At 45.2% G+C, this 64,019-nt stretch overlaps 1 protein-coding gene across 1 annotated transcript; it reads right to left on the bottom strand.

Annotated features, from left to right (window-relative positions):
- Positions 1-5,891: 5,891 nt before the first annotated feature.
- Positions 5,892-27,949, bottom strand: DDX27 (DEAD-box helicase 27). Its single transcript, XM_049781324.1, has 21 exons — positions 27,849-27,949; positions 25,227-25,373; positions 23,910-23,969; positions 23,556-23,718; positions 21,447-21,490; positions 21,236-21,322; positions 20,433-20,538; positions 19,478-19,651; positions 19,066-19,216; positions 15,235-15,334; positions 14,969-15,110; positions 13,905-14,058; positions 13,432-13,513; positions 13,175-13,352; positions 11,087-11,193; positions 10,781-10,883; positions 9,587-9,681; positions 9,369-9,492; positions 7,088-7,175; positions 6,177-6,251; positions 5,892-6,046 (listed from the first exon to the last, which is right to left on the bottom strand). The coding sequence occupies exons 1-21, from the start codon at positions 27,939-27,941 to the stop codon at positions 6,028-6,030; spliced, it is 2,292 nt and encodes a 763-aa protein (XP_049637281.1). The 5' UTR covers positions 27,942-27,949; the 3' UTR covers positions 5,892-6,027.
- Between the last annotated feature and the right edge of the window lie 36,070 nt (positions 27,950-64,019).

The following is a 64,019-nucleotide window of genomic DNA, read 5'->3' as shown; positions in this document are numbered from 1 at the left end:
ATTAATGATGGGGCTGGATGGAGATGGATGGTGAGGGATTTCTTTCTGCCACTCCAGGCCACGTGGCTCAGCAACCCCCATGCAGCCGGCGGGTCCCAGGTTAGGCAAACGGCGGAATCAGACTCACAAGCAGGCTTCAGGAAGAATCATCTTTATTCATGTCCTAGCCACCACGTGTGTGTGGCCTACTCATAACCTTTCAAGCATCCAGCCATTCTAGGCTTGCCCTGCGTCTTATTTCAGCCATCTCCCTCCGAGAGCCCAGCAGGGCCAAAAGGCAAAGACCCTTAATCCCCCCGGCTTCCGGGTTTATCTATCTATTCCAAGACCCCTCCCAGGAATGGGCCGGGTCTTGCAGGTAAAGTCACACCTCTTATCCGGTTCCCAAGACCCCTCCCAGAAATGGGTGGGTTTCAGGTACACTACACCACGAAATGCCCGGTCCTTTCAAAGGTCAGTCCGGCCCTGTTGCCAGGTGAGCTGCAAAGCAGACACCAGCACGCTCGCCTCCCACCACAACGCATATCTTAATTACAGACCCCTCCCCGCATGCCAGCTGCCTTTGCATGCCAACGCTGGCACGCATGCCATAGATTCGCCATCGAGGCTCTAGACCAGGGGTCTCAAACTCGCGGCCCACGGGGCCGTTTGCAGCCCTCCGTACAACATTTTGTGGCCCTGCCCTAGAGGAATCTTTTCTCTCTTGTTTTAGTTGTTTGGGTCACACCCCCAATTTTCAAGGCTTACTACTGACTTTGCACTCAAGGATCACCCCGATTTTGCCTCCTGCAGCCCCCAGGTAAATTGAGTTTGAGACCCCTGCTAGACCATGCACAGAATGCTAGAGTGCTGAGGTAAACCTGGTTCTCCCGTAAAGTACACGTTCTGGCACTTGGATCCATCTTCCAAACCTTGCACCAACTAGTACATCTTTTAAATGAAGCAAGGAACGCAGTGTGGCAAAATGGATCATAGCTGAATCCAACGTTTTGCTGCCTACAACACAATATAAATTCAAACTCAAAGGTTAGAAGACATTCAAACAACTCCATTAAAAAGACCAGAGTGGGGGCCAGAGAGAGCACAGCTGTAGGGTGTTTGCCTTGCATGCAGCTCACCCAGGACTGACAGTGGTTTGAATGCCAGCACACCATGTGGTCTTCCGAGCCTGCCAGGATGTTATTTCTAAGTACAGAGCCCTGAGTACCACTGGGTGTGGCTTTACGTAGGCTACGTAGACCATAGCCCATAAAATAAAGATAATATTGCACTGAAATTAGAAGTGAATAATGGATCGGAAAGGTGGTGCTAGAGGTAAGGCGTCTGCCTTGCAAGCACTAGCCTAGGATCGACTGCAGTTCGATTCCCCGGCGTCCCATATGGTCCCACCAAGCCAGGAGTGATTTCTGAGCACATAGCCAGAAGTAACCCCTGAGCATCAATGGGTGTGGCCCAAAAACAAAAAAGTGAATAACAAAGAGGAAAAATTTTTGTTTTGGGGTTTTTTTGGGGCCACACCTGGTGGTGCTTATGGCTTACTCCTGGCTCTGTGCTCAGAAATTGTTCCTGGCACGCTCAGGGGAACATACGGGATGACAGAAATAGAACCTGGGTTGGTTGCAAGGCCAACAGCTTTTTCAGGCCCTACAGCTGTACTATCGCTCTGGCCCCAAGAGGAAAAAATTTTAACACCTGGAAATTAACTCACTACTGAACAACCAGTGAGTCAGACAAAATCAAGAAGGAAAACAAAAGATTCCTGGAAACAAACGAGAATGAAAATACAAATTATAGAATCTGACAGAGCTACGGCAGTACTAAAAAAAATTTATAGCTTTGCAAGCATTCATCAGGAAGGGCCTGATACATAACTTGTATCATAACCTATCATACATAACCTGTACATAACTTGATGGCACAGCTTATAAAATTGGAATGTGAGCAACAAAATAAACCAAAATTAGGAAGACAGAAGGTAATAAAAAAGCTGAGAGCAGAAATCAATAAACAGGAAATAAAAAAACTCGAAAGATCAATGAAATCAAGATTTGGTTCTCTGAAAAAATAAACAAGATTGATAGACCTTGGGGGCAGAGCTATGGCACAGCAGTATGGCATTTGCATTGCATACAACTGACCTAGGATGGACTGTTCAGTCCCCCAGCATCCCATATGGTTCCCCAAGTCAGGAGTGATCTCTGAGTACAGAGCCATGGAGTGTCACTGGGTGTGCCCCCCCCCCAATAAAAGGATCGATAAACACTAGCAAAACTCACAAAGGGAGTGAAACTAGAAGTGAAAAGCATTGATGCAAGCGTGCAAGCAGTTGGGTGTTTGCCTTGGACAGACCGCGGTTCAATCTCCCATAGTCCCATATGGTCCCTCAAGCCAGGGGCGATTTTTGAGCATAGCCAGGAGTAACCCCTGAGTGTGTAAAATGGGTGTGGCCCCAAAAGCCCCCCCAAAAAAACCAACTACATGATCAAATCGATAGAAAGCATTTGATAAGGTCCAACACCCATTCATGATAAAAACAAGATGGGAATGGAAGGAACTTTTCTCAATATAATAAAGACCATTTACCACAAGCCCTTGGAAAATATTTCCCCTATGATCTGGCACAGGGCAAGGCTATCCCTCTCGTCACTCCAATTCAATATAGTACTGGAGGTATTGTCATAGCAATTAGGCAAGAAAAAGATGTCGGGAAGGTGGCGCTAGAGGTAAGGTGTCTGCCTTGCAAGCGCTAGCATAGGACGGACCACGGTTCCATCTCCATCCCATATGGTCCCCCCAAGCCAGGGGCGATTTCTGAGTGCATAGCCAGGAATAACCCGAGCGTCATACGGGTGTGGCCCAAAAACCAAAAAATAAAAAAAAAAAAAAAGATGTCAAGAACATCCAGATAGGAAAGGAAGAAGTCAAGCTCTCACTGTTCGCAGATGACATGCTACTATATTTAAAAACTTTAAAGCCGGGGCCGGGCGGTGGCGCTAAAGGTAAGGTGCCTGCCTTGCCTTCGCTAGCCTTGGACGGACCGCGGTTCGATCCCCTGGTGTCCCATATGGTCCCCCAAGCCAGGAGCAACTTCTGAGCGCATAGCCAGGAGTAACCCCTGAGCGTTACCGGGTGTGGCCCAAAAACCAAAAAAAAAAAAAAAAAAAAAAACAAACAAACTTTAAAGTCTCTACCAAAACGCTTCTTGAAACAATAGATTCATAAAGCAAAATTAACTTGCAAAATCAATGGCCTTCCTTACACACAAATAATAATAAAAAAAAGATATGGATATTTAAAAAAAAAATAATCCCGGGGCTGGAGAGATAGCATGGAGGTAAGACATTTGCCTTGCATGCAGAAGGTCGGTGGTTTGAATTCCGGCATCCCATATGGTCCCCTGAGTCTGCCAGGAGCGATTTCTGAGCATAGAGCCAGGAGTAACCCCTAACTGTGGCCAAGTGTGACCCAAAAAATCAAAAAACCCAAACAATCCCATTCACATTACTGCCACAGAAACTTAAATACTTTGGAGTAAACTAAAGAGATAAAGGACCTATAAAAGAAAACTACAAAACACTGCTTCAAGAGGGGCCAGAGAGATAGCATGGAAATAGAGCATTTGCCTTTCATGCAGAAGAACGGTGGTTCAAATCCTGGCATTCCATATGGTCCCCTGAACAAGCCAGGAGTGATTTCTGAGCTTAGAGCCAGGAGTAACTCCTGAGCACTACCGGGTGTGACCCAAAAACCAAAAGAAAAAAAAACTGCTTCAAGAAATAAAAGGACACAAGAAAATGGAGACACATATCCTGTTCATGGATTGGGAATGAATTAACCGTTAAAATGAAAATACCCGGGCCCGGAGAGATAGATAGCACAGCAGTGTTTGCCTTGCAAGCAGCCGATCCAGGACCAAAGGTGGTTGGTTCGAATCCCAGTGTCCCATATGGTCCCCTGTGCCTGCCAGGAGCTATTTCTGAGCAGACAGCCAGGAGTAACCCCAAAAACAAAAACAAAACAAAAAAATGACAATACTCGGGGCCAGAGAGATAGCATGGAGGTAAGGCATTTGCCTTTCATGCAGAAGGACAGTGGTTCGAATCCCGGCATCCTATATGGTCCCCTGTGCCTGCCAGGGGCGATTTCTGAGCCTAGAGCCAGGTATAATCCCTGAGCACTGCCAAAAAAAAAAAAAAAAAAAAAATACTCCCCACAGCATTATACAGATTTAATGAAATCTCTCTAAAGATACCCAGGACATTCAAAGAAGCATATCAACCATTCCTGAAATTAATTTGAAACAATAAATGCCCTAGAATAGCTAAAGCAACCTTTGGGGGGGGGGGGGAATAAGAGGTATCCCTTTTACCAACTTGAAATTATACTACAAAGCAATATTCATGAAAACAAATGGTGGGCCAGAAAGCACAGCAGTAGGGTCCTTTGCCTTGCACGCAGCCAATCCAGGACAGATGGTGATTTGAATCCCAGAATCCCATATGGTCCCTCATGCCTGTCAGGAACAATTTCTGAGTGCAGAGCCAGCACTAACCAGGTGTGATCCCCCCAAAAAAAGACAGAAAATAAAAACCCACAGCATGGTACTGGAAATACAGACCCTCAGATCAATGGACTAGATTTTAGTATTCAGAGAATGACCCCCTTCCCAACATATAATCAATCTTTGACATAGGGACAAAAAAATACAAGATGGAGCAAGGAAAGCCTCTTCAAGTGGTGCTGGGACAATTGGTAGCCACAAGCAAAAAAGCAAACACCATGCAAATCAAAATGGATTAAAGCCCTTGATATAAGGGGCCAGAGTGGTGATGCAGCGGTAAGGCTTTTGCCTTGCACGCATCTGACCTAGGACAGACCGCGGTTTTGATCCCCAGCATCCCATATGGTCCCCCAAGCCAGGAGTGCATAGCCAGGAGGAACCTGAGAGTTACCGAGTATAGTCCAAAAACAAAAATAATAAAAGGCCCTTGATATCAGACCTGAAACTATAAGCTATATAAAAGGAAATGTAGGCAAAACAATCCATGACAGAGACTAAAGGCATCTTCAAGGAGGAAACACAACTGTTCAAAAGTGGAAGCAGAGAAAAAAAAAAGGGATTACATCAATCTGAGAGGCTTCTGCACTTCAAAGAAAACAGCTACTAGGGTAAAAAGGTCATCCACGGATTGGGAGAAATAATTCACCCAACACCCAAAACCAAACTTCTTGACTTTGTTTTGATATCACACCTACCAGTGATCAGATAAACATGCAAATAAATCAATTTTGGGGCTTCTATCTGCACACCAGTCTGGAGTCAGTTAGCAAGAAGGAAGACTGGACTGTGACAGGAATGCTTAGGAAATATTTACATTCCCTACCACTTACAACTCTTTTTTCCCCCACCCTACCAACTGTCCAAGACCTCAAAAACTTGCTTAAGGGAATCTTGTTTCAGGAGAAACTTCCCATAATCTTGAACATTCCCTGCATTCCTTCCTTTCCCTAAATTGTCTTTACTGAATTAAGGAAAAAAAAATTTTTTTTTCCCTTAAACTAAGACTCTGGTCCAGAAAGATAGTACAATGGAATAGGGCTCTTGCTTTGCACACATGATCAATACCTTGTATTCCAGTATACCAGTGCAGAGCCAGAAGTTACCCCTGAGCAGCGCCAGGTGTGGCCCCCAAATTTAATTAAAAACAAAAAACTCAGAACTGTCCTTGACAGAAATGTATGCAGGTAGATGACCCCAATTCAGTCCCTGGCACAATATGCAATCCCCAAAGCACCTTCAAAGTCACCCCTAGCACCACTGCATGAGCCCAAACACCCCCACAACTTAAAAAATAAAAGGTAAGAATTTATACAATCTAAAAAAAAACCTCAACATTCTCATTATTTTCCTTTATTACACACAATGTTGCATAACACTTTACAAAAGGAGGTAAGTCTGAAGCAGGATGGCTTTCCACAGAAAAGTAATCTAAAGGCTGCCCCATGAACTTCTTCTGGGTACCACTGCTACTTCCTTCTCTTGTACCTATTAAGAAAATCAGTAGAGAAAGAACCAGATTTCAAGAATAGAAAGATACTAAGCTTTTTCCACCAAAAAATTTATTTTTCAATCCCAAACAGGTATAATTTTTAGCCCACCAATCTACAAGCATTACCTGGATTTAGATTTAAAGTTTCCTCCACGTCTCTGGTGAGACAAGCCCAGCTGCTTCCTTTCTTCAAAGGATGGACTGTGGGTGAGAGAAGAGGGGATACAAAAAAAAAAAAAAAAAGAAGAGGGAATACTGAAATGACTCACAGTGAACAAGCATTAAGGATGCCTCATTTTCAATGGCTGAGGTTCTAATTTTAGTTCTGCCACCTAGAAATTGGGTTTGTAGACATCAGGATCCCATGTTAAAATAAAGGAAGGGCAATAGATATTGCTCTTGCCTTGCATGAAGCTGACCCAGGTTTGATCACCAATATGCAGGCTATCAGTCCACTTAGCCCTGAATGCAAAGCTAAGAGTAAGCCCTGAGCATTACTGGGTGTAGAACACAAGAATGGAGAGTCCCTGAGAACATGAGTTCTACTTCCATGATTCACAGCCAGTCATAATGGAAGAGAACCACACAGTCCCAAGAGTAAACCAGGATATTTGCTTTGGGACTCAATCACTCCCTCAAGGAAAAGCTTTATCAATGAACTAAGTATGGACCATACATAACACATGACTCCTGTAAAGATATCCTTAACACCTCTCTCTTCTTGTGGAGTGGGAAAAATAGCAGATCCTAAAATTATATAAAGACTGGATGAAGAAAATTATTGAGTTCTCATTAAAATATCGATAAATTCAAGAATAACTTAAGGGTCCTGGGATATATAGCAAAAGTGGTTGTGTATATGCTTTTCATATATGTATATACCCCGAGTTCAATCCCTGGGACCACATGGTGGGTCCCAGCACCACCAACCCAGATGAACTGCTGGGCCACACTTGCCAGGCTGAGCACTGCAGTAAGTAGGTAAGTGAGGTGGAGCACCACAGAATATAGCTCCTTGGGAAAAGGAAAACACCTACCCAGCCCGATACTGTTTAAGGGCCTTCTTGCTTGTGTTGGTGAGTTCCTGGTCAAACACAGATTTCTTCCCCTGCTTTTGCTTCTTGGCTATTCACAAAAAAGATTATGTTAGTTACTTTGGCTCAAAATCCCAAATCCCTTGGTGCTTGTTTCAAGTTCAAAGGGTGCTCTGGCCTAATGATTTGACAAGATAAATAATGAGACATCAGAATCTGACAAAAATTTATGATAGTTGGAGGACCCAAATATGAAACAGGTCCATACATGTGATATGGCCTAACAACAATTTTCAGTTCTATCCACTGATTCAGACCTCCAAAAAGCAATTGCTCTGGGCTACAAAGTCAGAAGGGCCTTCCTGTCTTAGAGCCAAGCTCTCTACAATAATAACCACAGGATCACTTTGCCACTTGCAGCCAAAAGAACTTATCTATACTCCGGCCTGGAGAGATAGCACAGAGGTGTTTGCCTTGCAAGCAGCCGATCCAGGACCAAAGGTGGTTGGTTCGAATCCCGGTGTCCCATATGGTCCCGGACCCGTGCCTGCCAGAAGCTATTTCTGAGCAGACAGCCAGGAGTAACCCCTGAGCACTGCCAGGTGTGGCCCAAAAAAACAAAAAAACAAACAAAACAAAACAAAAAAAAAGAACTTATCTATACTCAATTAAACATACTTTTACTCAAAAAATACGGTCTTGGTGCAGGATAGGTGGTGCTAGAGGTAAGGCTAGCCTTGGCTGTGGTTCGATCCCCAGGGCATCCCATATGGTCCCCCAAAGCCAGGGGTGATTTCTGAGCACAAAGCCTAATAAATTAGCCCATCCCCCATTTTTCCTGTGTAACCTTATATGCTAGTAAGACCTGCCTGGTTCTAGGAGGGGTCGTTGGTGGGTAACAAAAGATTTTGCCTGAAGGGTAGGAGGGGGATTGATGATTTTGGAGGATGGATTGAGAGAGAAAGCAGCAGAAGGAGAGACAAGGTACAATGCAGGGCTGAAAAGGTTATCATAGGCCACACATGTTGTCCAGGACTGAATAAAGATGGTATCTCCAGGGGCTGGAGAGATAGCATGGAGGTAGAGCGTTTTGCCTTGCATGCAGCAGGACAGTAGTTCAAATCCCGGTATCCCATATGGTCCCCCGAGCCTGCCAGGAGCGATTTCTGAGCTTAGAGCCAGGAGTAACCCCTAAGCGCTGCGGGGTATGACCCAAAAACCAAAAAAAGAAAAAAAAAGGTATCTCCTGAAACCTGTCCGGATTTCCTCACTGCTACCCTGAAACCTCAAACCTTATGGCTGGAGGGGGTTGCAGATACGTGGCCTGGGCTGGAGGAGAAAGACCTCTCACCCGACAACTCTCCATCCACCTCCGTCCAGCCCCATCCAAGGGCTGTTATTCTACAGCCAGGAGTAATCTCAGAGTATTAAAAGGGTGGCCAAAAAAACCAAACAACCAAAAAAAAAAAAAAAAAAAAAGGTCTTGGTTAAGAGTGATAGTACAGGGCCCGGAGAGATAGCACAGCGGCGTTTGCCTTGCAAGCAGCCAATCCAGGACCAAAGGTGGTTGGTTCGAATCCCGGTGTCCCATATGGTCCCCCGTGCCTGCCAGGAGCTATTTCTGAGCATAGAGCCAGGAGTCACCCCTGAGCACCGCCGGGTGTGACCCAAAAACCAAAAAAAAAAAAAAAAAGAGTGATAGTACAGTGGGTAGGGTGCCTGTCTTCTTGCACATGGCCAACAGACTCAAACCCCCATGTATTTTATGGTCCCCTGAGCCCACCAAGAATGGTTTCTGAATGCTAGAGGAATATCCCCTGAGCACTGCTGCTGTGGCAAAAAAACAACCAACAACATAGTGGTTTAGGCCACAGAGAGCATAAGAAGAAAGGCATTTGCCATACATTTAGCAACCCTTACATTTGGCACAACATATGACCCCTTAAGCACTACTAGTCAGGAAGAGCTAAGCATCTGGGTGTGGCCCCAAAACCATCATCATAAACATCAGCTAATAAAACTGGATTTTGGGGTTGAAGATAGTAGTGGATAGAGGGCCTAACTTGTACATAACCATCTGGGTTCAATCCCCAGCATCTCATAGTCCCTTAGGCACTGCCAGGAATATTCGAGTACAGACAATGCCAGGAATAAGTCCTGAACATGACCAGGTGTAGCCAAAAAAGCTAGTGGAGAAAAACAGTGGGTTCTTAATCAACCCAGAGAATTTTTTCCCTATTTCTGTGGGAATTTCTCCCTATTTCTCCCTATGTGCCGGGCCTACCAGGACTTATAGCAGGCTGCTCCTCAGGCATTGCACGGGCTCGCTTGGCTCTGCGATTCCTCTTGGCCAACCGCTCAGCAAACATCTGTGCCTTGAGAATTTCAAACTGGGACCTTTCCTCTGCCTGGGAAGAAGGATAGCAGGTGAGCACAGTGTAGATCAGAAGCCCTATCCCATGTGGAGAAAGGAACCCAACTCTAAAGCCAACTCCAACTCACTGTCATCTCGCCCTTTTTCTTGGCATCCTTCATAAACTTCTTCCTTTTCTTCTTTCCTCTTAATGCCAAGTCAAACTCCTGCAGAGCCTTGGCAACTGGAAAAGAACAACAGATTTTAGGTTTAAAATGTATATATGCGGGGCTTGAGCGATAGCACAGTGGTAGGGCATTTATTTGCCTTGCATGTGGCTGACCTAGGACAGACCCCATTTTGATACCCGGCGTCACATATGGTCCCCTAAAGCCAGGGAGGATTTCTGAGCGCATAGCCAGAAGAAACCCCTTCGTGTCTGTCATTGGGTGTGAGCCAAAACAAACAACAAACAAAAATTTATCATGCATACATAAAATTTTAAATAAGAAATGCATATATTCACTTTGTTCTGGGGCCACACCAGGCAATGCTCAGGTTTACTTTGAGAAAAGAAAAAACTATCTATAGGGGCAAGAGTGATAGCTCAGTGGATATGGTGTGGCCCAGATTAAAATTATATATATACACCCAAGTTTTTTGGGGGGTACAATACCCAGAAATGCTCAAGAGTTACTCCTGACACTGTACTCAGGAATCACTCCTGGCAGATTCAGGAAATCTATAAGATGCTGGGGACTGAATGTGAATTGCCTTGTATGCTACAAACTCAGGACGGGCCCAAGTTCAATCCCTGGCATCCCATATGGTTCCCCTGAGCCTCCCAGGTGTAACTCCTGAGCGCCACAGGATGTGGCCCAAACACAAACAAACAAGCAAAAAGAAAAAAACAGAATTCTTTTACTTAGATTTTTAAGATTCATCCTTGCAAACCTACATCAAAACTTAAGTTATAGCTGAGTTAAAGAGTTCATTTTGTCACACTTTGTGCATTCACTCATTATCTGATGGGCATGACTGTTTCCATTCTGGCTACTGTGAAATACTCCAATGAACACTGAATCAGAAGTATTTGTGAAAGTCCATTTCAATACATTTGGGTCTAGATATGGGAAAAAAAACTGCTGGGTCCCAGGGTAATTCTATGTTTTTTTGGATCACACCTGGCAATGCTTAGGGATTCTCCTGGTGTTCCTTGGGGGACCATACGGGATGCCAAAGATCAAATCTGGATCGGCTACATGCAAGACAAACATACCACCTACTATACTACTGCTCAGGTCCCATCTATATTCAGTTTTTAAAAGATGTTCCAAACATACTTTTTTCCTTCTTTCTCTCTTCTTTGGTCTGAAACCAACTCCTCTCAGGTTCTTGGTTTGCTGTCTCCTTCCCCTTCTCCAGGAGCCTCTTGGCCGTGCTGATCTGTAGGCATAGCAAAAGGGATGCCTGCCATGACCCCTGACGACCCCTGAGCATAACTCAATAGGCTGAGCATGTGCTTCGTCTGTGGATGCCTGGGTTCAATCTGATCCCTCAAGCACCAATAGGAGTCAGAGTAGCCTACAAGCACCCAAATACCAGAAGCAAAAACTTAAAACCATTGCCAAAAGGCAGAAGATCCTCACCTGGGCCTCTGACTGCTGCATCTCCTTCTCCTCTGCCTCTAGCCGCAGGACAGAATACACATCTTTCTCCATATTTTCAATCTTGTCCCGGAACTTGAGGATGACATCTCAAGGAAAGAAAAAAAAAAAAAATATATATATATATATATATATATATATATACTTTTTGGTTTTTGGGCCACACCTGTTTGACACTCAGAGGTTACTCCTGGCTATGACCTCAGAAATCACTCCTGGCTTGGGGGGACCATATGGGACGCTGGGGGATTGAACTGCGGTCCGTCCTATGCTAGCCCTTGCAAGGCAGAGACACCTTACCTCTAGCGCCACCCTCCCGGCCCCAAGAAAAGATATTTTAAAAGCCTCTGCAGGGGCTAGAGAAATAGCACAGCGGTAGGGCATTTGCTTTGCAGGCAGCTGACCCAGGACAGATGGGTGGTTTGAATCCCAGCATCCCTTATGGTCTCCTATGCCTGCCATGAGCAACTTCTGGGCACAGAGCCAGGAGTAACCCAAGCTCTGCCAGGTGTGACCAAAAAAAAGAAAAAAGGCTCTGGATGCAGCCTAAGTGAGTAGGTACTCAGTCCAAACAAGGGCCTGGAGTGGATCTCTGGCAATCCGCTTTCAGAGGAGTGGGCATGGCCATAGTTTGAGTACTACCAGACCAGATTGAGAAGCACTGTAGTCCCAGATCCCCTGAATAGCATTACATGTGTCCCTAAATAAATGAACGAATAAGATGCTTCCAAGGCTAGAGCACATACATGCTCTGCATGTAGACTACCCCAACAATGCTGGAGAGATAGCATGGAAGTAGGATGTTTGCCTTGCATGCAGAAGGACGGTGGTTCAAATCCGGGCATCCCATATGGTCCCCCGAGTCTGCCAGAAGTGATTTCTAAGCATAGAGCCAGAAGTAACCTGAGTGCTGCAAGGTGTGACCCCAAGAAAGCCAAAAAAAAAAAAAACATAAAAGAAACAACATTCAGGGCTGGGCCAGAGAGATAGCACAGTGGTAGGGCATTTGCCTTGCACGCAACCAAACCAGGACTGATGGTGGTTCAAATCCTGGCATTCCACATGGTCCCCTAAGCCTGCCAAGAGCGATTTCTAAGCATAGAGCAAGAAGTAACCCAAGCGCTGCTGAGTGTGACCCAAAAACATAAAGTAGCCATTAAGCATCACTGGCTGTGGCAAAAACCTCAAGTTAAAAAAAATTTTTTAATTTAATTTAGGGGCTGCAAAGATAGTACAAGGGTTAAGGCACTGGCCTTGCATATAATCAATCCCTATTCAATCCTGGCACCACGTATGGTCTCCTGAGTACTATCAGGAGTCACCCCTGAGCACTGCCAGGTATTAGTCTGCCCTCAACTTGTTTTAAAGAAATGTGACAGCAGAGCTGTACACACTTGGCCCATTTTAAGTGCAGGTAACACATGGTGCCCAACACAATGGCAGGTGTGGCCCTAGGACTTCAATACACTGCTATGTTCACTGGAGTCCCCCAGAACCAAAGGGCCTGCAGTTCTGCCTTCCTGGGCAGAGCATTAACCATCCAGCCTGAGTATAGGCAGGTGTGGCTCCAGCCCTCTTAAATATGACCTGCAATATTCCAAATCTATATCAGAATGGATATTACAAGGTTAAAATAACAACAGTTCTAAGGCCTGGAGATAGCACAGTGGTAGGGCATTTGCCTTGCACACAGCCGATCCAGTACAGATGGTGATTCAAATCCCAGCACCCCATATGGTCCCCTGTGCCTACCAGGAGCGATTTCTGAGCATAGAGCCAGGAGTAACCCCTGAGCACTGCCAGGTGACCCAAAAACCAAAACCAAAAACAAACAAAAAACAGTTCCAGGGGCCAGAGCAGTGGCACAGGTTGGAAATACCTAAGCAAAATTGGAGCACATCTAAGAGATGGAAGGCCAACCCTGAGATGAATAAGGCTGTCCAGGGGACATTCAGCAGAGCTCACTGTGAGATGCTACCTCCTGCATGGTCCCAGCATGCAGGTTCAGACCCTAAGCCCTTGCCTTGTCCACCCCACCTGCCCTGAGCTGCCACAGCAACACCTATTCACCTTGGGGGAGTATTCGGGCCTTTACAGGGGCTTTTGCCGCCTTCACAATCTCCTTCAGCATCTTCCGCTCCTCTTCACCTACTAGAGATACTGAGCGCCCAGCCCTGCCAGCTCGTGCTGTTCGACCAACACGGTGAACATAATGCTTAATGGTGTTGGGCATTGTGAAGTTAATGACCTAGAAGAGCAAAGGTGAAAAGAGGTCAGCTCTGGAGTCCAGGAAATAGGAAGGACACAAAAAGCTAAGACATGCTCACCGTTTTGACTCCCTCGATGTCAAGTCCACGAGCTGCCACATCAGTGGCCACCAGGATGTCAATCTGTTCATCCTTAAAACGCCTGAATATGGGAATAAAGAGATGTTCACCCAGGCATGTACATGTAACAATTTCAGTAAAACAACAGTTCTGAGTGGATCTCAGACCACTCAGAGGGAGGTGTGGGATAAAGGTCATACCCAGCAGTGTTTGGGCTATTCCTGCTTCTGCACTCAGGAATCATTCCTGGCAGTACTCAGGACCATCTATGGTGCCATGAATCAAAGTTGGATCAGCCACATGCAAAGAAAGTGGCCTTAATCCCTATCCTATCTCTCTCTGGCCCCAGAATAAGTAGGTCACTGCCATGACTCAAGCATAGCCTGAGAGATCCTTCTCCCTCTGCTGAACAGACACAGTGCTTGAGTGCAGAGGGATGAGTGGGAGCTGTAAAAACCTTTCCCCAACCTCACCTGAGGGCCTCCAGCCGCTGTGTCTGTGACAAATTACCATGGAGTTCCCCCACCTGCAGCCCCATGAGTCCCAGAACAATGTGCATGCGGTGGGCCTGCTTCTTGGTCTGGGTGAAGAGCATCACGTGGTCTGTGAAGGTTCTCGTCAGCAGTGCTGGCAGGGAGGAGAGAATGAGTGTCTTCAAAAAATGGCTGCAGGGAAGGGGACAGATGCAGTCCTTGCCCCTGCAGAGCTAATTTCCCAGAACCAAGATAGAAAAGCCCTTTCCATAGTCCACAGTAACCAAAGCCATGAGACTGAAGGGTGGAGGGGGAGACAGAGCCAGGAAAGCCTCTCCCCCCCAAAAAAAAGGCATTCAAAAGAGGCTGGAAATTATCACTAAAACACCCATGATCCAAGACACCAAGATTCCAAAGCCAGGGATCTGGACCCAAATGTCTGATGACTCACTAGGGGAATGTTTAGTCTGAGTAGAAGCCACTGGTTGGTATTCAACAGGCCAGTAAGACACTGTCTGTCCACTTGAAAATGATCCTCTTTATGTATTGCCAAAGAACTACCCAGAAATGGGTGAATGCAAGTGGCCACCTAAGAGGTTGCTACAATTATTCAGGCAACAGACCAAGGACCAGAACTTCAGATTTAAAAAAAAAAAAAAAAAAAAAAAGGTTCATGGGGCCGGAGAGATAGCATGGAGGTAAGGCATTTGCCTTTCATGCAGAAGGACGGTGGTTCAAATCCCAGCATCCCATATGGTCCCTTGAGCCTGCCAGGGGCAATTTCTGAGCCTAGAGCCAGGAGTAACCCCTGAGCGCTGCCGGGTGTGACCCAAAAACAAAAAAAAAAAACAGGCAAACAAAAAAAAAGGTTCAGCAATACAGCAATGACTGAATGGAAGGACTAATGGACAATACAAGGAAAGGAAGGACAGACAAATTCAGGGCACACCACCAGCGGGATAAATTTAGACCATTACACTGGGCAGGGGAGAATGAAGAGAGGAGCTACGGAGGCACCAACAAAAAGCTTATGTCAAGAGATTCTATCCTGTCCTGGCTATCACCTGCCACAATGGCTTCCCGGTCCCCTTCCCGATTAGGTCGGATCCGGATAAACTCCTGCCTCAGGAAAGGGGCCACATCCGTATTGCTGTTCACAAATATCCGGACAGGATTCTTAAGGGAGACAGATGCCAGATCTTTCACCTGCATGGCACAAAGATGATTTGCTCAGCTGCAGGTCTGATTTCAAGCCAGAGCTGGCCCTCCAGTTTTGCCCAGGGTCATCCTCTGTACCTCAAGACCCTCCTCACAAACCACCACAACATACCTCATCTGTCATGGTAGCTGAGAACAGCATGGTCTGACGGTGGTGGGAACACATGCGGATGATTTCCTTCATTTGCTCCTCAAAGTACTCATCCAGCATCCTGAGAAGCAGGGAAGGGGCAGAATTAGGAGAAATGACCATATGACCTCACTCAAGTCCTAAGAAAGGGTGTCTGTGTTTGTTTTTGTATGTGTGTGTTTGAATGAGAGAAAGAGAGAAAGAATATGACCAAGCTCTTGAAAGACTTGAGAGATTAGAAATAGCATGAGCTCATTCCTGTCATAATTAGGGTATGCATATCTGTGTGTGTCTGTAACTGAAAGAGAGAAAAATGGTCATTTCAGTGAAAATGAGCTTATTTCCATGACCAATGAAAACAAACTCTGAGGTTTTGCCAACTGAACCACGTGAGACCTCATGACTTGATGAAGGTTTATCATTCTGGTGATAGTATGGGGCAGTAATTGCACTCAAAACACTAATACTCATAGTACTGTAAATTGTATTTTGGTAAGAAAAAAAAAACTTACAAAATGTCTGGTTTGGGCCAGAGCAAGCGGCGCGAGCTGTAGGGCGTCTGCCTTACATGTGCTAACCTAGGACAGACCACGGTTCGATCCGCCAGCATCCCATATGGTCACCCAACCAGGAGAGATTTCTGAGACCATAGCCAAGAGTATACCCTGATCGTCACCAGGTGTAGCTTCCCCCCCCCACAAAAAAATATATATATAAAGTCTGGTTTGAGAGATAGTACAAATGACTAAGGGCATCTGCCTTGCATAGTTAAACCCAAATTCAATCCCCAGTATCCCGTATGGCCCGCAGCACCGCCAGGAGTAAATTCTGGGCACCACTGGTGTCCCCATTTAAAATAAAAAAGTCTGACACATACTCAAATTGTTTTACTTTAAAATTTTTATTTCTGGGGCCCGGAGAGATAGCACAGCGGCGTTTGCCTTGCAAGCAGCCGATCCAGGTTGGTTCGAATCCCGGTGTCCCATATGGTCCCCCATGCCTGCCAGGAGCTATTTCTGAGCAGACAGCCAGGAGTAACCCCTGAGCAACGCTGGATAAGAACTGGGAGCTAGGGCCCGGAGAGATAGCACAGCGGTGTTTGCTTTGCAAGCAGCCGATCCAGGACCAAAGGTGGTTGGTTCAAATCCCGGTGTCCCATATGGTCCCCCGTGCCTGCCAGGAGCTATTTCTAAGCAGTCAGCCAGGAGTAACCCCTGAGCATCGCCGGGTATGGCCCAAAACCAAAAAAAAAAAAAAAAAAAAAAAGAAAAGAAAAGAAAAAAAAAAGAAAAGAAGGTTGATGGTTCGAATCCCAGCATCCCATACGGTCGGTCCCCTGAGCCTGCCAGGAGCAATTTCTGAGCAGAGAGCCAGGAGTAACACCTGAGCACTACCGAGTGTGACCCAAAAACAAAAAACAAAACAAAAAAAAAAAGGGTTGAGAATATGGGTATCCCCTCCCCCAACTTCTTGTTTATTCCACCTGAACGATCAGAACAGCCCACACCTGGAATGGGTAGGAGAGAAGTCTGCCTGGGAGAGTGAGGGGATAAGAGAGTGAGCCACATCACAAAGAATGAGGACAAGCAGTGCCGGCGGGGATGTGGAGAGAAATGAACTCTTATTCACTGCTAGTGGGAATGCTGTCTAGTCCAACCTTTATGGAAAGCGATATAGAGATTCCTCCAAAAGCTGGAAGTTGAGCTCCCATATGATCCAGCTATACCAAAATACATCCTAGGAACACAAAAATACAAAACAAAAATCCCTTCCTCACGCCTATATTCAATGCAAAGCTGTTTACAATAGACAGACTCCGGAAACTGCCTAGATGCCCCTCAATAGATGAATGGCTAAAGAAACTGTGGTACATATATACAATGGAATATTATGCAGCGGTCAGAAGAGATGAAATTTTCCTATACATGGATATATATGGAATCTATTATGCTGAGTGAAATAAGTCAGAGGGAAAGAGATAGACGCAGAATAGTCTCACTCATTTATGGGTTTTGAGAAAAATAAAAGATATTTGTGCGGGGCCGGAGAGGTGGCGCTAAAGGTAAGGTATCTTCTGCCTTAAAAGTGCTAGCCAAGGAAGGACCGAAGTTCGATCCCCCGGCGTCCCATATGGTCCCCCCCCAAGCCAGGGGCAATTTCTAAGTGCTTAGCCAGGAGTAACCCCTGAGCATCAAACGAGTGTAGCCCAAAAAACCAAAAAAAAAGACATTTGTGCAATGATTTTCAGAGACAAAAGAGAGGAGGACTGGAAGGTCCAGTTCATGACATGAAGCTCACCACAGAGAATGATGGGTGCAGTTAGAGAAATAATCACACTGAGAACCATCATAACAAAACGTGACTGAATGAGGGAAGTAGAAAGCCCGTCTAGAGCACAGGCCAGGGTGGGGTGGGGAGGAGGGACACTTGGGACATTGGTGATGGGAATGTTGCACTGGTGAAGGGTTTTTTTAATTAAAAAAAAAAAAATATATATATATATATATATATAAAACAAATAAAAAATTGTTTACATAAAACTAGCATGTGATCCAGCAAAAAAAAAAAAAAAAATTCTACCTTGCTTCACTATTTCTCTTTTTCTTGAAAAAAAATTTTTTTCTTTGCTTTTTGGGCCACACCCGGCGGTGCTCAGGGGTTACTCCTGGCTATCTGCTCAGAAATAGCTCCTGGCAGGCACAGGGGACCATATGGGACACTGGGATTCCAACCAACCACCTTAGGTCCTGGGTCGGCTGCTTGCAAGGCAAACACCACTGTGCTATCTCTCCGGCCCCTTGAAATATTTTTTAATGAGAGAAGGCAATGAACCCAAAATGCTTGTGCAATTCAATTAGCAATTAAAAAAATTAAAAAGAGAGAGAGTGAGCCAGAGAGGAGGTTGGTGGGCCCAGAGATATAGCACAGCGGCGTTTGCCTTGCAAGCAGCCGATCCAGGACCAAAGGTGGTTGGTTTGAATCCCGGTGTCCCATATGGTCCCCCGTGCCTGCCAGGAGCTATTTCTGAGCAGACAGCCAGGAGTAACCCCTGAGCACCGCTGGGTGTGGCCCAAAAACCAAAAAAAAAAAAAAAAAAAAAAAACCAAAAAAAGAGAGGAGGTTGGGAGATTATTAAACAGGAGCTGCCAGGGGGCTGTAACTCAGCAAGGAAGTACGGAGAAGTAGCGGAGAAAGAGATGAGAAAGACATGTCTTAGGAGTAGCAGAGAGCATAACAGGCAGATAGCCAGAGGAGAAGCAGCGAAGAGAGGCTGCTTGAAAGTTTAGCATAGGGGGCCAGAGTGATAGCACAGCAGTAGGGCGTGGTAGGGCATGCACATGACCAACCCCAGAGGAACCCAGGTTTGATTCCCGGCATCCCATGTGGGAGCCTGCCAGGAGTGATTTCCGAGCACAGAGCCAGTAGTAACCCCTGAGCACTGCCTGGTGTGACCCAAAAACTAAAAAAAAAAAGTTTAGCATAGAAACCATGTGAAGAAATGCATATGGCAGATAGGGCTGTAGAATAAAGCTGGTTAACTCCAAGAAACTCTGACTGCCTGTGAAATTATTTTGCCACTACAACATTCTTCAGACCCAGCATCGGAAGGGGTATAGGCACTGTTACAAGAAAGGCCTCACACCACAACACTAGGACTTTACTTTAGGCTTTATATTTTATATTAAAACAAAACCCTACCTCCTATACATTGATAGCAAAAGCAAGAGTCACGTAGACAAGTAACATGACAGGCTACTTGCTCTCTTAAGCGGAAGGTTGTTGGGATCTAAGATGCCCACCATTCAGGCTTACCGGTCAGCCTCATCCAGAATGAGCACCTCAATGCTGCTGAGATGGAAGGAGGGGCAGTTGTGGAGATGATCAATGAGACGACCCGGTGTGGCAATGAGGATGTCAGGCGCAGCCCGGAGAGCTGCTTCCTGAGACTTCACGTCCAGACCGCCTACAGAGATTAGAGCTGTGGTCATGCACATATGCAAAGGAATCCAGAGATGAAGACTGCCAAAACTCAGATCTGGCAGATTTTACAAAGTTGCAAGCCAGAGTCTTCACTTACCATCTACTTTGAAAACACACCGTTCTGTTTTCAAATGGATTCAACTACACAAGACCTTCTAATACTGTAAATTCTCAGGCAAGAGGCACATGTATTCTCAACTATGTCTGTCCTATGGGTGCTGCCAGTTTGCAACCAAACACTCACCCACAGCCAGACAAGTGGTAATGTTGCAGAACTGGGCCAGCTGCTTGGTGACGGAGTGCACCTGGATGCCAAGCTCCCGAGTGGGAACCAGCACAAGCACTCGGGTGACAGGAGCCTGACGGGGTTTGTAGATCAGACGCTCTAAGACGGGCAGGGCAAAGGCTGCAGTTTTACCTAAAGGAAAGAAGTCCCTTTAGGGTTTAGGCAAGCACCTGAACACAATGTGTCTGCACAAAAGGAAACAAAGCAACTGTCAATTAAGACTGTGGTGCCGGGGATGGAATGAAGCAAGAGCTTTGCCACTAAGTCAAACCTCTGAGCCCCTCATTTTATCCTCCCTCCAATATTTTCCCTATTTCTTCTGTTTCACTGTTGTTAGATGGCTGGCAGGAGTGGAGTGTAGAATTCACAAACAGGAAGTGCTCATAAACTTCTCAAAATGAGCACTGGGGTGGATGGATCCTCCAGTAGATCTACACCACCACCACCATCACACATACACACACACATCATTTATATATGGCCTACTCAGGCGCGTGTGTGCGCGCGCGCACACACACACACACACCATTTATATGTGGCCTGCTTAGGTTTGATGTCCAGCACCCCATATACTACCCTGAGCCCACCAGGAATGATCCCTGCGCACAGAGCCAAGAAAAAGCCACAAGCACAGCTGAGTGTGACCCCAAAACAAAACAATAAAACTCAGACCCTAGGGGCTGGAGCGGTGGTGCAAAGGGATAAGGCTTGCCTGCACTAGCCTAGGTTGGATCCCCCCAGAGTCCTATATAATCCCACAAGTCAGGATCGATTTCTGAGCGCATAGCCAGGAGTAACCCGAGTGCACAGGGTGTGGCCCAAAACCCAACGCCCGCTAAAAAAAAAAAAAAACCTCAGCCCCTAATGAACACAAGTCAGGCTCCTTCCCAATCCACAATACTATCCTTTTTACCTGTCCCAGTGGCTGCACAAGCACAGATGTCCTTCCCCAACAGGCCTACAGGAATACATGCCTTCTGGATGGGCGTGGGCTGCTTAAAGTTCATGTCAGTAATGGCCTGCAGAGTACATGGTTGGAGAGCAGGGGACAGGAGATTACCACACAAAACAAATAAGGTAAAAAAAAAAAAAAAGAAGGCAGGTTTCAAATCAGTGCTCACTAATCATTAATGTCACAAACACGAACTCAACTAACACCAGTGACAGGCACGTGCCAGGTACTAAGGATACAACAGGGGGAAATTCAAAACAGCTAAAATATCAAAAACATGAACTCTAGTAGAAGACACAGACCCAAACAAATATATGTCACATGGACATAAATGCAGTGTAGAGAAAACATTGGCTTCAAGGGAACAGGGCCATTTACAGTAGTGTTGGAGGAAAGATTTCATTAAACAAGGAGTACAGACTCAACACAAGTAGGAGCAAAGCAAATTTATCTGGAAGAATTTTCCACGGAAGAAAAACTAAACACAAAGGGCCTACAAAAGTTGTGCGACTAGACTAAGGGCCAGTGAAGTGGCTGGGTGGCCCAAGAAGAAAGTGCTACCATACAATAGAAGACAGGGCACTGAATGCCAAAACGAGACTTTGGGCTTTTATTCCATGAGAAACTGGGGCATTTGTTAAAGAGGAAATACACAATGGAGCTTTTGAGAAAGCAGGTTCCCTGGGAGTTGTGTGGTTGAAAAAAGCAAAAAGTCAAACTGAAGGCTGCAGATCTAGTTAAGGGGATTGTAATAATTCCATTACCTTCAGAAGAGGGCGGGAAAGGTTCATGTCCGAGAATGAGAGGTTTTCATCATACTGAGATGCATCTTCAAAGAATCCTCCTGCATCCTGCTCGAGAGAAATTCAGAGAGAGTGAAAATGCAGCACAAGACAACCAGAAAACAAAATTACCTTAAAATCTTTCCAGGTGGTGAAGATCAAGTTGCATTCTAGTTTCCAAGCCTATGCTCACCTGTCCTTTCTTCTTCCTCTTTTGCTCCTTGACTTTGAGGGTATCTATAGAGAAACATAAGCTGAGTGTCAAGGTCCATCATAATTGAGCACTAACTCTACTAGGCGTTGGCCTGAATACTTTCAATGGTCGGCAAGCCACAGCTCATGAGCCGCATGTGGCTCTTTACACTTTTTAATGTGGCTCTTCAGTGTGCCGGGCAGCCGCTCCAGGAGTCAGGACTCTGCTCCTTAGCACTGACAGAGGCTAGGAGCAGAGTTCTGATCCTGGAGCACCACCCAGCACACAAAAGAGCCACATTAAAAAGTGTAAAGATGGGGCCGGGCGGTGGCGCTGGAGGTAAGGTGCCTGCCTTGCCTGCGCTAGCCTAGGACGGACCGCGGTTCGATCCCCCGGCGTCCCATATGGTCCCCCAAGCCAGGAGCGACTTCTGAGCGCATAGCCAGGAGTAACCCCTGAGCGTCACCGGGTGTGGCCCCAAAAAAAAAACCAAAAAAAAAAAAAAAAATTAAAAAAAAAAAAAAAAGTGTAAAGATGGGGCAGGTGAGGTGGCGCTTAGAGGTAAGGTGTCTGTCTGCCTTGCAAGCGATAGCCAAGGAAGGACCACGGTTCGATCCCCCAGCGTCCCATATGGTCCCCCCAAGCCAGGGGCAATTTCTGAGCACTTAGCCAGGAATAACCCCTGAGCATCAAATGGGTGTGGCCAGAAAAAAAAAAGTGTGAAGAGCCCCATGCGGCTCGCCGACCACTGCTAGGTGATTCCCTCACTAACTCCACATCCCAATGTGAGGAATTTAGTCATTAAGCTTGATTCACAGATGACGACATTGTGCACCAATGCAAAAGAGCCATCCTTTGCATTCCATCATCTACAAAAGGTCAGACAGGAAACAAACTTTGCAAGTTCCCAAGGCCAGACTCCAGGGTTTAAGCCATAGCACAGCGGGTAAGGTGCTTGCTTTGCATGTGCCAGACCCAAGACCTGCCAGGAATGATCCCTGAGGAGGGATCCAGCAGTAAGCCCTGAGCACCAGAGTATGCTCTCCCACAACCTCCAAAACTAAAATATACTATACTCAATCCTGCAAGAAATATTTTTGTGGCCTGGAGAAATAGCACAGCGGCGTTTGCCTTGCAAGCAGCCGATCCAGGACGAAGGTGGTTAGTTCGAATCCCTGTGCCTGCCAGGAGAGGAGCTATTTCTGAGCAGACAGCCAGGAGTAACACCTGAGCACTGCCAGGTGTGGCACAAGAACCAAAAAAAAAAAAAAAAAAAAAAGAAATATTTTTGAAGTGCCAGTCACCATATAGCTGGACTTGTGAGGTGGAATGTGAAAGATCTATCATCCCAAATATCTTAGTTATGGGCCAGCATGATAGTACAGCAGGTAAAACATTTCCTTGCATGTAAATGACCTAAGTTTGATCCCCAACATCCCATATGGGCACATCCAGCACTGTCAGGAGTAATTCCTGAGTGCAGAGCCAGGAGTTACACCTGAGCATTGCAAGGTGTGATCCAACACCCCCCCCAATACAAAAATTAATATCTATCTGAGTCACAGAGGTGGCTGCATGTGTGTGGTTCTAGAGATGAGATAAAAGTGCAAGAATGCCAATTAAAAACCCCAAGCAAAGGGGCCGGAGAGATAGCATGGAGGTAAAGCGTTTGCATGCAGAAGGTCGGTTGTTCGAATCCCGGCATCCCATATGGTCCCCCGAGCCTGCCAGGAGCGATTTCTGAGCATAGAGCCAGGAGTAATTCCTGAGCGTGGCCGGGTGTGACCCAAAAAACCCCAAGAAAAAAAGAAACTTATACAGCTCCAGATTGCATAAATAAGCATAGCAAGAGTGCTTTGCAGGGCCAGAGAGATAGCATGGAGGTAAGGCATTTGCCTTGCATGCAGAAGGTCAGTGGTTCTTATCTCGGCATCCCATATGGCCCCCCGAGCCTGTCAGGAGCAATTTCTGAGCGTAGAGCCGGAGTAACCCCTGAGCGCTGCCGGATGTGACGACCCCCCCCCCCCAATAAAAAAGTGCTTTGCAGTAAAAGCAGACCTTTTCTAGTTTCCCATCCCCATTCTGACAGCACCAGAGTTTATAGTCTACCTGCTTTGGTAAGGATGTTCTCATCAGCCGATGAATAGTCAGTCTCAGAGTCTTCATTTTCTGAACCTTCCTCAGTTTTGCCTTCAAGATCTTTCTGCTCCTCCAATTCAGAGCCCTCCTTTGTTTCTTTCTCCTCTGACTTCCCTGACTTGGCTTCTTTATCCTGGAAAAAAAAATTTTTTTTAATTTTTACAATAAAGCAGGAAACAATAAATAACAAAAGCTCAAGAGACTGGCCAGAATGCTATGTGGAAAATTTGTGACTAATCACAAGCAACACAGAAGTCTTCCTAAAGCAACCATACCCAACTCAAACTCAAAGAGAAACCGTAGAATTTAGGGTAGCTGTCTCACCTCTGTTTTTCTTTTCTTTCGAACTTTATCAATCTTCTCATCCAATGTAGTGGCTGCCCTCTGCAAAATATAAAGGCATAAAAAGAAATTCATATGGCAAAGACTTATGAAAGAAGTGAATGAGGCCTCAGATGTTAATACAAAAAAGGCTTGTGACTTGGGGCCAGAGCAAGAGCAGAGCAGATAATCCATTTGCCTTGCACACGACCTACCAAGGTTCGATCCCAGGCATCCCATATGGTCCCTCAAGTATACCAAGAGTAGTTTCTGAGCAAAGTGAGGAATAACCCCTGAGTACCGCTGGATGTGGGCCAAAACTCAAAAACCAAACAAAACAAAAACATAGAAGGGGCCAGAGCAGTGGCACAAGCAGTAAGGCATTTGCCTTGCACACACTAACCTAGGATTGATCAGGACTGATCGCAGTTAGATCCCCCGGCATCCCATATGGTCCCCCAAGCCAGGAGCGATTTTTGAGCACATAGCCAGGAGTAAGCCCTAAGCATTACTGGGTGTGGCCCAAAAAGCGATGGATGGATGGGTGGATGGACAGAAGACAGATAAATATAGATATATATATTTAGATATAGATATATAGATATAGATATAGATATAGAAAGAATTGGGACCAAAAAACGCAATCAATCAATAAACAAAAGCTGTGTCTCTGAAGAGATTAATTTTATGCTGCTGTGACTTACATTTACAAATCATTCCTTGTACGTTTCAGACTTTAGTTTTAATCAAGTCTATGAGTTGTGAGGCCAGAGAGATAGCACAGCAGTAGGGAGTTTGACTTGCAAGCAGCCAACCCAGGATGAATGGTGGTTTGAATCCCGACACCCCATATGGTCCCCTGTGCCTGTCAGGAGGATTTCTGAGCTCAGAATCAGGAATAACCCCTGAGCATCGGCGGGTGTGGCCCAAAGGCAAAATAAAACAAACAAAAAGACTATGAGTTGATTATTTATAACCACCTATTTACATTTCATCAAAATTACATCATATGTTTCCAAAGATGTTATGGTATTCTAATGAGTATAAAACAATGGCAAAAGGCAGTGAGGAAGGCCTAAGAGATAGCACAGTGCACAGGACACTTGCCTTGCAGAGGTACCCCCGGTACACTCTCAGGCACTTGATATGGTCTCCCAAGTCTGCTAGGAATGAGCCAAATGCAGAACAAAGAGTATGCCCTGAACACTGCCAAGTGTGACCCAAAAGCAACAAAAAAGGGCAATGAGATCAATACCAGATCCTAACCTAGTGTTCAATAGTAACATCCCTAGCCCATAACTGCAACCACTGTCAACTTACCTTCTTCTTGAGTTGGCTCAAGACATCAGCCATGGCCCAGCTGCCATCATACATTCCCTCCTTCTCGGTGAAAATGAAGTCAGGATTGAAATCAGCACTTCGGTTCTTCTGTAAGGCTTTCTGCTTTCTGCCCAAAACAATAGGCCCCTGGAAGAGGGAGAAGCTGGATGATTCTAAGAGCGAAGTAAAAGAATATTAAAAATGAAAGAAAGAGGAACCCAAGAAGGTAAAAATCAACTATTTCTGAGCAGACAGCCAGGAGTAACCCCTGAGCAACGCCGGGTGTGGCCCAAAAAACAAAAACAAACAAAAAAAAATTGCGACCAAAGGGCCCAGAAAGATAGCACAGTGGTAGGGCATTTGCCTTGCATACAGCCAAGCCAGAATGGATGGTGGCTCTGACCAGGACATTCCATATGGTCCCCCATGCCTGCCAGGAGCAATTTCTGAGCACAAAGTGCCACCAGGTGTGACCCAAAAACAAAACAAAACAAAAATTGGGGGCCAAAGTCCAGCAGTTAAGCCTTGCACAGGGTTGGCCCAGGTTCAAATCCCCGCATCCCATATGGTCTCCTCAAGCCTCACTAGTAGTGATCCCTGAGCAAGAGCCAGAAATAAGCCCCAAGCACTACTGGGTGTGGCCCCATCAAAAAAAGTATGTAGGAAACACAATAAACTTCATTACAATGAATATGAAATTCAATAAAAAAATTAAAGGCCCCTCCGCTTTTCGTTTTTTGATTCCATACAAAGAGATACTCAGAGATTACTTCTGGCTCTGCACTCAGGAAGCACACCTGAGTTCAGGGAACTCATATGGGATGCCAAGGATTGAACACCACTGCATACAAGTCCCACTATCTACCCTGGCTCCAAAGAACAATTCTTTCTGAACACACAGAGAACAACTGAGAAAACTGATATTAAACGCCTTTATGAAGGCCGGAAAGATAACATAATAGGGCATTTGCCTTGCACGCAGAAGATCCAGGATGGATGGATGGTGGTTCGATGCCTGACATACTATTTGGTTCCCTTAGCCATCCAGAAGCAATTTCTGAGTTCAGAGCCAGGAGTAGCCCCTGAAAGCCCCTGTGTGTGTGACCCAAAAACAAACAAAAATAAATAAAACCTTTATGCAAATTTTCAATAAGGAAATCACAATGACTCAGATTGTCTCTCATAATATGAAACACCAAAAACAAAAAATAACTTTAAAATCTTTTGTATTTGGGGGCTGGAGAGATAGCATAGAGGTAAAAGAAAAACAAGGGGCAGGAGCGGTGGTACTGAGCAGAAAGGCATCTGCCTGCACACGCTAGCCTAGAATGGACTGTAGTTTGATCCCCCTGCGTCCCATATGCCCAAACCAAGAGCGATTTCTGAGTGCATAGCCAGAAATAAGGCCTGAGCGTCACTAGGTGTGGCCCAAAAACACAAAAACAACAACAAAACCAATAAGTAGAGGCCTTGAGAGAGTCAAGGAAAACTGAGTTCAAAACCCAGCAACAGACAACTGCAGAGGTTAGAGACAGTACAAGAGGTGAGGGACTTGCCCTGGCACTATATATGGTCTCCAAACACCACCAGGAGTCACTCCTAAGCACAGAGCCAGGAGTAACCTGAGCACTAATCTGGGCACTGCCCATTGTGGCCCCAAGACAGACACAGACAGACAGACAGACAGACACACACACACACACACACACACACAGAGTGTAGGTGGCACACACACACAGACACACCCAAGGCAGACACACACACACAAACCAGGAAAACACTCAGAGAACACACACATACACACCCAAGACAGACACACCCACACAAACAAGGAGACACTCAGAGAACACACACACAGAGTGTAGGTGGCACAGACACACACACAAACCCCAGACAGACACACACAAACCAGGAGACTCAAGAGAACACACACACACACACACACAAAACCGAGACTCAAAGAACACACACACAGAGTGTAGGTGGCACACACACACTCTCTCTCAGCACATCTCTCCTCTCCTCTCTTCTCCGCCCCTCCCACTCCCCCCTCTCATATAGAGGACCAGGAGAGACTGAGAGAAAGGATCCCCAAAAAAAGACAGAAAAAAGGATGGGGCCGAAGAGATAACATGGAGGTAGTGTGTTTGCCTTGCAAGCAAAAGGACGGTGGTTCGAATCCCGGCAGCCCATAGGGTCCCCCGTGCCTGCCAGGGGCGATTTCTGAGCACAGAGCCAGGAGGAACCCCTGAGCGCTGCCGGGTGGGACCCAAAAACCAGAAAGAAAGCAAAGAAACGGATAGAGTCGAGAAAGGCAGGAGGAGGACAGGGAGGCTGCAACGTGGGTGTCCAGACATTGGGGTTCGGGGTGGGGGGACAGGCAGGGCCAAAGGGTCTATCTCAGGGTGTCCCGGCAGAGGCAGGGGCAGCGCCCGGCGGGCTGCAGCAAGCAGAGTCCAGGGCCAACCTCAGGGCGCCTGGCAGGTTGCTGACCTGAGACGGGGCAGCGGGAGGGGACTTGGGGCAACACGCGGTGCTCGCTGCAAATGGAGAGGGGCCAGGCGCCGGCCGAGGGCCTCGGGACCCGTCAGGCGGTCATGGCCAAGAGAGATCGAACCCTACCTCCTCCTCCTCGTCGCCCGAGTCTGACTCGGGTTCCACCGGCACCTCGTCATCCTCGCCGATGGTCGGGACCAAGCCCAGCGCTTCCACCATGTTGTCGCGGCAGGCTTTACCGGAAATGACGTATGGCTGCCAGTCGGGGATCTCGCGCTTCCGGTCGCGCCGCACCGCGCCACGCAGGCGCCTGTGCGCTTGCGCCAAGCCGCGCCGTACCGCCCCTTGCGCATGCGTTCTGCCTCGCTTCCGTTTGGAGATCCCCGTGGGGGGGGGCCACCGAAGTCCCGCGCGACCTCGTGAAGTGCGCATGCGGCAATCTGGTGTCCGCGACGCGGTCCAGGAAGAGCGTTTGGTTTAGGTTGAGCGGATGCCTCCCTCGGTCTGGATGGATGCTCTGGGTGGAAGCCGATGGCCTGGCCCGGGAATGGGGCGGAGCTGGAGTGGTGGACCGGGATAAGGGAGGGCTCTCTGGGGAGAGCATGAGAAGGGGTTCACTGGTCATCTCCGCATAAGTTTATTTATAAAAGTATGCATGAACAAAAAATATTCTTTCTTCCTCTTTTAATTTTTTCTATTCTTTTAAAAACATTTTGCTCTCACTTATCTGGAAAACAATGTATTATGGTCAACTATGTAAACTATGTTATGCATTTTCCTTAACTAAAGTAAAAGAAGAACGGGGCTGGAGAGATAGCATGGAGGTAAGGCGTTTGCCTTTCATGCAAGAGGTCATCGGTTCGAATCCCAGCATCCCATATGGTCCCCCGTGCCTGCCAGGAGCAATTTCTGAGCATGGAGCCAGGAGTAACCCCTGAGCACTGCCGGGTGTGACCCAAAAAAAAACAAAAAAAAAAAAAAAAAAAGTAAAAGAAGAAAAAATAATCTCTAAAAATAAAACTGTATGGAGGTAAGGTGTTTGCCTTTCGTGCAGAAGGTCGTTGGTTCGAATCCCGGCATCCCATATGGTCCCCTGAGCATGCCAGGAGAGATTTCTGAGCATTAGAGCCAGGAGTAACCCCTGAGCACTGCCAGGTGTGACCCAAAAACCAAAAAAATAAAATAAAAATAAAAATAAAACTGTATTATTAGGCTGGAGGATAGCACACCGGGTGGGCGTTTGCCTTGCTCACGGCCTACCCGGACGAACCTGGGTTCAATCCCCAGCATCCTATTTGATACTCCCCGAGTCTGAACAATGCCGGGTGTGGCCAAAAAAAAAAAAATGTATGAGTGAGGAATATGCTAGCCTCCGATGCAGCCGATCCAGGTTAGATTCCCTGCACCCATTATGGTTCCCCGATCAATGCCAGGGATTGATCCCTGAACGCAGAACCTGGAGTAAGATCTGAGCACTGCTGGGTAAGCCAAAAATAAAAAAGATTACCAAAACAAAATAATTTTTTAAGTATATTAAGGACTGGAAGAATACCACAAAAACGGACCACACGAACTTTAACTTGGACTCAATCTCAACACACAAATACACACCCAAAGAAAAAGCAAAGGAAAAAAATGTTAAATACAAACAGCTGGGCAGGAGAGATAGTCCAGGAATAAGGCATTTAATTAGCTTGCACTGCTGTGTGCAGACCACATTAGATCTCTGGCATATGACATCCCAAGCACTACCAGGAATGACCACCGAGCACAAAGCCAGGATTGACTTGTCTCTGAGCGCAGATGGGCATGGCCCAACCACTGTCCACAGAAAAGCAAAAACAGCTAACAAATAATATTTGCTATGTTTAAAGAGCTGATCTAAGTGATTTTACAAGCCCCAAGTAATGGCAATCTTACACATATGTTCCATTGCGTTTATTCCAAAGCTGGTGAGGCAAAGACAGTGCAGTGTCACAGATCTGGTGACTCACAGCAGGATAAAAATTAGCAATGATTTGAGTCCTAAGAAAATAGGTCTCAGAACTTACCAACAGTTTTTTCCTTTATTTGCAATTCCTAAGAAAATATCTCTCGGGGCCAGAGATATAGCATGGAGGTAAGGCGTTTGCCTTTCACGCAGAAGGTCATCGGTTCGAATCCCGGCGTCCCATATGGTCCCCTATGCCTGCCAGGAGCAATTTCTGAGCATGGAGCCAGGAGTAACCCCTGAGCACTGCCGGGTGTGACCCAAAAACCACAAAAAAAAAAAAAAAAGAAAGAATAAAAAAGAAAATCTCGATGCTGAAGAGGGCTGGAGAAGGATCTGGAAAGCTGTGACTGGAGAGTCTTTATAAATTCAAAAACAGAGGATCCAGGAAACTGAGAAAGAACAAAAAGTTGAAAGTCCAAATCAAGACTTGATAATCGGCCAACTTTTATTTCTATCACTTCTCCAATTGTCCTAGGCATGAGATCTTTTCTTGAAGACCCACCCATATTTCCATCATAGCTCTACTACAATTTGTGCTTTTATGTAAAGCAGTGATTTAATAAGCAGAGATTTCTGCCTACGAAAGTACTGGGATCATCAAATATCATATATATGTGAGAAAACAAAGGATCTGGATTTTCATAACTAGTAAACCCCTATACAGCCGTTCTTATTTTTTTAACTCTAATTAATTTTATGTTGTTATAGCCACCTTGACCGAACTTAAGAACTTAATATCATCGGACCAAGAGACTCAGCTTTCTGAAAATCAGTTATGTCCAAAAGTAATGTCACTAATCCACTAAGTGCACTCCATCTAGATACTATGCAAGAGGCCACACAGTGTAAATGCCTGACAGCTGCCCAGTCCATTGGCTTCTCTCAGCCTAGACACCTCAGTTTCGGTCAACTAGAGGCTGAATTCACAAGCCAGCTATTCAATACCTGTGTGAAGCAGGCTTGGGATTCTGCAGAGGTGGCCCTGGAACCATATCTATTATCTCTTATCTCACATAATCTTGAACCAAACCCATTTCCTTTCTACCCCTCATTGGGGAAGCCTGCCTTGGACTCACCCTCATTATATTGGGAGTTGTTTCCTTTTCCCTGTGGAGTGCTGAGCTGGGCCTGCCCAAAGCACAAAACAGCTGTTGAGAGCACCTTGAAACGAGGTCTCAACTCTGACCATGCATCAAAGGATTCAAGAGTCAGCCTCTCAACAAAGAACGTTCTGCCGGAGACCCAGCTATCTGGACACTGAGATCTATGGTGGAGATTTCCAAAATGTTGTATTCATCGCTGTCATCCTCGTCGTCCTCCGCCTCATCCACCACCACCTCGGCCGCAACCTCAGGCATGTGCTGCTCTTGAATCTCTGATCCATGACTGCTAGGACTTTGGAGTACATAAATGTTCACTTGAGAAGTTTTATTTATCCCCCCTCTTTCCAAGAAATGTAATATTTTTTTTATTTTTTGTCTCATTTACTTATAATAAAGGTTGTTTTTATAGGCCCTTGTAAAAAAAAAAAAAAAAAAAAAAAAAAAAAAAAAAAAAAAAAAAAAAAAAAAAGAAAATCTCTCTCTCTCTCTTTTTTTTTCTCTCTCTCCCCCTCTCCCCCCCACACACACACAAACACACACCACAGCAGGACTAAAAACTAGCAATGATTTGAGTCCTAAGAAAATAGGTCGGGGGGGGGCAGAGAGATAGCATGGAGGTAAAGCATGCAGAAGGTCGGTGGTTCAAATCCTGGCATCCCATATGGTGCCTCCCAGGAGCAATTTCTGAGCATAGAGCCAGGAGTAACCCCTGAGCACTGCTGGGTATGACTCAACCCCCCCCCCAAAAAAAAAAAGAAAAAAAAGAAAATAGGTTGGGGCCGGAGAGATAGCATAAAGGTAAGGCATTTGCCTTGCGTGCTCGAATTGGTTGGTGGCTCGAATCCTGGCATCCCATATGGTCCCCTGAACCTCCCAGGAGTAAACCCTGAGTGCTGCCAGGTGTGACCCAAAAACAAAAAAAAAGAAAATAGGTCTCAGAACTTACCAACAGTTTTTTCTTTTCTTTTGTTTTTTTTTGTTGTTGTTGTTGTTGTTTGGGGGGGCCACACCCCTTTGATGCTCAGGGGTTACTCCTGGCTAAGCGGTCAGAAATTGCCCCTGGCTTGGGGGGACCATATGGGACGCCGGGGGATCGAACCGTGGTCCTTCCTTGGCTAGCGCTGGCAAGGCAGACACCTTACCTCTAGCACCACCTCACTGGCCCCAACAGTTTTTTCCTTTAATTTCAATTTCTCTCTCTCCCTCTCTCTCTCTCCCTCTCTCTCCCTCTCCCTCCCTCCCTCCCTCCCTCCCTCCCTCTCTCTCTCTCTCTCTCTCTCTCTCTCTCTCTCTCTCTCTCTCTTAATAAACACACACACTTATTTCTCTGGTCACTCTAAGGGAGGAATCTACCTTTCTGTTTGGGGAAATCCCACTCTGCCAATACTCTGGCCCTGTTCCCCAAGTATTGCTGGGGACTGGGCCACAATATCAGCAAAGCTTAGGAAACCATAAATGAATTTATGGCTTAGGGGACCATGATCTAGAGGATCACCAATGAACTTATGGTCCCTAAAAGTTCTTAGGACCTGGGAATGAACCCAGACCTCCCATATGCAAAGCATGTGCTCAATCCTTTAAACTCTCTTCCTAACTGCAAGAAATCTTACTCTGAAATTAAGCTCAGGATTTACTTGTTCTAGGCAGGCAGCTTTTCCTAAACATCACTTCCTACATGAATCTTGCTAGAATCCCATCTTGCTTTATAGCTGTTACTCTATTTTGTTGTTGTCTCACAAAGTAGATATGGTTATCTGTGCAATTTTAGCCATTTTTAGGATTTTTTTTCTTTTTTGGGGGGAGGGGTACCACACACCACAGTGCTCAAAGTTTACTCCTTGCTCTGGGCTCAGGGATCACTCCTGGTGGGGCCAGAGAGGTAGCACAGCAGTAGGGAGTTTACCTTGCACACAGCTGACCCTGGAAGGATCCAGATTTGATTCCCGGCATCCTATATGGTCCCCCAAGTCTGCCAGGAGCAATTTCTGAGCAGAGAGCCAGGAGTAATTTTGAGCACCACTGAGTGTGATCCAAAAACGAAAAACAAACAACAAAACTCCTAGCAAGCTTGGGGGACATAGTGCCAGGGATGGAACCCAGGTGGCCATATGCAACGCAAATACCCTACCTGCTGTACAATCACTCTGGCATCTTTAGGAATACAACTCTATGGCAATAATTAATTTAAAATATTAGGGTAGGAATGTATCTCAGTAGTAGACCTCTTGCCTTACACAGTCAGGCCCTGGGTTCCATCCCCAGCACCATACACATCCACTACACACACACACACACAATACTAACTAACACACAATATAACTAACACTACTATATGTTTCTGAAGTATTTTTGTGAACCTCAAACAATCAATCAGCAATGCCACTACCCTCTCTCTCCCCAGCCCTTGTAAACCTCTGACCCTCTCTCAATAGAAGCTAACTTGTATAGTTTTGTGTCCAGCTTAGTTAGCATAGTATTTTCAAGGTTCATCCATATGGTAAGTATCATAAGGTATGACTAGATAATGCTCTAATGAACACATATACCACATTTTGTTTTTCCATTCATCTTTTGATAAATCCTTGGTTTTCACCTTTTGTCTACTATGAATAATACTGCTGTCTATACCACTCCTAGGGATATACCTTAGGAACACAAAAACAATACAAAAATGCCCTCTGCATGCCTATCTTCATTGCAGCTCTGTTTACAATTGCTAGAATCTGGAAACAACCCAAATGCCCAACAACAGATGAGTGGCTAAAGAAACTATGGTACCAGAAACCAGGATCTCTAACTACAGAATCCTGATAGAAACAACCATAATGGTGAAGAGCTTTTACTGGGACCACAGAGAATGACTCTGGGGTTGGACAACCTAGTCCACTTGGAGCCTGGAGTTGGTCTTATGCCAGATCATGGGTAAGATCTCCCCATTTTTTAGGCCAAAGGTTTTACCTTTATTTTTTCCTACATTTTTTTGGGCCACACTTGTTGATGCTCAGGGGTTACTCCTGGTTTTGTGCTCAGAAATCGCTGCCGGGGGATCCAGGGGATCCAACTGCGCTCCATCCTATGCCAGCCATGTGCAAAACAAACAGCCTACCGCTGTGCCACTGCTCTGGCCCCAAGGTTTTACTTTTCTATTTCTCCCATATTTTGATGTGCCTATGCAAACAACAACTGCCACACACACACACACACACACACACACACACACACACACACACACCTTTTATTGTATTTTTGTATCTCTTATCTTTTTTTTTTTTTTTTTTTTTTGGTTTTTGGTTTTTGGGTCATACCCGGTAGCGCTCAGGGGTTCCTCCTGGCTCTACGCTCAGAAATCGCTCTGGCAGGCACGGGAGACCATATGGGATGCCGGGATTCGAACCACTGTCCTTCTGCATGAAAGGCAAGCGCCTTACCTCCATGCTATCTCGCCAGCCCCTTTATCTCTTATCTTTAAAAAAAAAAAAAAAAAAAAAAAAAAGCTTGCTCTCTCTCGATCCTCTCTTGAGCTGGAGGCTAGCTCTAGCCGGCATGGGGTTGGGGGAGACCCCATGTGCAAGGCCTTCTCCCTAACTTGGGTGCGTTGGGAGCCTTGATAGGCCCCCAGCCTTCCCCTCTTCTGCCCCCCGGCCTCCAGGCCTTCTGGGATGGCAGCCCAGCCGGCCAGAAATGGTTGGTCCTAACTTGGGGTGTGCTGAGATTTGCTCGGTTGCGCTGTTTGTCACTGGCAATTTCTGACCATTCTGCATATGGAAAACACGCGGGGGCACTAGCCCCCACGCGCACTGTATGTATTAAGAGTATTCCTTATCTTTATGTTATGTTTTGTGTATCCAGAATGTCCATTTTGTATTCTGCCCTTTCCCACACCCCTACAAAGCTCATTTTTACTCCTTAACTCTCTCACCCCCCAAACATCACTAACCCACATTACTCTTTTTAACTTCAGTATTGCACAATCCTAATCACAGACCAAAGTCGTGTATTGTGTGTAACAACAAACAGTTTCAAAAGACATAAAATGGACACGTATTTCTTTAGAATATTTTGTGTTTTTTCTCTGACAACTATAAGTCTTACTAAATATTCTCTTATACAATGATGATCCTAACCACTTTTTATCTTCTCTTTATGAGCTGTTCAACAAGGATCTTTGGTGAAAGAGTCCCCAGTTTAATGTTTCTGATTGAACCATGTCATGGGGATTGTTGGACTTGTTCTTATGGCCCCATATGCACCAATAATGCCACGTGGCATAGCCCCTTTTTTGCATAGGCACATTAAAATGGAAAAATACTATACATACAAATAAGATCCTATCTATTAGAGATTGGAATACACAAATCTTGTAGTGCAAAGGGACCTTACACCCTGAACATTGACATAGTGACCTTTCACAGGCCTCAGAAGAAAGGGCATTTTCCATTCACTCCTGAACCAGGGAAGCCATCCATGAAACATCGAGTTTTGTTTATAACATCACCTGGAAGCAATCCTCTACCACGGAAGACCCTACCACTGCTCAGACATCGACCTGCTCAAAAGAGACTCCCCTTAACACTGAGGAGACTTAACAACAACAACCTGCTTACAGGACAGGGCTTCTTGCATTGCCCTTTAATGGTGAGGTGAAACGAGAAGACGCTCCACATCCTGACTTCAATGTAGGATATGCAGATTCCAGGATATTTAATACAGAAACATGATACCAACAACAGAGACTGTGTGAAAAGTGTCTTGGCACTACGGACAATGTCTTGGATTGGACGATCTAACTTGCCTGGAGCCTAGAGTTGGTCTTATGCCGGGAAACTTCAGGAGTAGGGTCTCTTTGTATTTAGGCCAATGTTATTTCTTTCCATGCCCCTCATATTTTGGTGGGCCTATGCAAACAACAATTGCCACTCTAACACCATTTTTACTGTGCTCCTTTGACTCTAATCCTAAAAAAAGAACCACTTAAAATTCGAGATTAACTTAAGCTAATATGCATGTACATGGAAATGTAAAAACTACTATGCCTCTAATGTTTAAAGAGTTATGTAAGGGGCCCGGAGAGATAGCACAGCGGCATTTGCCTTGCAAGCAGCTGATCCAGGACCAAAGGTGATTGGTTCGAATCCTGGTGTCCCATATGGTCCCCCGAGCCTGCCAGGAGCGATTTCTGAGCATAGAGCCAGGAGTAACCCCTGAACACTGCTGGGCGTGATCCAAAAAACAAAAAATAAAAAATAAAAACAAACAAACAAAAAGAAGCTTGCCACAAAGAGCAGATAATTAAGTTAGAGCACAGAAGGGTCTACTATGAAAGGAACATGCCTGGCTCCCCTTCATTAACAGTAATGCAAACCACAGTGTCAAAAAAGAAAAGAGACAGAGACAGAGACAGAGTGTGAGTGAAATAAAATACCTACTCCAGAAGCAGGCAGGGAAGAGTGGGTGAGAGGGAAGAGCGCAACAAGGAGGGTAAGAGGGAAAATGTTGACAATTGGTGGCAAAAATTGCACACTGGTGAAAGTTGTTGTACATTGTATGACTGTAACTAAACCATGAACAACTTTCTCTGTTAAAAAATGGAGTGTGGGGGGCCGGAGAGATAGCATGGAGGTAAGGCGTTTGCCTTTCATGCAGGAGGTCATCGGTTCGAATCCTGGCGCCCCATATGGTCCCCTGTGCCTGCCAGGAGCAATTTCTGAGCCTGGAGCCAGGAATAACCCCTGAGCACTGCCAGGTGTGACCCAAAAACCAAAAAAAAAAAAAAAAAATGGAGTGTGGGGCTGGAGCGGTAGCACAAGAGGTAGGGTATGTGCCTTGCACGTGCTAACCAAGGATGGACCACGGTTTGATCCCCTGGCATCTCATATGGTCCTCCAAGCCAGGAGCGATTTCTGAGCACATAGCCAGGAGTAACCCCTGAACATCACCGGTGTGGTTCAAAAAACAAAAAAACAAAAAAAGTAGTGTGAACAGCCTTGCAAACATGGTGTTTAAATTATATATATATATATATATAATATGATATAATATATATAATATGATATAATAATATGATATATATCAGCTTCACTAGGGAAAATGCATTTATAGTCAGCATAAGATAGGGAAGGAACATTGTCACTCTTTTTTTTTTTTTTGGGGGGGGGGCACACCAGGCGTTGCTCAGGGGTTACTCCTGGCTGTCTGCTCAGAAATAGCTCCTGGCAGACACGGGGGACCATATGGGACACCAGGATTCAAACCAACCACCTTTGGTCCTGGATCGGTTGCTTGCAAGGCAAACGCCGCTGTGCTATCTCTCCGGGCCCACATTGTCACTCTTTTAAAATAGAGTGGAGAATTGCCAGAGCGATAGCTCAGCAGCAGGGCCTTTGCCTTGCACTAGGCCAACACAGGACCAACCCAGGTTCAATTCCTAGCATCTTATATGGTCTCCCAAGCCTGTCAGGAGCAGTTTCTGAGCAAAAGCCAAGAGTAACCCCTGAGTACCATCAGGCATGGCCCAAAAACCCTCCAGAAATTGAGTGGATAATTGTAACATGATTAGGAGTTATAGTAACTTATAAGTTGAAACAGACCTTTTGGGTTTTGTGTGGGACCCAAACTCAGAAGTATTCAGGAGCTTTTCCTGGCTCTATACTTGGAAGAAGTCCACCCTTGATTGTGCTTGGGGAACTCTATAGTGTGGAGATCAACAGTGCATGCCCAGTGTACACTTTAGCGTGTTGTACTAACTCTCCAAAACAGTTTCGAGAGAGAGTGAACCACACCTGGTGGTCCTCAGGGAATATTGAGAGCTCAGCTCTTTGAACTATCTCTTGTGCTCTCAAAACAATTTCTAAAGAAATGCACTTGCTTTCTAAAGGATTTGTGCAATATCCCCACAGATATAAAACTCCTCTGTAAATGCAGAATTTTTTAGCAGCTTTATTCCAGCTCTCTCCATGCTCCTCTACAATGCCATGATAGTCTATGCATGTTATGGACACTTATTTTGTATTGACTTGAAAAGGGACATCATTTGGTACAGCCAGATTGTGTTCCCTTAATGCTGTGTCTCTCCCTGCAACCCCATGACTGCAGTCTCATTAAACATGTATCTCAGAGCTGAAATCTTGCCCAACTGGCTGGAGCACATGGTTTGCATGCCCAAAAGCCATGTTCCTTTTCTGGCAGTGCATGTTCCCACTAGCACCACAAGGAGCACTCTCTGTTCATCAGCTGTAAGTAACTCTGAACACTGCTGGTGTGGTCCAAAAGCTAAAAAGAAAGAAAATGTACAGGGGCTGGAGTGATAGCATAGCAGGTAGAGTATTTGCCTTGCATGTGACCAACCTGGGTTCTATCCCCACCATCCCATATGCTCTCCCAAGCCTACCAGAAGTGATTTCTAGTGCAGAGCTAGAAGAAACCCCTGAACGCAGCTGGGTGTGGCCCCAAAACCAATAAATAAATAAATAATAGCTAAACTCTACATTATATAACCCTTTCTTAGCTACACCATATAATTTTCTTTTGCTCTCCAAACTGACATGTGAAAAAAATTGTTTTGCTTTGTTTTGTTTTTTTGGGCCACACCTGGTGATGCCTAGAGGTTACTCCTGGCTATGCGCTCAGAAATCACTCTTGGTTTGGGGGACCATATGGGACACCAGGGATCGAACCGCAGTCCATCCTAGGCTATTGCTTGTAAGGCAGACGCCCTACCCCTAGCACCACTGCTCTAGCCCTTTTTTTTTTGGGGGGGGTCACACCGGGTGATGCTCAGGGATTACTCCTGGCTCTGTGCTCAGAAATTGCTCCTGGCAGGCACATCCCATATGGAATACCAGGATTCGAACCATCATCATTCTGCATGCAAGGCAAACACCCTACCTCCATGCTATCTCTCCAGCCCCTGTGCTTTTGTTTTGTTTTGTATTGGGGTTACATCCTACAATGCCTACTCCAGGTTCTGAACTCAGAGATCATTCCCTGAAAGGTTTTTTGTTTTGTTTTGGTTTTGGTTTTTTGGGGTCACACCTGGCAGTGCTCAGGGTTACTCCTGAGGGTGCTCAGAAATTGCTCCTGGCAGGCACAGGAGATTTGAACCATCGTTTTGACTGCTTGCAAGGCAAACGCCCTACCACTGTGCTATCTCTTCAGCCCCATCCTGGAAGGGTTTTAAGAAACCATAGGGGATGCTGTCAACATGCAAACTAAGCATGTATGGTGCTGTACCATCTCTCTGAAGCACTGCAATTCTTCTTTTTTGGTTTTTGGGTCACACTCAGTGATGTTCAGGGATTAAATTCACTCTACACTCAGGAATCACTCCTGACGGTGCTTGAGTAATTATATGGGATACCAGGAACTAAGATAGAGTATGTGCAAGCACCTTGCCCACTGTACTATTTCTTTATCCTCTAACAATACTTTTTGGGTTTGGGAGTATTGTTTGTTTGTTTGTTTTGTTTTGGGGCCACACCCAGTGATGCTCAGGGGCTACTCCTGGCTATGCGCTCAGAAATCGCTCCTGACTTGGGGGACCATATGGGACACCAGGGATCGAACAGAGGTCTGTCCTGGATCAGCCACATGCAAAGCAAACTCCCTACTGTTGCACTGTCTCTTTGGCCACCCTTTTGTTGTTGTTGTTGTTTGTTTTTTGTTTTGTCTTGGGGCCACACTCAGCAGTACTCAGAATTTATTCCTGGCTCCTGGGGGACTATATAGGATGCCGGGATTCTACATGGGTGAGCCACGTGCAACACCAGCACCCTACCTGTATATTATCTCTCTAGCCCCTGAAATTCTTTTTTTGTTTGTTTGTTTGTTTGGGGGGGTCACACCCGTCTGCACTCAGGGGTTAATCCTGGCTCTTATGCTTAAAAATTGCTCCTGGAAAATAAAAGAAAAAAGAAAAAGAAATTGCTCCTGGCAGGCTCAGAGAACATATGGGATGCCGGAATTTGAACCACTGTCCTTCTGCATGCAAAGCAAACACCCTACCTCCATGCTATCTCTCCAGCCCCTGAAATTCTTTTTAATAATTTGTTGAATACAAATATTACCATATATGTATATGGCACCAAATTCAGTATTCCTTTGTGACAACATGCACAAAAGATCTTAAAAACATATCACTCAAAGTCCTTCATTGAAAGCAGCTGAAACTGTTTCTGGCTAGCTCACACAGTGGGGGAAAAACAGACTGGAATGCTCTAAGTCTAAACGGTATGGCAGGCTCATGGAAACAGCTCCTGCACACAGTTTAAGAGGTGGTCTGTGGTTCTGTGGGAGAATGGGCACAAGGCTCGAGTTGGAGCCCCAGAAGGTCCCACATGCTAGTAAAATCTCACTGGCCCTGCCATTTTCTGATGCCTATATTTGTTTGCTCACAAAGTGTCCCACCCCAGTCATCACAGAAGCCTCAAAGGAAGGGGAAGGGGATACGTTATATTTAAATATAAATGTATGTTCATCTTGGTAATTGACTTAACCACTCTGTCTCGATTTCTGCATCTATAAAATAGAGGAAATGACAGTACTTACTTCATAAGATTGTTGTGGGGTTAAATTAATACATATAAAGCACTTCAGGACAGTGCCCAACCCATAGTTAGTGTCCCATAAATAATACTTATTATCAGTAATAGACATAAACCAGTGAGTGGGCCATGCAGAATTTGAATGCTAGTCCAAACCTCACTTCCTTGCTGTGATATTCCTGAAAATACTTGCTGAGTCTCCTTCCTCATTGTGGATGGACCCCAGGCCCAGGCATTCCCCCACCTCACTACCAGCTACACCTCACTACCAGCTAGTTCCTTTTGTTTCCCCTAAGACACCTCACAAAAACTCGTCAAGCCAGCTAGTCACTGTCAGAAATGCAGCTCAGGCCAACACCCCTCTGAGAGCTTTTTTCTGCCCTGGTAAACTGTTTGCTTTGGGCAATGTTACTCTTTTAAGTACAGAGGACATTTGCTGTAAGTAATAATGTCCCTGGGCTTTGATCTCTGTGCCACAGTGGCAACCATCAAGCCCTGTGCTTGATTCAGTCTTCTTATCATTCTTTCTCTTAGGTAATGGAAACTATCAGGCCAAATTTGAAGGTGTGAAGCAGTTCCCCGGAATGTGTTGGATTCATCATGTTTCTTTTACTTAAGTTATTTTTTATTTTTATTTTATTTATTTTTGGATGGGAAGCACACCCAGCAGCGCTCAGGGGTTACTCTTTTTTTTTTTTTTTTTTTTGTGGTTTTTGGGTCACACCCGGCAGTGCTCAGGGGTTATTCCTGGCTCCAGGAGTCACACCCAGCAGTGCTCAGGGGTTATTCCTGGCTCCAGGCTCAGAAATTGCTCCTGGCAGGCACAGGGGACCATATGGGACACCGGGATTCGAACCGATGACCTCCTGCATGAAAGGCAAACGCCTTACCTCCATGCTATCTCTCCAGCCCCTCAGGGGTTACTCTTGACTCTGCACATAGAAATCGCTCCTGGTGGGGCCAGAAAGATAGCATTGAAGTAAGGCATTTGCCTTGCATGCAGAAGGATGGTGGTTCGAATCCCGGCATAGCATATGGTCCTCCGATCTTGCAAGGAGCGATTTTTGAGCTCTTAGCCAGGAGTAACCCCTGAGCGCTGCTGGGTGTGACCCAAACCCCTCCCCGCCTCAAAAAAAGAGATTTGTTAAGACTCTACCAGAAGGGCCAGAGATATGGTGCAGGGTGGAAGGCGTCTGCCTTGCACAAGCTAACCTAGGACAGACTGCGGTTTGATCCCCTGGCGTTCCATATGATCCCCAAAGCCAGGGGCGATTTCTGAACGTATAGCCAGGAGTAACCCCTGAGCGTCTCTGGGTTGGCCCCAAAACAAAACAAGACACTACCAGAGTATATCAACTATGCATAAATAAAAATATATAGGGACCAGAGCGAGTACTGAGAGTATAAATAGCCTTGCATGTGGCTGATCCACATTCTATCTACAGCATTGTATGTGGGTCCCCTGAACACCACCAGAAAATATCCCTGAGTCCAGAGCCAGGAGAAAGCCCTAAGCACCATGATTAATTAATTAATTAATTAGTAAAACCTGGGCTAGGGGCCGGAGAAATAGAACAGAGGTAGGATGTTTGCCTTGCACACTGAGTGTGGCCCCCAAAGAAAAACAAACAAACAAAAACCTGGGCTAGAGCCCACCAATGTATATATATATATATATATATATATATATATATATAAAATTTGAGGGACAGGGTATTGTTCAATATTGTTCAATCAATAGTAGAACATATTCTTTTTTTTTTTTTTTGGTTTTTGGGTCACACCCAGCAGCTCTCAGGGGTTACTCCTGGCTCTATGCTCAGAAATCACTCCTGGCAGGCTCGGGGGGACCATATGGGATGCCAGGATTTGAACCACTGTCCTTCTGCATGAAAGGCAAACGCCCTACCTCCATGCTATCTCTCTGGCCCATAGAATATATTCTTTGTATGCATGTTCCCTAGGTTCAATCCATAGCACTGAAAAATAAAGCTCATACATAAATATGTATGTGTATCTACGTTATGATAAAAACAAAACGTAGGGCCCGGAGAGATGGCACAGCGGCGTTTGCCTTACAAGCAGCCGATCCAGGACCAAAGGTGGTTGGTTCGAATCCCGGTGTTCCATATGGTCCCCCGTGCCTACCAGGAGCTATTTCTGAGCAGACAGCCAGGAGTAACCCCTGAGCACAGCCAGGTGTGGCCCCAAAACAAAACAAAACAAACAAACAAACAAACAAAACCAAAACCGTAACATCCATAAACATCAGTAAAACCATGTCTGTTTTGCATAGAAAGCTCAATGGACAGGAGAGATTGTTTTACATTCCAAGTTCAACCCTGACAATCTACCGTCTCTTTGTGCAATCCCACCTTCCTCTGAGGGAAGGTGGAGACAGACAAACATGAGTAGGAGACACTCCAAGTACTCCTATTAGCATGAAGATGTGGGTGGATTGCTGCTTTGTTTGGGGAAGATGATTGATTTCTTCAGAATCTACAATGACAAAATAGATAGCTGGGGGTTGATAAACAAGTATAATCAAGAATCAAACTTGTCATGGATTTTTGAGGATTGAGCAGTTTTCTGAAAACTGGAGTACCGTGTGTGGGCACTTGCCTTGCACATAGCCAATCAGATTTTATTTCTGGCATCCCATATGGTTCTCCAAACCCACCAGGAGTAAATCCTGAGGGCAAAGCCAGGAGTAACCTCTGATCATTGCTGGGTGTGGCCCCGAAACAAGACATTTTATTTTTTATTTATTTGTTTTGTTTTGTTTTGTTTTGGGGCCACACCTGGTGCCACACACCTGTCCTGGGTCTGCTGCATGCAAGGCAAATGCCCTACCACTGTGCTATCACTCCAGATCCCAATTTTTTTTTAAATGATGGATATAAGGGTTAGAGAACTAGTACAGCAGTGGGGAGGACACTTGCAATGCATAAACCAATCAACTTTGATCCCTATCACCCCATAGGTACCTTTAGTCACATCTAGAGTACCTGAAATAATCCTGAACACAAAGCCAGGAGTAAACTCTGAACATTGCTATACAAGCTATAGGGGGAAAAATGATGGACCATACAAATTTTTGCCAAATCAATAAAGGGCATGAAATGAGAAAACAGTTGATAAAAGGAGTAAAACTAGATTGATAGATCCTGGAAGTGATCCTCAAACTTTTTTTTTTCTTCAAACTTTTTTTTTTTTCCTAGCTGGCCCATTGATCCTCAAACTTTTTAAACAGGGGCCGGGCGGTGGCGCTAAAGGTAAGGTGCCTGCCTTTCCTGCGTTAGCCTTGGAAGGACCGCAGTTCAATCCCCCGGTGTCCCATATGGTCCCCCAAGCCAGGAGCAACTTCTGAGCACATAGCCAAGAGTAACCCCTGAGCGTTACCGGGTGTGGCCCAAAAACCAAAAAAAAAAAAAAAAAAAAACCTTTTTAAACAAGGGGCCAGTTCACTGTTCCTCAGACCTTTGGAGGCCCAGACTATAGTAAAAACAAAAACAAATTCTTTTTTTGGGGGGGAGGGGTCACACCTGGCAGGGGTTTTTTCCTTGGCTCTACACTCAGAAATCGCTCCTGGCAGGCTCAGGGGACCATATGGGATGCCAGGTTCCTATCACTGACCTTCTGCATGCAAGGCAAATGCTTTACCTCCATGCTATCTCTCTGGCCTGAAAACTATGAACAAATTCTTTTTTTTTTTTTTTTTTTTTTTGGTTTTTGGGCCACACCCAGCAGTGCTCAGGGGTTACTCCTGGCTATCTGCTCAGAAATAGCTCCTGGCAGGCACGGGGGACCATATGGGACACCGGGATTCGAACCAACCACCTTGGGTCCTGGATCAGCTGCTTGTAAGGCAAACACCGCTGTGCTATCTCTCAGGGCCCATATGAACAAATTTTTATGCACACTGAATATATCTTATTTTGAAGTGAATAAACAAAATGGGAACAAATATAATATGTGGCCCACGGGCCATAGTTTGAGGCTACTAGTGACCTGAGCCTTGATAAACTAGAAATTTTAGTGACTCCTTGAATAAGGAAACTGGAAGCATTATGATCAGAATATATAGAATGGTATGTAGGTCACAAAATTTTTTTTTTTTTTTTTTGGTTTTTGGGTCACACCCGGTGACATTCAAGAGTTACTCCTGGCTCTGCACTCAGAAGTCAATCCTGGCAGACACGGGGAGACCATATGGGATGCCTGGATTTGAACCACCATTTATCCCGGGTTGGCTGTGTGCAAAGCAAACACCCTGCTGCTGTACTATCTCTCTGGACCCTAGGTCACTTTTATTATTTATAGGTCAAGTCTCAGTATATGGCTATAAGAAGTGTGGTTAAAAAATAAAGGGGGTGGGAATCTCTGTAAATGAGTCAATTACTCAACTGAATGACCAGGGAAATGGAGAGTTTGTCTGGGGAAGATGTTGAGGTCATCAGAATGTGAGCTGAAGAGAAGCACATGAGCCAGTTGACAAAACAGATGAAAAAGGGCAGTAGGGAGAAAACAACAAATTCATAGCTGAATGAGCTTTCTCTGGAGCTCCTTTTTGCATGTCTCCACTTGAATAATTCATACATACTCTGGGCTCAAAATTGTGGTCAAGCCCAAGATGCAGAGGTATGGAATATGTAGGATTTTTTTCACCTGGTTGTTAATCATCAAATAGAGCTAAGGTTCGATCACAATTTTTTTGGGGGGGCACACCTGGTGACACTTAGGGGTTACTCCTGGTTAGGCACTCAGAAATCGCTTCTTGCTTGGGGGACTATATGGGACACTGGGGGTTGAACCAGAAGTAAAATTGTAAAAAAATATTGTAAAATGGCAAAAAATTTGTAAAAACAAAATGTCTATTGTTAGGCACCTGTTTTTTTCAAATATCTTCTAACACTTACATGATCAAATATTACAACAGTGAAAATCCAACTAGAGGGGCCAAAGAAATAGCATGGAGGTAAGGTGTTTGCCTTGCATGCAGCAGATTGGTGGTTCAAATCCCGGGATCCCATATGGTCCCCCAAGCCTGCCAGGAGAGATTTCTGAGCGTAGAGCCAGGAGTAACCCGAGTGCTGCCGGGTATGACCCCCCCCAAAAAAAATCCAACTAGCCTCAGAACTTAAGAAAACTTTTTAGATAATATAAAGAACTCCTGGGCCCGGAGAGATAGCACAGCGGTGTTTGCCTTGCAAGCAGCCGATCCAGGACCAAAGGTGGTTGGTTCGAATCCCGGTGTCCCATATGGTCCCCTGTGCCTGCCAGGAGCTATTTCTGAGCAGACAGCCAGGAGTAACCCCTGAGCACCGCAAGATGTGGCCCAAAAACCAAAAAAAATAAATAAAACAAAAACAAAACAAAACAAAACAAAAAAAGAACTCCTACATCCCAAAACAAAAAGATAACTCAATTTAGAAATGGGGAAAAGACCTGAAGAGACATTTCTCCAGAGAAGAAAGCATCCAAAAGCATGAAAAGATGTTCAATAATGGGGCCGAAGAGATAGCACAGCGGCGTTTGCCTTGCAAGCAGCCGGTTCAGGACCTAAGATGGTTGGTTCGAATCCCAGCGTCCCACATGGTCCCCTGTGCCTGCCAGGAGCTATTTCTGAGCAGATAGCCAGGAGTAACCCCTGAGCACCACCAGGTGTGACCCAAAAAAAAAAAAAAAAATTGGAACTGGAGGGCCCGGAGAGATAGCACAGCGGTGTTTGCCTTGCAAGCAGCCGATCCAGGACCTATGGTGGTTGGTTCGAATCCCGGTGTCCCATATGGTCCCCCGTGCCTGCCAGGAGCTATTTCTGAGCAGATAGCCAGGAGTAACCCCTGAGCACCGCCGGGTGTGGCCCAAAAACCAAAAACCAAAAAAAAAAAAAAAAAAAAAAAAGATGTTCAATAACATTAGTCATTAGGGAAACACAAAACAAAACAATAATTAAGTCTTCACATGGGGGGGAGCATGGGAGATAAAAAAAAAAAGACTTCACATAAAGGAATAAAAGATAGTATTGGGATTAAGTAAGGTAGTTGCCTTCATGCATTTGACCCCAGGTCCATTCTCAGCACTGCCATGAGCTCAGCTCAGAATTGGTACTCCTTTAATTAATCTCTAACATTTCTGAGTATGACCCACTCCACCCCTCAAAAGATTTCACATAAAATAGGATGGCTAGACACTTCCCTTGCATGTGGCCAATTCAGATCTAATCTCCACATTCCATTTGGTTTTCAAGCCCAACAGAAGTGATTCCTGAGTGCAGAGCCAGTAATAACCCTTGAGCATCACTCAGTATGGCCCAAACACTAAAAATATAAAAAAAAAAATCCATATTGTGTGCTGACTTGTATAAAAGCCTTGCACGGGGCTGACCTAGGTTGCATCCCCCAGTATCCTATATAGTGTATGGAGCACTACCATGAGTGATCCCTTAAGTGCAGAGATAGGCATATCCCCTAAACATTGCTAGGTATGGATCAACCATCCCCTCCAAAAAAAAAAAAACAAAAACCCACATATTCCTTATGAGAAAAAAAATTTCGTGCTTTTATCCTTTTATTTGAGGGGATGGATAGTCTCACACAGAGATGCTCAGGAATAATTTCTGCTGGTGCGCCAGAGACCAATGTGGTTCTGGGGATAGAACTGAGCCAACCAGATGTTGGGGTCAGAGAGATAGCACAGCAGTAGGGCATTTGCCTTGCATGAGTCCAGATGGACCCCGGTTCGATTCCCGGCATCCCACATAGTCCCCTAAGCATGCCAGGAGCGACTTCTGAATGCAAAGCCAAGAGAACCACCAGGGGCCGGTGAGGTGGTGCTAGAGGTAAGGTGTCTGCCTTACAAGCGCTAGCCAAGGAAAGAACCACGGTTCGATCCCCCCACATCCCATATGGTCCCCCCAAGCCAGGGGCAATTTCTGAGCGCATAGCCAGGAGTAACCCCTGAGCATCAAAAGGGTGTGGCCTAAAAAACAAACAAACAAACAAAAAAACAAAAAAGAGAGAGAGAGCCGCCAGATAAAAGAAAAGAGAGAGAGTAAAGAAGGAAGGAAGAAAGGAAGGAAGGAAGGAAGGAAGGAAGGAAGGAAGGAAGGAAGGAAGGAAGGAAGGAAGGAAGGAAAAGAAATCTATTAACAGGAAATGGAGATGCGGGCCAGGAAAGGGGCCAAGGAAGTGCCAGCTCCACAGCTTCCTGGCAGGTCTGGAGCAGAATCAGTCTCACAAAAGCTGGGCATTGGAGAGTGGCAGAGAGAAGAATGAGCTGCAAGGGAAAAGAGTCAGATGAGCTGCCTGATGTGTCTGAATGTATTGAGAGGAGATTTCTGTCAGAGTTTTTGCAGATCAACTGGTGATAGATACATAGAAAACCAAATATTGAGTGAATTTGTCGAACAGGTGGAAACTACTGGGTGTAGGCAGAAAACAAGTTTATTTTTGGATGTAGTTTATTCTTTGTTTGTTCAAATAGTCTGTTAAGCCAATTGTTCCTCTATCCCCTTATTTTAATTCTTAGGCAAGTCCATGACTGTTTTATTATTATATATTGTATATCATTATTATATTATTATTATTATTATTATTATTATTTTCTGCATCGCACCTGGCGGCTCTCCTGTCTCTGCCCTCAGAAATTACTCCTGGCTGGCTCGGGACACCATTATGGTGTGCCGGGATTCAAATCAGCATCCGTCCTGGGTTGGCTGCATGTAAGGCAAACACCCTATCGCTGTGCTATCTCTTCAGCCCCTTTTCATTTTTTTAATAGGGACCACCTGAGATCAGAGCAATAGTTTAACAGGTAGGGCGCTTGTTGATTGCTGCTGATTCCGGTTTAATTTCTATGATTCCTTGAGCCCAAAAGTGATTACTGAGACAGAGCCATGAATAACCACTGAGCACCTTCGAGTGTGGCCCAAAAGCTAAGTAAACATATAAATTTTTTTTTGGTTTTGGTTTTTGGGTCACATCCAGCAGCACTCAGGGATTACTCCTGGCTCTACACTCAGAAATTGCTCCTGGCAGGCTCAGGGGACCATATGGGATGCCGAGATTCTAACCACCATCCTTCTGCATGCAAGGCAAATGCCCTACCTCCATGCTATCTCTCCGGCCCCCATGGAACCATAATTTTTTTTTGTGGCTTTTGGGTCACACCCGGCAGTGCTCAGGGGTTACTCCTGGCTCCATGCTCAGAAATTGCTCCTGGCAGGCACGGGGGACCATATGGGACGCCGGGATTTGAACCGATGACCTTCTGCATGAAAGGCAAACGCCTTACCTCCATGCTATCTCTCCGGCCCCGGAACCATAATTTTTAAGTCACTCTTAGGAAGTAAAATTCTCTCACCTAAGACTTCCAGACTTAGTTCTGTAATTTAGAAATTGACTCATAAATTAGTATGAGTTTAATGTTAATGTACTGGTTGGGCAGTAGCTCATATGGCTGGAGCACATACTTTGCCAATAGGATAGCAAGTTCAATCCCCAGCGTATGTTAAGCACTTCTTTTTTTGGGGGGGGCACACCCGTTTGATGCTCAGGGGTTACTCCTGGCTAAGCGCTCAGAAATTGCCTCTGGCTTGGGGGGACCATATGGGACGCCGGGAGTTCAAACCGCGGTCTGTTCCGTGGCTAGCGCTTGCAAGACAGACACCTTACCTCTAGCGCCACCTCACTGGCCCCTGTTAAGCACTTCTAAGAGTAATCTGTAATCCCCAAACCTGAAGTATCCCCTGAGTACCACCAAAAGAAAAACAAACACAACAGTTCATTCATGCATTAAATCATGCCATATAAAATTGTCATTTATACAAGTCCAAAATGGTTGCATATTGACAATTTCATTCTGTTGCTGGTGGATCAACAAGATAGGGAGCAAGGGAGATTGAGGAAAGAGTGCTTCACCTTTATGCTCAACCCATATCATGCTCGGGAAAATGCCTGGCTTAAATCAAAACTGGTTAAGTCTGCCATAAGCACATGCATGAAAACTCATGTCCCGCCAGTGTCATGAGGCAACTTAGACATTCATTCTGCATGGTGTGGGAGATTATCTCTGCCACTTAATTACTTGGGGAGCTCTGGAGTGAGTAGGAAACTGGAGTGAGGAATTGCTTCTTTCAGGAAAGGAAAATCACTCCTAAGTTTGGCACAGACATTCTGAGTCCATTGCCTTTCCCTCTCAGAAAAGAAAGTAATTTCAGGCAGAGGCAAAATAGTGAAGCAAGATTGTTTTTATTGAAACAGAAAGATGTGAGGGGAGAGAAAAGAGGAAGTATGTATTCAAGAGAGAACATGAGCTTCTCCACAGTGGAAAAGCAAAGAGACATGATGATAAGCCATCAAAGGGACATAGAGATAAGATATCTGTTCAAAGCAGAACATTTCTTTCATGGATGAGCTTTAAATGGTTTACAATTCTTTCCGATGTTTTTCCTGGAGTTTGCATACAGGGAAGTTAATCCGGGCATTGTTACAGAAAAGCCTTGCACTGTTGATGATCTGCTCATGATCTCATTCCTTGCACTGTTGATAGTTTATTTATAATTTCATCTCTTTTATTAATAGCCTTTTTTTAAATTTTTTATTTTTAATTATGAGAACAAAGATGCTTGTTTTTTTTTTTTTGGTTTTTTTTGGTTTTTTTTTTTTTTTTGGTTTTTGGGCCACACCCGTTTGACGCTCAGGGGTTACTCCTGAGCTATGCGCTCAGAAATCGCCCCTGGCTTGGGGGGACCATATGGGATGCCGGGGGATCGAACCGCGGTCCGGTCCGTCCTACGCTAGCGCTTGCAAGGCAGACACCTTACCTCTAGCACCACCTTCCCGGCCCCACAAAGATGCAAAGAAAGAGGACAAGGTAAAGTTACAGTGGAAGGACAATCACCCATAAACAGAATTCTCAGAAGTCCCCTTGTTGATATCTTAACTTTGAACTTTTGGCCAAAGAACTTTAAGAAAAATAAAACAGGGCCCGGAGAGATAGCACAGCGGTGTTTGCCATGCAAGCAGCCAATCCAGGACCAAAGGTGGTTGGTTCGAATCCCGGTGTCCCATATGGTCCCCCATGCCTGCCAGGCGCTATTTCTGAGCACACAGCCAGGAGTAACCCCTGAGCACCGCCGGGTGTGACCCAAAAACCAAAAAAAAAAAAAAAAAAAAAAAAGAAAAAAGTAAAAGAAAACAGAACTCATGTACAATTACTTTGTCCCTCAAGTCCCCAGATTGTAATATATAATATTTCTTAGCAGCACATCAAGCAATCTAAAGCCATAAAACTTATGTAACTCCTTAAACATTGAAGGCATAGTATTTTTTTTTACATTTCCATGCACATGCATATTAGTTTAAGTTAACCTCAAAAGTGGGTTTTTCTTTTTAAGGATGAGTCAAAGGAGCACAGTAAAAACGGTGTTAGAGTGGCAATAATTGTTTGCATAGGCCCACCAAAATATGGGAGACATGGAAAGGAAAAGTGTTGGCCTAAATACAAGGAGACTCTACCCCTGAAGTTTCCTGGCATAAGACCAACTCTAGGCTCCAGACAAACTAGTTTGCCCAATCCAAGTCATTGTCTGTAGTGCCAACACACTTTTATTTTTCACACAGTCTCTGTTGTTGGTATCATGTTTCTGTATTAAAGATCCTGGAATCTACATAACTTACATTGAAGTCAGGATGTGGAGCATCCTTTAGTTTCACCTCACAATTAAAGGGCAATGCAGAAAGCCCTGTTCAGTATGCAGGTCGTTGATGTTCTTAAGTCTTCTCAGTGTTAAGGGAAGTCTCTTTTGAGTTAGATAGATGTCAGAGCAGTGGTAGGGGCTTCCCTGGTAGAGGATTGCTTCCAGGTGTTGTTATAAAAAAAAACCTTGAATGTTTCATAGATAGCTTCCCTGGTTCGGGGTGAATGGAGAAAGCCCATTCTTCTGAGGCCTGTGCCAGGTCATTATGTCGATGTTCAGGGTGTAAGGTCCCATTGCACTACAAGATTTCTGTGTTTCAATCTCTATTAGATAAGAACTTACAGGCCCCGAGAGATAGCACAGCAGCGTTTGCCTTGCAAGCAGCCGATCCAGGACCAAAGGTGGTTGGTTCGAATCCCGGTGTCCCATATGGTCCCCCGTGCCTGCCAGGAGCTATTTCTGAGCAGACAGCCTAGAGTAACCCCTGAGCATCACTGGGTGTGGCCCAAAACAAAACAAAACAAAAAAAAAAGATAAGAACTTATTTGTGTGTATAGTATTTTCCCATTTTAATGTGCCTATGCAAACAAGGAACAATGCCACATGGCATTATAGGCCCATATGGGGGCTGAAAGAACAAGTCCAAAACTCCCCATGACATGGTTAAACATAAGCATTAAACTAAGGGACTCTTTCACTGAATATTTCTTATTGAACAGCTCACAGAGAAAAGAAAAGATAAAAAGTGGGGAAAATCTTCACTGTATAAGAGAATATTTACTAAGAGTTAGCTGTCAAAGAAAATAGATATAAAATATTCAAAGCCATATGTGTCCATTTTATGTCTTTTGAAATAGTTGGGGGTTGTTAAATCCAGTGCACCACGTTGGTGTGTGATTAGGACTATGCAGTACTGAAGTTAAAAAGGGTAAATGGGGGGTACTGATGGTTGGGGGTGATAGAGTTAAAAAGTGAAAATGAGCTTAACAGGGGTGTGTGAAAGAGCAGAATACCAGATGGACATTCTACATACACAAAACATAACTTAAGGATAGGATATATTATTAATATATATTGTGCCGGGAAGACCTGGAGGCCGGGGGCAGGAGCTGAGGGCCTACCAAGGCTCCCAGCACGCCCAAGCTAGGGAGAAAGCCTTTGACATTGGGGTCTCCCCAGACCCCATGCCAACTAGAGCTAGCCTCCAGCTCAAGAAAGGATTCAGTAGCGTTGATAGCCTTTTCATAATGTCATAGATTCTTCTGTAGCTTCTCCTTTTCTGAGGGATTCACCTTTCTCTGTATTTGGATTTCTGGATCTGGAGGTGTTTCAGGTGTTTTCCTTTTCAAAGAGCTCAGCATTTGTATTTCAAAGTAATGTGATCTTTACCAGCTCAGTGAACAAAAGCAATAACACAGAAGGCTCAACTGGCACCAACCAGCCCAGTAAATTATCAGATCATGACTTCAGAAACACTACTGGAAGATATATCAATAATCAAAAATGGAATTTTGTTTTTGTTTTTGGGCCACACTCGGTGACCTTTCGGGTCACCTGGCTATGAGCTCAAAAATCGCTCCTGACTTTGGAGGACCATATGGTATGCCAGGGATGGAACCCAGGTTTGTCCTGGGTCAGGCGCATGCAAAGCAAATGCCCTGCCGCTGTGCTATAGCTCCAGCCCCAAATGGATTTTATTGATCTGACTTTTTTGTTTGTTTGCTTTGTGGGGAGCACACGTGGTTGTGCTCAGGGCTTACCCCTGGTTCTGTGCTCAGACATCACTCCTTGCAGGATCGGGGTACTTCTAAATGGGATGCCACATGCAAACCCTACTATCACTTTGGCACCTGATCTAAGGTGTTTTTTGTTTTGTTTAGTTTTTTTGTTGTTGTTTTGGTTTTTGGGTCACACCCGGCGGCGCTCAGGGGTTACTCCTGGTTCTGCACTCAGAAATAGCTCCTGGCAGGCACTGGGGACCACATGGGATGCTAGGAATAGGACCAGGTCCATCCTGCCCCTGACCTAAGGTGTTTTGTTTTGTTCTGTTTCTGGGTCACACCCGGCGGTGCTCAGGGGTTACTTCTGGATCTGCTTTTAGAAATCACTTCTGGACGGGGCCAGAGAGATAGCATGGAGGTAAAGGCGTTTGTCTTTCATGCAGAAGGTCATTGGTTGGAATCCTGGCATCCCATATGGTCCCCCGAGCCTGCCAGGAGCTGGAGCCATAAGTAACCCCTAAGCACTTGGGTGTGGCCCAAAAACAAACAAACAAAAATCCTTCTGGCAGGCTTGGGGGTCTATCTGAGATGCCAGGAATCAAACCGGGCTCCATCTGGGATTGGCTGCATGCAAGACAAATGCCCTAAGGCTGTGCTATCTCTCTGGCCCCTCTTGATATAAGTTTTAATAATTTCATTTGATTTTTTTGTTTTTTGTTTTTGGGTCACACCCGGCAGCGCTCAAGGGGTTACTCCTGGCTCTACGCTCAAAAATCGCTACTGGCAAGCTCGGGGGACCATATGGGATGCCGGGATTCGAACCACCGTCCTTCTGCATGCAATGCAAACGCCTTACCTCCATGCTATCTCTCCGGCCCCTAAAACTATTTTTAAAAACATAACAAATTCGAGTCCCACCTAAGGTATCAAAAAAGAAACAAACAAATAAAAATAAATAAATAAAAACATAACAAGGTAGTGTGTCTTTATGTCTTTGGGCCACTTCAGGGCTACAGTCTCTTTTTCCTCTTTTTTGTTTTGTTCTGTTTTGTTTTTGGGTCACTTTAGCTAAGCTCAGGTGTTATTTCTGGCTGTGCACTCAGAAATTACTCAGAAGGGACAAAGCGATGGCACAAACGGAAGGGCGTTTGCCTTGCACACGCTAACCTAGGATGGACCTTGGTTTGATCCCCCGGCATCCCATATGGTCCCCCATGCCAGGAGCTATTTCTGAGTGCATAGAGAGCTAAAAGTAACCCCTGAGCATCACCTGCTGTAACCACAAAAAAATAAAAAATAAAAATAAATTACTCCTGGTGGGACTTGGAGGACCATATGGGATGCTGGGGGCTGGACCTGGGTCAGTTGTGTGCAAGGTAAACGTCCTACCCATTGTCCTATTGCTCTGGCCCTAGATAATGTCTTCTTTTTATGGGGGGGGTCATACCCAGCAGCACTCAGGGGTTACTCCTGGATCTGCGCTCAGAAATCACGCCTGGCCGGCATGGGGGACTATGGAATGCTAGGATTCGAACTGCCATCCATCCTGGATCAGCTGCATGCAAAGTAAATGCCCTACCGCTGTGCTATCTCTCCGGCCCTAGATAATCTCTTCTTAAGTTTTATTCTTTCACCAAAGTATGTTACTAGTCCCCAACCCACCCACCTACAACAATCTGATGCAGTCTAGTAAGCATAAAATTCCACATTTTGTGATTTGAGGAATAATACAGTGGCTAGGGCACTTACCTTGCATGGGAGTGATCCCTGAACATAGAGCCAGGAGCAATCTAAGCACAACTGGTGTGGCCCAAGAACAAAAGCATCCCCTGAAAACGTGTAAATTATCATATTTCAACAGACAGTTTGAAAAAGAGATCTAAATGAAAAAAATCAAAAAATATTTTGGGGGACCAGAGAGATAGCACAGTAGTAGGGCATTTGCCTTGCATTTGGCCAACCCAGGATGGACCCGGTTTTGATTACTGGCATCTCATATGCTCCCCTGACCCTGCCAGGAGTGATGTCTGAGCTCAGAGACTGGAGTAATCCCTAAGAGCTACTGGGAGTGGACCAAAATAAATAAATAAATAAAATAAAAATATTTTTTTAAAAAAGAAATATTTTGGGGTGAGAGAGAGTAGAGTGTTTGGCTTGTATATGGCCAACCTAGGTTCTATCTCTAGTCACCCAAGCATGCCAAGAGTAATTTCTGATTGCAGATCTAGGATTAATCCGAATATTTCCAGGTGTGGCCCCAAAAAATAAAACAAAATTTAAAAAAATATCTTGAGACAGAGAGATAGTATACAGGTTTTGGTTTTTTGTTTTTTTTTTTTTTAGTTTTTGGGTCACACCCGGCAGTGCTCAGGGGTTGCTCCTGGCTGTCTGCTCAGAAATAGCTCCTGGCAGGCACAGGGGACCATATGGGACACCGGGATTCGAACCAACCACCTTTGGTCCTTGGATCGGCTGCTTGCAAGGCAAACGCCGCTGTGCTATCTCTCCGGGCCCCAGGTTTTGGTTTTTACCTCAAAATCAGTTGTCCCATGTTGATTCCTGCACAAGCAAAGATGACCCCTGATCACACAGTAGTAGCCCCTGAGAACTACTGCCCAGAGATATATCTCTAAAAGAAAAAAAAAATGGGAATGCTAGAGAGATTTTAGAGCATGTTGTAAATTTGCCTTGCATGTAGCTGACCTGGGTTCAATATCTTGAAACTCCATATGGTCCCCTAATACCACTAGAAATGACCCCTGAGCACAGAGGCAGGAGTAAACTACCTGTCTCTGAGCACCACTGTGTTCACCCCTTAAAAGAAAAGAAAAAAATTTATAGGCAAATCATTTAGAAATATAAAGACATAGGAATCAGAGATGTGGCTCAGTAGTAAAATGCATGCCTTAATAGATAAGGCCACCATTTTATCTCTGGAACACCAATATTCATCTTGGAACAATACAAAACTATATATTGTTCCCTGAGCATCACCAGGAATGAACCCTGAGGATAGAGCTAAGAGCAAGTCGGGAGTATCACTAGCTATAGCCAAACTTCACTATTCTTCATCCCTCCCTAAAACAAACAAACAAACAAACAAACAAACAAAAAATCCGTTTTGAATGAAGAGACCAGGACTGATGGAATTGAAAGTGAGTGTATAGTGTGTTATATTTCTGAAATTTATTTATTTATTTATTATTATATTTTATTTTATTTTTTGGTTTTTGGGCCACACCCGGTGATGCTCAGGGGTTACTCCTGGCTATGCGCTCAGAAGTCGCTCCTGGCTTGGGGGACCATATGGGACACCGGGGGATCGAACCGCGATCCATCCAAGGCTAGCGCAGGCAAGACAGGCACCTTACCTCTAGTGCCACCGCCCAGCCCCTGAAATTTATTTATTTTGATCAAAGTGAATTACAAATCTTTCACAGTAAAATTTAAGGCACATAGTGACAATGAATCAGGGACATTCCCACCACCATTGTTGTCCTCCTGCTACACCTGTTCTAGCATGCATCCCATATCTCCCTCCATTACCCCCCATAATGCTAGTGTAACTGTTTCCCACTTGTACAGCTTGTTGTGGATTGGATATCGATTCTGTTGTCATTGACTTTGGGTTTGGTGTATTTCTAAAATTTATTGAAAAAATTGATTCTCAAACTATGGACTCATTACTGTTTTTGTTTTGTTTGGGGTCACATCCGGCAGTGCTCAGGGATTCCTCCTCATTCTACACTCAGAAATCACTCCTGGCAGGCTCGGGGGACCATATGGGATGCTGGGATTCAAACCACCGTTCTTCTGCATGCAAGGCAAATGCCCTACCTCCATGCTATCGCTCAGGTCCCTGGACACATTACTGTAAGAGGGAAACTTAATGTTTAAAAATTGTCTTGCATACAGTTGATCTTGGTTTGATCCCCAGCATTCATATATCATCTCTTCCCTGAGTGATACTTGAGCACAGAGCCAGGAATCAGCCTTAAGTACCACCAGTTGTGACCAACCTCCCATACAAACATCAGAAAGAGAGTTAGTAATTTAGGGGGCGGGGGCACACCCATTGGCACTCAGGGGATACTTCCTGGCTTGAAGGTCAGAAATTACTCCTGTCAGGGCCAGAGAGATAGCATAATGGTAGGGCATTTGCCTTGCAAGCGGCCGACCCAGGACCTGTGTTGGTTCAAATCCCGGCATCCCATATGGTCCCCTGAGTCTGCCAGGCGAGATTTCTGAGCACAGAGCCAGGAGTAAACCCTGAGCGATGCTGGGTGTGATCCAAAAACCAAAACAAACAAACAAAAGTTACTCCTGTCAGGCTCAGGGACCATATGGGAAATGGGGATTGAATCTAGATCAGTGGCATGCAAAGAAAATGCCTATCTGGGGCCCGGAGAGATAGCACAGCGCCGTTTGCCTTGCAAGCAGCCGATCCAAGGACCAAAGGTGGCTGGTTCGAATCCCGGTGTCCCATATGGTCCCCCGTGCCTGCCAGAAGCTATTTCTGAGCAGACAGCCAGGAGTAACCCCTGAGCACTGCCGGGTGTGGCCCAAAAACCAAAAAAAAAAAAAAAAAAAAAGAAGAAAATGCCTATCTGTTGTGCTATTCCTCCAGCCCCAAAAGAATTATTTTTAATATATTTAATATTTTAATTTTTAATATTTAATATATTTAATATATTTAATATTTGGGGTCTTACTGAGAAATGCTTTGCACAACGTCCAAAATGATTGCGCAAGCTGAAAAAGCTTTTCAATATCACCAGAATGACTCCCGCTAGCCTGCATCCAGTAGAATATAAAAATACACTCTCCTGGGCTGAAGAGACAGCACAGCAATAGGGTGTTTGCCTTTTATACGCAGCTGATTCAGGACAGGCAGTTGTTCAAATCCCAGCTTCCCATATGGTCTCCGGTGCCTGCCAGGAGCGGTTTCTGTGTGCAGAGCCAGGAGTAACCCCTGAGCGCCATTGGGTATGACCCAAAAACAAACAAACCAACCAAAATACACCTTCTTGTGTTTCCATATACATTGGTGATAAGCCATAAATGCTCTTACTGGATCAATTTAAACTTCTATCACAAGGGACTTGGTTTATGGCCACTGGCTTACTTGGTTTTTAAATTTGAGAGAGAACCAGGTCAGCTAAACCAACAGGGACTATCTGCTGCCCTAGAACTAACTCATGCTCACTTCTAACCTCAGTCTGGAGCCCACAGCATCCTAGTGAAAAGTCTATCAACATTTTTTAGGACTGTAGGTGAGAAATCGAGACCTAAAGAGAAAAACAGAAACTTGGTGCTCTTCATATCATCTCCATGAAGGCAGAGACTGTTTGTTTTTTTTCTTTTTTTTTGTTTTGTTTTGTTTTGTTTTTTTTGGGTCACACCCGGCAGTGCTCAGGGGTTACTCATGGCTGTCTGCTCAGAAATAGCTCCTGGCAGGCACGGGGGACCATATGGGACACCGGGATTCGAACCAACCACCTTTGGTCCTGGATCAGCTGCTTGCAAGGCAAACGCCACTGTGCTATCTCTCCGGGCCCGGCAGAGACTGTTGATCTTGCTTATTCTGGTATTCTCAGTGTTTGGCATACAATAATGCCTGAGTTTTTTCCTAAATGAGTAACTCTCTGCCCCCATTCGACTACTTTTTTTTTTTTTTTTTTTACTTTTTCTTTGGGTCACACCCGGCAGCGCTCGGGGGTTACTCCTGGCTCTATGCTCAGAAATCGCCCCTGGCAGGCACGGGGGTCCATATGGGATGCCGGGATTTGAACCACCATCCTTCTGTATGCAAGACAAATGCCTTACCTCCATGCTATCTCTCCAGTCCCTTGACTACCGTTTTTTGTTTTTGTTTTTGTTTTTGTTTTGGTTTTGGTTTTGGGGCCACACCTGGTGGTGCTCAGGGGTTACTCCTGGCTGTCTGCTCAGAAATAGCTACTGGCAGGCACCAGGGGACCATATGGGACACCGGGATTTGAACCAACCACCTTTGGTCCTGGATCGGCTGCTTGCACGGCAAATGCCGCTGTGCTATCTCTCTGGGCCCAGACTACCGTTTTTTTTTTTTTATTTTTAATTTTTTTAAGTTTTTATTTTTTTGACTACCTTTTATAAGGGTTATCTTACCTATTGATTTTTGAAGATCTATAAAATGTAAGTATAACTTATGTTAATTTTATTTAAAAGATTATTCACTTTGGGGCCAGAGAGATAGCATGGAGGTAAAGGCATTTGCCTTGCATGCTGAAGGATGGTGGTTCGAATTCCAACATCCCATATGGTTCCCAGAGCCTGCCGGGGGCAATTTCTGAGCATAGAGCCAGGAGTAGCCCCTGAGCACTGCCGAGTGTGACCCAAAAACCAAAAACCAAAAGAAAAAAAAAGATTATTCATTTTGAGGGGCCAGAGCAGTGGCGCAGTGGTAGGGCATTTGCCTTGCATGCGGCTGACCTAGGACGAACCGTGGTTCGATCCCCTGGCATCCCATATGGTCTCTCAAGTCAGGAGAAATTTCTGAGTGCATAGGCAGGAGTAACCCCTGAGCGTTAATTGGTGTGGCCCAAAAATCCAAAAAAAAAAAAAAAAAAAAAAAAAACCCAAAAGGGCCCGGAGAGATAGCACAGCGGCGTTTGCCTTGCAAGCAGCCGATCCAGGACCAAAGGTGGTTGGTTCGAATCCCGGTGTCTCATATGGTCCCCCGTGCCTGCCAAGAGCTATTTCTGAGCAGACAGCCAGGAGTAACCCCTGAGCACCGCTGGGTGTGACCCAAAAACTAAAAACAAACAAACAAACAAACAAAAAAAACAACCAAAAAACAATAGCTCATAGCAGGTTCGGGGACCATATGGGATGTCAGGATTCGAACTACAGACCTTCAGTTTCCATTTCTGCATCAGGACCCAGAATCTGGACCCTGATTCTCCTGTTTTTAGTGCTGAACAGACTTGGGTCTCTCTTGCAGCAAATACACAATGGATGGGCTCTCCTATATCCATGGTTAGGTCACATTAATTGTTGCAGCACTACCTTGTTCTTTGAGATACTCACTTTTTCTTTGAGGGTGGATGGGAAGGTTAGCACACCTGGTGGTACTCAAGGGTTACCCCTAGCTTTGTGTTTGGGGTTTGTTTCTGCTGATACTTAGAGGATCATGTGCTGGCAAAGTACAAACTGGATGAGTCAGCCACATGCAAAGCAAACAACTTAATCCCTAAACTATCTCTGACTTCTCAGTCTTTATTTCATTTTATTTATTTTTGTTCTTGCTGTTTAGTTTTTTGGGGGGGCCACATATGGTGGCACTCTCTCTCCTTCCTGGCCAAGAAAAATAAAGTGAGTTGACTCTGATGAATATCTTTTCTGACTGCTTGGTGTATTATTTCTCCATCACTACCTTCTTCATCAGACCTGTCCATATGAGGGGTTAGAAACACAATGCCTGGGGCCGGAGAGATAGCATGGAGGTAGGGCATTTGCCTTTCATGTTGTAGAAGGATGGTGGTTCAAATCCCGGCATCCCATATGGTCCCCTGTGCCTGCCAGGGGCGATTTCTGAGCTTAAAGCCAGGAGTAACGCCTGAGTGCTGCTGGGTGTGACCCTCCCTCCCCCCAAAAGAAAGAGAAAAGAAAAAGAAAAGAAACACAATCCTGGGGAGGTCTCACCCAATACATGAAAATTTTTTTTGAGTTTTTGGGCCACTCCCGGCAATGCTCAGGGGCTACTCCTGGCTCTACGCTCAGAAATAGCTCCTGGCAGGCTCAGGGGATCATATGGGATGCCAGGAATCAAACTGGGGTCCGTTCGGATCGGCTGCGTGCAAGGTAAATGCCCTACCACTGTGCTATTGCTCTGGCTCAGACATTATATATTTTTTATTTTTATTCTACAACTGGTGCCTTGAACAGTGACACAGGACCCAGGGACCTGTTGAGAAGACTGCACCGATGGTAAGTGCCTTGACCCTCTGGTGGCTAGTCTTTTTGAATTCGACTGAGAGTGCAGAGCCCATCACCAGAACATTGGTGCTTGTGGCACCTATTCTGATGGAGGCCCCTTCAGGTGGGACAGAAGCACAGAATGAAAGAGGGAGAGCTGAAGACTCTGAGTGGCCCACTCAGAGGCCAAGTCCCACAGTCTTTTTTTCACCAAAGGTGCTTTGTGCAAGGACCTCGGCCCTCTAATCTTCTAGAGGTCACTTATTGGGAAGAAGCCAAAAAGAAAGCTCCATAGGAAGGGGATCAGCAGCAGGCAGATGAGCGGGTCCCCTCAACCCAGATTCCAGCTCTAGCAGGAGACTTGGGGGACCATATGGGATGATGGAGATCAAAATCAGGTGGGCTGCATGCAAGGCAAACACCCTTCCCACTGTGTTATTGCTCCAGTCCCTTCCCCTCAGTCTTTTATTGTTTGGTTTTACTTTTCATTTTGGTACCATACTGAGCATTGGCAGTGCTTGTGGCTACTCCTCTTGGTGCTTAGGGGACCATTACATTTTGAGGATCAAACTGAGTTCCAGCATACAAAGTTCCAGTCCTTCAGTCATTTCCTTGGCCCTAGGATACAGTTTGTTTTGGGGTTGCCTAATGGTGTTCAAGGGCTATATTTGGCTTTTTTTTTTTTTTTTTGATTTTTGGGCCACACCCGGTAATGCTCAGGGGTTACTCCTGGCTATATGCTCAGAGGTTGCTCCTGGCTTGGGGGACCATATGGGACACCGGGGGATTGAACCTCGGTCCATCCAAATCTAGCGCAGGCAAGGCAGGGACCTTACCTTTAGCGCCACCGCCCGGCCCCTATTTGGCTTTTTTTTTTCTTAATGGCTCATGGTGATACACAAAGGACCACATGTAGGTTAGAGATAGAACCCCAACCTTCTGAAATTGGGGGTAATTGTTTTCATGGGGCTTCCCAAGTGTTCAGAAGTCCTGGGATCCATCCTCACTTTTTTTTCCTGCCAAAAGAGCTCAGCATGCCATGCCATTTTGGTTGTGTAGTACTAGGGGTCACCCTGGCCTGTGATTGTGCCAGGGAAAAGAGTGAGTCTGCCATATGCAAATCATATTCCTTACTTACTATACTCGTTCTCAAATCTCTGGGTATGGCTTATTTCCCAGTAATAGTAATACTCCTGGACCACAAGCTGTCTTTCTAGAATTGGGTACAACCTTTCCCCCTACTTTTTTGGGGGGCTAGGGAGGGTTTGTATTTTGGGTTTTAGGTTTTGGCGCTATCTATATCTGCAGTGTTCAGAAGGCACTCTTGGTTCTGTGGGCTGCTTTTTGGGGTTACTTCTGACAGTGCTTGGGGGATCTTAAGGTACTGAAAATCAAACTTAGGTATCTTACATGCAAAGCTTGTCCAGCTTGTTGAATTTCTCTCTCCCGCCTTTCTCCTACAAAAGAAACACTTCCTTTTGTCAAGCTACACTCTAAGAATTCCACAGGTCTTTGCTAACACTAGAAAGGATGTTTTGCTCCTAAATCCTGAAACTGGAGTTAATATGCCCTCATAACAATAAATGCCTTCATAACAGCATTTATGTTTCCTTTTTGTGTGTATGATGATTGCATTCAGAGAGTCTCTGTCTCAAGGATCTTTAGCTAGGGATCTGCAAACAGTCCTTTCAGTTACACAGTTATAGTCCAGACAATACCAACTCCAATGTCAAGAGGAACTGGAAAGGAATCTGAAATTAGCAACCAGAGCAGATGAAGATTCGCGTGAAGTCAAAAGGACCCATGTAAAGAGAATCTCTGTGTAAAGGGCACAGCTGCGTGACAAAATGGACCCCATTTTCATGATTTGTTTATTTTGGGGGGAGAGCTCAGACACTATTACTGGCTCTGTGCTCAGGACTGACCTCTGGTGGCACTCAGAGGACCATATGGGGGACAGGACTTAAACCAGCGTTGTTGCCACTGCAGCAACACTACAGCACTCAAGGCATTGCACATCTCCTCTGATGGTGCTTAGGGAACCATAATGTGGTACTAGGGATTAAATTTGAATTAGCTGCCTTCAAAGTAAGTGCCCTACTGTATCATACCATTTCTCTGGCCCTTTGGCCCCATTATTAAAAATAATTAATTTCAAAACAATAATTAATTTCACCATGTACTTGAAATATAACTGTGAAAGACTTACAATTCACATTGTCTCAATAAAAATTTAAAAAATTAATTAATTGATTTCTTGGGGGGCACACCTGGCAGTGCTCAAGAGTGACTCCTGTCTCTACTCAGGAATTACTCCCTTCAGTGCTTTGAGAACCATATTGGACTCCAGAGATCAAAATTAGGTCTGCTGCATATAAGGTACATGCTCTACCTGCTGTACTAGCTCTGTGGACTTAGTCCCATTTTTATTTATTTTGGTTTATTTATTTTTGGTTTTTGGGTCACACCTGGCGGTTCTCAAGGGTTACTCCTGGTTCTGCACTCAGAAATCACTCCTGGCAGGCACAGGTGGACCATATGGAATGTTGGGATTCGAATTCATCCTGGATTGGCTGTGTGCAAGGCAAATGCCCTGCTGTTGTACTCCAGCCCCTCCATTTTTATTTTAATTTATTTTTTATTTTATTTTATTTTTTTTGGTTTTTGGCCCACACCTGGCAGCGCTCAGGGGTTACTCATGGCACTGTGCTCAGAAATCACTCCTGGAAGGTTCAGGGGACGATATGGGATGTCGGGGATCGAACCTGGGTCCATCCCAGGTCGGCCGCATGTAAGGCAAATGCCCTACCGCTGTGCTAGCACTCTAGCCCCATCAGACCCATTTTTAAAGATATAAAACCAGAATAGTTTGTGTTAGAATGATAGCAGAGTGAAAAACAGACAAGAAAGCAAAATAAAAGAGAAACCAGCAGACTTTCTGTTTCTTTAGAACATTCTTTTTTTTTTTTTCTTTAGAACATTCTAACTAAACTCTTATTTTGTGCAACTAAGGAATTTCATTTAGCTGAGTCATAGGGTAGCCTCTGAGATTGACTGTTGGTTACTTAGATTTGTTTTTCTCTACTTGTACTTTTTTTTTTTTTTTTTTTTTTGGTTTTTGGTTTTTGGGTCACACCCGGCAGCGCTCAGGGGTTACTCCTGGCTCTGTGCTCAGAAATCACCCCGGCAGGCTCGGGGGACCATATGGGATGCTGGGTTTTGAACCATCCATCTACGTGCAAGGCAAATGCCCTACTGCTGTACTATCTCTCCACCCCCTACT

The sequence above is a fragment of the Suncus etruscus genome, chromosome 9 (assembly GCF_024139225.1).
Source record: "Suncus etruscus isolate mSunEtr1 chromosome 9, mSunEtr1.pri.cur, whole genome shotgun sequence".
NCBI classification, from domain to species: domain Eukaryota; kingdom Metazoa; phylum Chordata; class Mammalia; order Eulipotyphla; family Soricidae; genus Suncus; species Suncus etruscus.
The sequence above is the reverse complement of the archived record's forward strand: the minus strand, read 5'-3'. Positions and strand labels throughout refer to the sequence as shown.

Excerpts from the sequence above, each read along its gene's own strand:
- DDX27 (XM_049781324.1), bottom strand. The coding sequence starts at position 27,941 with ATGGTGGAAGCGCTGGGCTTGGTCCCGACCATCGGCGAGGATGACGAG. Across the intron at positions 10,884-11,086 it reads TGCAGCAGTCAGAGGCCCAG|ATCAGCACGGCCAAGAGGCT; the intron begins GTGAGGATCTTC and ends CTATGCCTACAG. Across the intron at positions 7,176-9,368 it reads GCAGCCTGCTATAAGTCCTG|CCAAGAAGCAAAAGCAGGGG; the intron begins GTAGGCCCGGCA and ends TTTTGTGAATAG.